The 71,544-nt window shown below is 47.7% G+C and overlaps 1 protein-coding gene across 1 annotated transcript; it reads left to right on the forward strand.

Moving 5' to 3' along the window:
- Positions 1-327: 327 nt before the first annotated feature.
- Positions 328-31,916, forward strand: LOC132225749 (protein Daple-like; the record flags this gene model as incomplete). Its single annotated transcript, XM_059680729.1, has 14 exons — positions 328-465; positions 2,007-2,192; positions 2,244-2,468; positions 2,957-3,201; positions 3,275-3,390; positions 6,053-6,218; positions 8,438-8,534; positions 9,075-9,695; positions 11,325-11,470; positions 16,197-16,286; positions 17,995-18,233; positions 29,373-29,567; positions 31,600-31,604; positions 31,774-31,916. Coding segments are annotated over 14 exons (2,612 nt in total), but the record flags the coding sequence as incomplete, so codon positions are not given.
- Positions 31,917-71,544: the final 39,628 nt, after the last annotated feature.

A 71,544-nucleotide genomic window follows, 5' to 3' on the forward strand; every position in this document is an offset into this window, starting at 1 on the left:
GTGTCCATGGCCTTTTTCTCTACCATGAGCTGGAAGTGTACACCATGGGCTGAGAGGTGATGGTCCAGCGTATGGGGAGCTCACTGCACAACTAGGCCTGACCTGGGCAGCGGCTCAGGGACGCCACCCAGGAGCCAGGCTTCTCCCTTCCTGCTCTGCAGCCTTGGCAGTGGCTGATGTACCTCCCCAGGAAGTGGGCAAGAAGGTTTCCCTTAAGAAAAGGCCTGATAAAGTGTTCCGTGGGGCTGACAGGTTTCGGGTTTGCTTTAAAACACAGTTCACTCCCTGAAACGGACTTTTACATGGGCTGGGTCTTTGGCTCCACAGATTGAAGACTGGCAAGTCCAGATGGAAAGAGAAAAGCAGACCAGCCGGGATCTGGCGACTCTCTGTGAGGAGCTGGTGGAGGAGAGAGAACAGCTGCTCCGTGACATCGAGACCCTGAAGGCTGAGGAAGCCCAGGAGGTAGGCCCTCCAGCGCCATGCCTCCCCTGGCGCCCCTGCCTGCAAGAGGGAGAGTCCAGGACCATAGGCTGTCCTGGGAATCCAGCAGTGATTCCCGGGTTACCAGTCTCTTCCCTCAGCTGCAGCTCACACCAGCAATTCCAGCCACAGCAGGGGGACAGATATTGCTTCCCAGGGACACTGGCAATCTTTTTGTTTTTTCAATCTATTTTTTATTTATTTCAGAGGGGAAGGGAGAAGGAGAGAGGGATAAAAACATCAATGATGAGAGAGAATCATTGATCGGCTGCCTCCTGCATGCCACCTACTGGGATTGAACCAGCAACCTGAACATGTGCCCTGACCGGTAATCGAACCGTGACCTCCTGGTTCATAGGTTGATGCTCAAGCATTGACCCACACTGGCTGGAGATCACTGGCCATCTTGTTCATGATTGTCATGACTTGGGGGAGGAGAGGGGAGGTGCTCCTGGCTGTGCTCCAGGCTGTGGTGGGAGAGGCCAGAATGCTGCTAAATGTCCTGCAGCTCATGGGACAGCCCGTAGGACAAAGGTCCCCCTTCAAATGTCCAGCTTCACACTCAGAGCCCTGGATAACCTCCAGGGTTGACCCGCCTCACCCCACAGGAAGTCCTAGGGTAGGCAGCCCAGTGCTGGGGCAGCGGCTCAGGGACGCCACCCAGAAACCAGGCTTCTCTCTTCCTGCTCTGCCAGTCTTGGCAGTGGCTGTTGTACCTCACCAAGAAGTGGGCAGGAAGAATGTGGAGTGTGAAGAGACAGAGGGAAGGCCTCCCGGGATCCTCTGTGGACATCTCATTGGCCACACCTGACATATGACTAACCCTAGCTGCAAGGGAGGCTGGGTATCAGGTACTTGAGTTCTTCAGCCTCTCTAGTATTGCAGAAAAGGGGCTTGGGGAGGTGCTGTGTAGACTTAAGAGGCATGCATCTACCCTCCCCCAATATGGCTTCCAGTCTAGGAGGTGGAACGACAGGTGACTTGAGACGTGTGCTATTGAGGGAATATACGTGGGTCCAGGGAGAGTCTTATTAGGTGGAGGACATTTAGAATCATGGTGCAGGGCTTCCCTGAGGAGCTGTCAATCACACTGAGCCCTGGAGGATGAGAAGGAGCCAGTGATGCTGGAGGCCGCGGGTGGAGGCAGGTGAGCATTCACAGCAGAGGGAAGATCATGTGCAATGTCTGCAGGGGAGAGTGGCGTGAGGGGCGGCCACAGAGGTGGGCGGTCAGCTCTCGAGCCACTCTGAACCAGGGTAAAAAGCACCAAGGAAATCACTTTCATTGCTTTAAGAGAAGATGTGTTTTTTGTTTCTAAGTCATTTGGCTTCTGTGAAAGTGTTTAGACTGGAACTGTCTGGGTGGGGATCTCCGTGCCTTCACCTTCTGTCCATATCAGGCCTTTGGGAAATGTTAGGACGTCCTTTGGGTCCATGATGAAATGGGCATTCCAGGCCTACACTTTAGGTCTCCAATTTGGACCGAAATCACGCCTGTGTCATTTCCATTGTGTTTTCCTGCAGTTCAAGGATCTTAAACAACTGGTGCGTTCGCTGCGGGAGAGTTCACAGACCAGCAGCAAGGCCCGCATGAAGGGCCAGAAGACTGAGAAAAAAGTGCTCCTCCAGACGGTGACGGACACCAAAAGGAAAGTGACCATGATGGAGTGGGAGCGGCTGCAGCTGTGCCGGGACCTGGAGCAGGTGAAGGCACAGGCGGTGCAGGCACAGGAGCTGGAGCACAGGAAGGTGCGGGTGAAGGAGCACGTGGTGCGGGCGCAGAAGCTGGAGCAGGAGCTGCATCGCCTGCAGGAGGAGATCGAGAAGCTGGCCATGGAGGTCAGCGCCCTGACGACGGCCCCTCAGAAGGTCCACGCCCTCAAGCGGGAGAGCCCGGACCTGTTGCTGGAGAACCAGAGGCTGCAGACGTCTCTGGACACCCTGCAGCCCGAGGGCCTGGAGCAGGACAAGCAGCTGGACACCAGGGTAATTCTGGCCTCAGAATGAGTTAGGACGGATTCCTCCCGGTCACCTTTCTGGTGGCTTGAATGCGGTTGGATGGGTGTTGTGTAAATATCGGAGAAATGGGTTGGTAGTGCTGTTCAGGTTCTCTGTGTCCTCAGTGATTTTCCATGCACTTTTCAAAGTGGCCAGAGAGGGTACCCAAGGAGCTTATCCAGAGAAAGGGCACAAATTGCCAAGAAAGGTCACATGTGCAGAGAGGGGCCCAGGACTAAGCTGAGGCCCATGGGGCACTCCGTTTCTGCCATGGGCCTTCCCAGAGCAGCTCCTTGAGTGCAGGGAGAACTGTCCTCAGCACGGCTGGGTGCTGCCTCTCCTGAGGGTGCTGCTATTTTGGTGTCGACACTTGACCTGCTCTTGGCCCCTCACTCCGTGTGGGGACGTGGGGATCCGGAGTCTGTGGTCCCCCTGGGCCTGCACCTGGTGAGGCATCATCCCCTTCTCCCTCCCAGCAGGTGGAAAATTCCACTCTGAGCTCCCAGAGCGCCTCGCTCACTGCGCTCACAGAGCAGAACACGCAGCTCCAGCACCAGCAGCTGGCGGCAGCCCACAAGGCCCTGCAGCAGGAACACGCGTGCCTGGGCGTGCTCCACGAGCGCCTGACTAGGGAGCACGAGGCCCTTCTGGACAAGTACCGCCGCCAGAAGACACTGCTGAGTCGGACCCTGAAGCTGGAGAGCAAGGCTCTCAGTGACAGGTGGGTGCCTGCGGCTGGGGGTGACGGACAGGCTCCCCGGGCTCCTGTCCCCCCTTCACTCTGGCCCCTCAAGTTTCCTCTGGTCCCGCTGCTTCACAGTGAAGAGAAGTAAATCCACCTTCACCCTCAGCGATGTGGAGTTGGTGCGGCTGGAGACTGAGGGGCAGGAGGGTCCCCCAGGGGAGAAGGGTGTGCCCACTAATCCCGGCTCAGGGAAACCAGGTGTCAGCATTGGGGTCCCAGCTCCTGGGGGATTCCTACCCCCTCTTCCTTTCCTCTCCAAACCAAGGACCAGGAGGAGAAGTCACCACAGCTGCCAATTTTCAGGGGCGTGCCTTATCTAGCTCCCCAGGCCTTTTCCCTGTCCAAGTCTCAAAGTCTGCACTTCTGATTTTCTTTTTTTACTTTTAATTTTGGAAAGTTTTGAATATATGGATGTGTACAGACTAGTATAGTGAAAACCCCGTGTTCCCCTCACCTGAAGCAGCATTACCAATACCCTGCCATTCTCATGTCACCTTTACCTCTGACTCTCCATATACCTTTTTAAGGTAAAATTGATGTACCTTAAATGCATAAATCTTAACTTTGCACTTTTTCAAAATCAGGGCTTTGTGTGCATGTTGTCAGCCAACTTCGTCTGAGCTCCTGCCAGGCAGATCCCTGAGTGCAGTGACCCCAGCAGGTGCACCGGGACCCAGAGCCTGGGGGAAGTGAGATGTACAGAGAACTCCAATGTGGTGGGGGAGAGAGGGAGAGATGCGCTAAAGAGAGGCTCTCCCACACTTGGAGCAGCCCAGGAGGGAGCTGTCCACTTCCTGTGCTTGTGAGTTGTCCCTGCTGAGTTCTTCCCAGGCCTCTGCCTCAGCAAGATGCTAGGCAAAGGCCGGGGCTCCCTGGGAGCAGCTGAGGTGCAGGGATTTGGCATCACAGGGACCAGGAGGGCACTGAGCCTGCAGAGCCTGCAGAGGGCGCCTGCTGCTGCATGAACTTGGGGGAGATGACATACATTTACACACTCACCCAGTGCTTCCTGTGGACTCTCCCCAGAGCCTTCCACCCCTTTCTCCACCCAGATGCCCATCCTTCGGGGGTGCCAAGATGTCTGCTCCTATCAGACTCTCATTTCTTCCAGCCAGAATGAGCATCTTCTGCCTCTTGGCATCTCCATCTCTGCCTCCTCCGCACCCATCCTGTGTTCACGAGATGCTTAGTGAGCACCCACTGGGCGCCTGGTGCTGTCTAACATGGTTTGAATGCACCCAGCTGACTACTGATGGGAGCCTCCTGTGGTGCCCACCCCTCACCAGGTGCTGCGGGCCCTACCCTCAATGATAACCGTGTGGATATATTCTTATGGCTGTTAACATGGGAAGGTTTGTACAGGTGGCATTTGCCTGGTCTGAGGGAGGAGTTCATTGCTCTGCCTATGACTCCTTGCTTGGTGGACCTACTGTGTGATTCAGTGGTTTTTGCTGGTTGGACAGATACCTGGAGGCCCTTGGTGTGTCTGCAGCAGGGCTGCAGGTTAGAGGTGGAGGTGCCTGGAACACAGGCAGGGGGCTCTGTATTCATTTCACCTGACACTTGACTGAGACACTCGCTCCTTCCTTCCCCTGGTGCACATGCACTGGGTGTCAAGCCTCGTACCCGGGATTCAGTGGGGAGAAGCACTCGCAGTTTCTGCCCTGCAGGAGGGTGGTTATTGATGGTTGCGATATGCTTGATCCTGTGCTTTTCCAAGACACAACAGGGAAGCAGGAGGTGGGGACCCTAATGGTCCATAGCCCTGTTTGTCAAACCTGGATGAGAAAGATCGCCGCCCTGTGTGCCCAGCAGAGCCATCACCCCCACCTTCCATTTCCCATGTCTGGGCAGCCTCCACTTGTGGCTAAAGGCCACAGGAAGGAATGTTTGTCTTCCAACAGCCGACCAAGCAGGTGTGTGTGTGTCTGAGTCCGCACAAGTCTTGGCTCCAGGCAGATGGTACAAGTACAGCTGATATGGGGTGGGCTTGGATGGAGGGCTGCAGGCAGGGGCTGAAAGCCTGGAACTTGGGTGGACTCTGTCAGCCTGTCTCTGGGTGTGGACACCTCAGGAAGGGGGTCTGGAAAGGGTTTTGCCTGCCTGGGGAAGATTGAAAGGTGATGACTCAGTCTCCACCTTGGACCTGGGGAGGCCCCTGAGTCACCTGAACAGGGAAGGTTCCTGCAGGAGGAGGAACAGCCTGGGGCTGGTCAGGGGCTCCCTCTTGTGCTCTGCTGCCCTCCGGAGAGGCTGTGTGGGACCCTCTGCAGACTGAGACAGGAAGGAAATAAAAGCCCGAGCTGAGGGGGAGGCTGTGGGAGAGCAAGGGCAAGGGCTGGACTGGGGGTGCCTTGAGGAGCCATGAGGGTGTGCAGTTGCCCATGATGGCTGCTTGGGCCCCACCAGGCAAGACTCTGGCCCCCAAGATGCCTGGATCAGAGCAAGAAGAGTCGTGTTCCTGAGCTGGGGCGGAGGGCTCACCCAGGGCCCATTGAGGGGGATCAGCTGTTATGGGCGGTGGAATTCTGCTGTGTTTGCAGTGGTTTCTTTGAGAAGGGCGTGGAGTTCATAAAACAGTGGTTTTGTTCCCAGTGGGATGAAGGAGGGAGGCTGCTTTGACAGGGACTGGAAGGGACCATGGAGACACGTCGGGTGGGAGGAGGGAGGACTTGCCTCCTGTGCTGGAGGAGACCCCCGGAGGTGGCCCAGTGACTGTCCCCTCTCTCTGTCCAGCCCTGTCCCACGCGGATCCCCCTCTCCCTCAGCTCTGCAGAGAGAAGCCGCTCACCCAGGCTTTGAGGTCTCCCTGGGTGTCCATTCCTAGCGGGTGTGTTTCCCTTCAACAGATACAAGGACCAGCTCCAACATAAGGCGGCGCTGGAGCAGCTGGGGACGCTCTTGACCACCGAGCGGGAGGCTCTGCAGCAGGAGCAGAGGACGAGCACCATGGCCGCCGAGGAGAACCAGAGGCTGCAGCGAGAGCTGGACAGGTAACCACCAGGCCCCCTGCAGCGCCTCTGCCGGGATGCCATTCAGACCCACTCACTCAGCACCCGCTGAGCTGAGCTCAGTGAGACCCCTGGTGATGGAGCATTTTTACCAACCCTGCCCTGGAAGCCCCTGGTGGGAACAAGGTAAAGGGGCCTCCAGCTGGTGGCTGGAAGGAAGGACTCGGCAGCTGGGATGGGGCATTGTCTCGGTTTGGACAGTCTCCCCTCCCACAGTTATGATGCTGATGACTGTCGGGCAGGGGTACCTGCATCCTCTCACACCAGCGATCCCATGAGGGAGGGGGCGTGGTCCTCAGCATTCACGCATTCCCATTTGTGAATTCACCTCCTGGCTGAAATGCACTGGTGACCCCCAAATCAGTGCCCGTGGCCTGTCATGGACGTGCCCAGAGTGGGAGATACTGGAGTTGCCTGATGTGCACATTTGCAGCTGAGGTTGAACAAGGCCTTTGACCCCAGACTTGTTTCAGCTCTCACCTACCAGAGTCCTCTTCATGGGCCACTGAGTGCCATGGTGTTCTATTTTGTGTGCTTTGGAGGCGATTTTGCTGTTTGAAATGGCCCCCAAATGGAGTGTTGAAGTGCTGTCTAGTGTTCCCAAGTGCAAGGCTGCGCTGGGCCTCACGGGGAATATTCGAGTGGCACACAAGGGTCATTCGGGCCCAGGTATGGTGCTGTTGGCTCTGAGTGTATTACACGAGGCGTCTTTATGTCTTGATGAGCTGACAAAATGTGACCAGAGATTCCCAGGAACCGGTGGGAATAGTTTCAGTACTCACTAATTCAGGGTTCACGTGGTTGGGCAGAACATTATACTGTGAATCACAAGAATTGACTGAGCTATTGTTATCCTTTAAGAAATCCACAGCAACAGAGGAGGAAACAGGCTCAGGGAGATTAAACAACTTGTTCAAGGTCAATGCTCCTAGTTAGTGACACAGGCAGGATTCGAATCCAAGTCTTGCCTCAACCCAGAGGCGTGACCATATGAACCCTTCCTTCCTACAGCCCTGAGTAAACTCAGCTGCCTGCAGTGGCCGGGCAGGTCCAGCAGGTGGGGAAGGAGAGTCAGCAATAGACCAGGCCCTGGTGGAGAATACAGCCCAGCTATAGAGGCTGTCAGCTGGGAGGCAGGCGGGGCTGCCAGGTCTTCCTTCTGTATGTTTGTTGTTGTTTTTTTTTTGTTCGTTTGTTTGTTTTTTTGTAGTTTTTTTTCCCTGAGAAGAAGATATCTGAATGTTGATGGGTACCTTAAAAGATATCTGAATGTTGATGGGTACCTTAAAAGTTTGGAATGCTGATACAGTAATTATTTTTTTGTTTTGTTTGTGTTTTTTATTAAATCTGCTTTTTTGGGCAGGACAGAGGAATGGGAGGACCTGGAGACATATTTGAGGCCAGGGACCCTTAAACCTAACCCGCGAGTATTCACAGGACCACAATGGCGAATCTTTTTATCTTGTTCTGTTTCTTCTTTATGTTATTTTATTTTTTTTAGTTGTCTTTATTGGAGGGACATCAATTAATAAAATCATACACACTTTAAAATGAAATAAAATAGAATAAAATAAGTAAATGTTAGAAAAAAATTAAAAAGTTGTGTGGGCCAAACTTCACACACCTGTGTTCACATTGAGTCCATGAGCCTCTGGTCATATGATCTTTTTTAGTATAATCTACCCCAAGGAATCCCAGGTAATGATGATGATGATGATGATGATGATGATGATGATGATTTAAGTGGATATAGGTAACACTCCAGAATCTTCTATTTTATTTATCTCAGTAGTTGAAATTAGAAAGGGGCTTGGAATTGGGGAGAAGAGCAGGACATAGACATAGAGTCTTAGAGCAGTAATGTTCTGATTCAGTGTTTAAATGTTTGAATCAAAGAACCCTTTTTCCAAGTAGGCAGATGTGCCAAAGCCTCAGATAGAAAGGACTTTAACAGGGATGCTCTGTTGCCGTGGTGTCCGAGCCTGCCTGTCGTTCTACCCCAGCTGGCAGTGGGGCACCTGGGGTAGCCTCCTCGAACCCCAATGAACAGAGTTTGAAAACCGCTGATTTTGTTCAACCCTTCATTAACACATGAAAACAACTGAGGCCCAGAGAGGTTGCAGTTTTGATTAAGGTTGCACAACTGGGACAGTGCCTGGGAGTGCGCCTCAGCCCTTGGCCTTGTGTCTCTCTACCCCTAGGGCCAATTCCCTGCACCAGCAGCTGAAAGGGGAGCAGGAGGAGCTGCAGACCCACACTAAGAAGCTGCAGACCTCCCTGAACAACACCCAGCTGCAGGTGAACTGCTGGCAGGCCCAGTGCAACTGCCTGAGGAAGGAGCAGGAAGAGCTGCTCACAGACAACAAGGAGCTGCAAACCTCCCTTCATGAAAGGCAGCTGGAGGTAAACCACTGGCAGGCCCGGTATGATGGGCTGAAGGGGGAGCAAGAGGATATGCACACACTCACCAAGGAGCTGCAGACCCACGCCAGTGAGCTGCAAACCTCCCTTCATGAAAGGGAGCTGGAGGTGAACCACTGGCAGGCCCAGTACAAGAGGCTCAAGGGGGAGCAAGAGGAGATGCACACACTCACCAAGGAGCTGCAGACCCACGCCAGTGAGCTGCAAACCTCCCTTCATGAAAGGGAGCTGGAGGTGAACCACTGGCAGGCCCAGTGTGAGGGGCTAAAGGCGGAGCTAGAGGAGCTGTATGCTCTCAACAAGGAGCTGCAGGCCGACGCCAATGAGCTGCTCACAGAATACAAGGAGCTGCTCACAGACAACAAGGAGCTGCAAACCTCCCTTCATGAAGGGGAGCTGGAGGTGAACCACTGGCAGGCCCAGTGTGAGGGGCTGAAGGTGGAGCTAGAGGAGCTGTATGCTCTCAACAAGGAGCTGCAGGCCGACGCCAATGAGCTGCTCACAGAATACAAGGAGCTGCTCACAGACAACAAGGAGCTGCAACTGTCCCTGAATGACACGCAGTGGGAAGTGAACAGCTGGCAGGCCCGGTACGAGGAGCTGAAGGGGCAGCAGGAGGAGCTGCAGACTCACAGCAAGAAGCTGCAAACCTCCCTGGACAACACGCAGCTGGAGGTGAACCACTGGCAGGCCCAGTATGAGGGGCTGAAGGCAGAGCAAGAGGAGCTGTACGCCCTCAACAAGGAGCTGTACACCCTCACCAAGGTGCTGTATGCCCTCACCAAGGAGCTGCTCACAGACAACAAGGAGCTGCAACTGTCCCTGAATGACACGCAGCAGGAAGTGAACAGCTGGCAGGGCCGGTATGAGGAGCTGAAGGGGGAGCAGGACGAGCTGCTCACAGACAACAAGAAGCTGCGAACCTCCCTGAACGACACGCAGCTGCAGGTGAACTGCTGGCAGAACCAGTGCAACTGGCTGAGGGAGGAGCTCCAGAGCACGGACATCTCGCTGACCGAGCTGGACAACCGCTGCCAGGTGAGGCCTGGGGCTGGAGGGCCTCAGGACCCTGGGTGGGCCTGTTCCCTGGGCTGACGCCGTGGGCTCAGCCAGGTGGGAATGGGTCCTCATTGGCATCTCTGCTCAAAGGGTGTGTGTGAATGTCACTCAGAGGCAGAGAGGAAGCCAGAGGCAGTTGACTGGGACGAACACCATGACTGGCAGGGGTGTGCTACAGAACACCTTTCACCTGATCTTTGCTTTTTGTCGGGGAGGTGCACGGAAGCATCCAAGTACCGTTTCATCTCCATCCTCTCGACTGAGCACTCTGCTCTCTATGTCATCTCATTTAATTCTCACAATGATCTTGTGAGCTGGGGTTCCCATCCTTGTCCCTCTGAAGTAGCGGGTTGGAACCCCGTTTGTCTGAAGCCAAAGCTTGGGACTTTCCTGCTACACCAACCGCGATGATATTCTAGAGCAGGAGCTGGCCAGCCTCAGCCCAAAATTCAGGTCCAGCTTCATGCCTGTTTGTGTACAGACAACTTTCTAGTAGCCATATTCAAAAAGTAAGAGGAATCAGGTGGGATTAATGTAGGGGTCTGTTTTATTTAACCCTTATATCTAAAATATCACATGTAACCCCAAAAGCTTATTAATGAGATTTTTTAAAATAATATGATTTTTTATTGATTTTTTGAGAGAAACATCCATCAGCTGCCTCCTGCATGCCCTCTACTGGGGAGTGGAGCCAGTAACCCAGGCATGTGCCTTGATCAGTGTGGGGCGCAGCTACAGTGTTTGGACAGGTTCAAGCCTTGGACTGATGAAAGGGCACAGTCCTCTCATTGCGACGTGCAAGGCCCAGCTTGGAGGGCAGAGCCTTCCCAGCACAATTATAGCCAACAGCTACAGTGGTAAGCTTGAACCTGTGGTCCGAACACGTGGCCCCACATGCCTGAGTGATAGAGTTCATGTGCATGTAGTTGAGTAGGACTGAAACCCACGAGAATGTTGTCAACATCTTGATCACGCCCTTCCTTTGCCTCGTGGCATCTGCTATAAAATAAAGACACGGCTTGTGGACGCTGGCGCTGTCTCTATGTCAGAGGAGCAGCATCCCACTGAGACCCAGCTTTCATTCTCTTGCTGTCTTTTCTTAATCCTTCACTGACCCCTCTCAGGGTCACTGAACCAGGCTGAGCTGGCCTGGCACATAAGGCAGCCTGGGGCTGAGTATGCCATGGCCGTGCCGGCTCACCACAAATCAGAAATTACACTGGTGATTTCTTAGTGAATGGGACACTCAACCTACTGAGAAACACACACACCGGGCAGCTTATTAATGAGATACTTTACATTATTTTTAATTGTTATTAAGTCCTCAGAACCTATTATATATTTTGCACTTATGGCTCAGCTCAGACTGGCTGCGTTTTCAGTGCTCAGCAGTCACACGTGGCCAGTGGCTGCCTGATTGGACGGTGCAGCGGCAGAAGGCTTGGCCATCCCCATGGCATTGGCCGTATTGGTCATGCCAGCTGACGTAGATCATACCAAAATGACTATCTTTGTGCACGTGGCCTTTTTCTCCTTTTGGATGTCGATTCCCAGCAGTGGAATCACGGGAGCGTGTGGTGTTTGAGACATTGTCCATCTGTGTTTTAGCTGGTCTCCCGCCTCAAGGGCAACTTGGAGGGAGAAAACCGTCACCTGCAGAGCCAAATCCAAAGGCTGAAAGAGCAGAACCAGAGGCTTCTCCAGGAGGACGTGGAGGACAAGGACCAGCACCAGGAGGAGCAGCAGCAGTACGTGTGAGGGGTGTGGGCTGACGGACGCCCGTCAACAGAGGGGCCGTGGCTTCCAGCTCCACGACTAGACCGCACCATTCTGGGCAGCAGAGAACCCCTGGGTGCATTGGTGTCCCAGGCAAGGGGACGGACCATCCTACCAGCACATCCTTCTCTCGTTTTCCCGGGAATGGTTCTAGATTTCTGCACATAGGGGTGGTTGGCTTTGTTGGCTTTTCAGAGACACTGCCCCCTGCCAGACACTTCTTAATCTTCTTTTGGGATCAAGTTCACGTTGAAAAATACAACAGTGATGAAGAGAGGCTCCTAGGGAAGGACTTCAGATCACAGGCTGAGTCCTTTCTGCGTCGGTTTTTCCCTTAATGGGCTGCAGAGTGGGTTGTTGGTGCGCAGTGGCTGTCCTCCCTCTGCGGACATTGTGTTTGACAACAGGCCTGGCCCTGCAAAGTGCACAGAACCAGTTACCTGGTCTCCATGAACCAGTAGGAGTGATGGGATGTGAGCAGAGCTATGTGCACACAGACGTTGAGGAGCACCATGGAGGTAGAAGGAAGCATAGTGGTAGGAGTTGGGGTTCTGCTGCTGACATGGATGGGAAGAAGGCTGGCCAGTGTGTGTGTGGGGGGGATAGGGGCAAGAAGGTGGGGCAAGAAGGAAGGCTGGGGGAGGCAGTGCTCAGCTGTGGAAGGCTTCCATGCCTGGCTAATGAGTCGGATTCACTGGGAATTGGGTGATTAAGGGATGCTGGTGTACAGGGCCTAGGAAGCTGCCAGAAATGAGGGCAGGAGGAAGAGCCTTGGTGCTGGAAACCTTGTGGTTTGGAAGTCAAGTCATCTGAGATGCATCTTGTGGGTCCAGGGTGGTCTTCACCCCTCGGGGCTGTGCTGCTGGGACTGTCCTTCCTTGTGATCGGGAATGGCTGGCCAGTGTGGGACAGAGGGACATGGCCACAGTGACCACTGGGGCACTGTCCCAGCTCCCCGGGGTGACGATTCTGCTCACTGTTCTCCCGGATTCGTCTGCTCATCTACAGGGGGCTCAACACCTACCAAGGATGGTTGACATGGAAAACCTCACTGTACTTTTGGGGTAGAAGTGAGAGTTTGTACCCTGAAGTGGGCTCTCTATAACGCAGCAGCTAAAAATTACCAGCAGAGCTTGGGCAGGTGCAAACTAGAAGAGTAGGGACCTGGTATCCTGGGGGATGATCTGATGATGGTTTTGCATTAGAAAGTGTCTGTAGGAGGTCAGAGAGTGGGCAGGCTTCCTGAGCCTGCTCCAAGGGGAGTCTTCCCCAGCCCTGAGATAGCTGGGCCATGAGTTTGTGGGGCTAAGGGACAGCTGTGGGAACACAATAACACAGACTAGAAGAGCAGAGTCCGAAATGAGGGCGCTGGGAGCAGAGCAGGTCTGTGGCCAGGGACCCAGTGGTTTGCAAGCGATCACTTCTCGCGGGTGCTCACTTTGCGGTGAACTCGCGGGAAAGCCCTTGGATTAGGGGGCCTGGGCACCTTCTTGACTGAAGGAGCCTGAGCAGCTGCCTGGATGCCGAGGACTCATTTTCAAGCAGGGAAAGCTGGGGTCTGAGATGTCAAGGCCACATGGGTGAGGAGAGGCAGGAACTGGACAGGCGCCGGCGGCCCAGTGGGGGGCGCTGTATAGCGAGCACTGCGTGCATGGCTCCTGGACCAGTGATGGCGTACCTTTAGAGCTCGGCGTGTCAGCATTTTGAAAAACCCTAACTTTACTCTGGTGCTGTGTCACATGTAGAAATTTTTTTTAATTAAATCTTTATTGTTCAGATTATTACATTTGTTCCTCTTTTTCCCCCCCATAACTCCCCTCCTCCCAGTTCCTGCCCCACCCTCCGCCCTCACTCCCCACCCACTGTCCTCATCCATAGGTGCACGATTTTTGTCCAGTCTCTTCCCGCATCTCCCACACCACTTTCCCCCCCAAGGATAGTCAGTCCATTCCCTTTCTATGTCCCTGATTCTATTATAATCACCAGTTCATTCTGTTCATCAGATTATTTATTCACTTGATTCTTAGATTCACTTGTTGATAGATGCATATTTGTTGTTCATAATTTGTATCTTTACCTTTTTCTTCCTCTTCCTCTTCTTAAAGGATACCTTTCAGCATTTCATATAATCCTGGTTTGGTGGTGATGAACTCCTTTAGCTTTTCCTTATCTGTGAAGCTCTTTATCTGACCTTCAATTCTGAATGATAGCTTTGCTGGATAAAGTAATCTTGGTTGTAGGTTCTTGGTATTCATCACTTTGAATATTTCTTGCCACTCCCTTCTGGCCTGCAAAGTTTCTGTTGAGAAATCAGCTGACAGTCGTATGGGTATTCCCTTGTAGGTAACTGAGTTTCTTTCTCTTGCTGTTTTTAAGATTCTCTCTTTATCTTTTGCTCTTGGCATTTTAATTATGATGTGTCTTGGTGTGGTCTCTTTGGATTCCTTTTGTTTGGGGTTCTCCGCGCTTCTTGGACCTGTAAGTCTATTTCTTTCACCAGGTAGGGGAAGTTTTCTGTCATTATTTCTTCAAATAGGTTTTCAATATCTTGCTCTCTCTAATCTTCTGGAACCCCTATAATTCTGATGTTGGTACGCTTGAAGCTGTCCCAGAGGCTCCTTACACTATCCTCGCATTTTTGGATTCTTTTTTCATTTTGCTTTTCCGGTTGGGTGTTTTTTGCTTCCTCTCATTTCAAATCATTGACTTGATTCTTGCGCTCCTCTGGTCTGCTGTCGGGAGTCTGTATAATATTCGTTATTTCAGTCCGTGTATGCTTAATTTCTAGTTGATTCCCCAATATAACATCGAGGGTCTCCTTAGTTTTCTTGTAGATCTCATTAAGTTTATCGGCGGCTTCTAAACAGTTCTTGAGAGACCTTAAAAGTGTGGTTCTGAACTCTATATCTTCCATTGACAATTTTGTCCTGTTTCTTTGTCTCCGCATTTTGTTATGCTTCCTTGGTGCACCCCCTAGTGGTCTTTGTTCGAAGTCTTATAGTTAAACCTTGATTGTTGTAGCTAATACCAGGGAGAGTTTGACCTCCAGGCCAAGTGGCTATGAGAATCAGCTGTGTCAGCAGTGAGAGAACTTCTGTCCTCTAGGGAGGTGCTAATCTAGCCTTTGCCTGAGGCTATCCGGCAAATGCCTCTGTGCAGGGCTTGGGCAGGGCGGGTCGCACAGGATCAACAGGGTGGGCCGGAGAGAGCAATTATGGGGGCTCTCAGTCCTGTCCCCAGGGGCTCTGCCTCTCTGAGTCCCAGCACCTGCTGCAAAGCTGGGAGAGAAAGCTGCACTCGCTCTGACTGAAGCCAGACAGTCCCGCTTCTCCCGTTTGAGTCTGGGTCCCTAAAGACTCGCCTGTATCTGGAGCTCAGAGTCTGCGACTCCCTCCCAATTGAAAACAACAACCGCGCCCTCCACCACCAGCGGGCTCCACGCACTCCGCACCTCAGAATTTGACTTCAGCACTGCGCCTCCTCTGAGTGTCCGTATGCGTTTCTCTTTCCTCCTAGTTGTAGGACTTCCACTCAGCCAGCGTTCCTGTGGTTCTGGGTGATGTCGGTTCCGTCTTTTAGTTTCACTTTTGAAGTAGTTGTTCAAAGCAGCAAACTCCGGCATTAACCTATGCCGCCATCTTGGTTCTCCCACATGTAGAAATTTTTTGATATTTACAACCATAGTAAAACAAAGACTTATATTCTTGATATTTATTTCATATATTTGAATGCCATTTAACAAAGAAAAATCAACCAAAAAATGAGTTCGCGTGTCACCTCTGACACGCGTGTCATAGGTTCGCCATCACTGTCCTAGACAGACAACAGGAAAGCATGCCATGCCCTCTGCTTCAGGAAGGCCAGGCTCCCTCTCCCAGGAGCAGGGGTGCCCTCTGGCAGCCCAAGGTTTAAGAGGTGTCTCTCTGGTCCTTTCTGTGTTTTTAAAAATGTGAACTGACTTCCCACGTTTAGGAATTAAGAGATTGTGCTTCAGAGCTGGGGCTTCTGGATCCTTCGGGAAAAGCAGTCAGAAGCTCCACCACATGGAGAGCGGTGCTTCGTTTGCAGGCCCCGCGTTAGGTCCCAGGTGGCACCAAGCGCTCAGCCTCGCCATAGCCCCCACTCCACCCTCAGGTCCTCCCAGGCCGCTTTGCTCCTGATCTTCTCTGTCTGGCTCCCAAAAGGCTTTGAGTTTGCTTCACTAGAAGTGTTAGCAGAAGCCCAACATTGGAGTGGGCCCAGGTCGGAGGTCTGACTTTGCTAAACTGACCTTTTTAATCTGATGTGCGTCTAAGTCACCGAGGGCAGACGCCTCTCCACACTAAAGGTATCGTTGGGCTGCACCCGCAGGAGCTAGCCTAGCCCTGGGTCTGACCCGAGTGCCCAACGTCCTGAGCTGACATGGCAGGAACCCTCGGGGTTTCCTAGCTTGAGTGTCAGATGGTTCGGGGTCTCTCTCCTGAGGTGATGTCCAGCCTGACCCTAGGTGTTCAGCTGTCTCCTCGACGTGTTAGGCTCCTGGACCCACGTCACATGCTTCCATCCCCGTATTCCCAACTCAGGGGTCATGGTGGTCATGAGCACCGTGATGTCTGAGTCCCAGAAACACACTGGCTCCTTCTGGGCCAGGTCCCAGGCAGGGTGATGCGTCAATTTATGTGTTTTATTTTAAAAAACAGACTGTTTTTCTCTCTCCTCTGTTAGAGACAAATTCAATGCCTTACAGAGACAAAATGAAAAACTGGAAGAAAAAAGCATGGCTCAGCACAAGTTCCATGATCCAGCGCCAAAGAAGTGAGTTGATTTAAGCGTCAGTAGCTTACACCCAGGACAGAAAGCTTGCTTTTTCACGAGTGGGGGAAGCTGTAGCACCTAGAGCAGCGGCCAGTTTGTTGGGCCCGTACCTTCCGCTGTATGGCAGGTCCCTGTGTGCAGGTCCATCCCAGCATGGAAAGAATTTAGAGTTTCTTTCAGTCCCGCCCTCAGTTCTCAGGGTTATCCTATGAGGGATGGTGAATGCTGCTGGCCAGGAGCCTGTTTAAGGGCAGAGTCTGTGCTTTTAGAGCCACTAAAGCAGGCATATCAGCTTTTGTCTCAAGATTGCCGGACCTAGAAAATCATGCTTCTGTTTTGGGAAGGAAGCTTGGGGCGGATACCTGGACCAGCACCCCTGTCTTCAAGCACAGGAACCTTTTGTTCTGCCCTCCATTCCTCTGGGTTCACTGGACCCCCCCAGGGCAGGTTCACAAACACATTCCCTTCCCCGGAGAGCAGCAGCCCGGTGGTGGGCCGATTTGACCCCCAAGACTGCCAGCCTCCATCCAGCAGGGCTTCCCCCTGGGCCCGGGCCTGAGCCCAGAAGCAGGGCCTTCCCATTGTCCTGTCCCAGCCCAGGCTTGAGGTCAAATCACCATGAGTCCCGCATGGCCTCTCTGTAGAAATCACAAAATTTCAGAACCTCCGCCTGACCCTTCTGTCGACAGGGAAATTGAGGCACCGATGAGGAAATTGAGTGGCTTGTGTAAGCACAGTGCTGTTTCATGGCAGAGCCAGGACCAGAACCCAGCTGTGGTCCTTGTTACATTAGAATGCTTCATTTCCTGTTAGCTGCAGTGAATTACCTTTTACATTCACTATTTTCATTTATTTAGTTATTTTTCCTATCCTCACCCGAGGATATATTTCCCATTGAGATTTAGAGAGAGTAGGGGTGGGAGGAAGGGAAAGGGGAAATGAGAGAGGGAGACAGGGTAGGAGGGAGGGAGGGAGAGAGAGAGAGAGAGAGAGAGATAGAGAGAGAGAAGGAGAGAGAGAGAGACATCTATGTGAGAGAGACACATCAATTGGTGTCCATCTTCATACACCTTGACCGGGGCCGGGGATCAAACCTGCAACCCAGGTATGTGCCCTTGTTGGGGGATCAAACCCACCACCCATCAGTGCTCAGGCCGACGCTCAACCACCAGGCAACACCACCCAGGGCTCACTGTTTTTAATTCAAACGGCCCACTCTCCTACCCTCTTCCCCTCACCCAGATTCCTCAATGACGAGAATGGGCAGAGAATGCCAGCCAATTTCATGTATTATTACACCTAGCAGAAAATGAGGAGGTCCCTGACTCTTTCTGAAAATGGCGTTTTGGTGGAATTTTGCCAACCAGCATGATTAGGTCAGCACGGCACCACTTCCTGCCCTTGGCACAGTAATCAAGAGCTGAGAGCTGGGTGTGAAGTTCTGTTTTCCCGAGGGGCTAGTGTGGGTTCCTGCCATTTGAAGGCCTCCACCACCCCTGGGTCTGTGCAGATTAACTGCACATTGTGTGCCACCTCCTGAGCCCAGGGGGGATGAGCATGGTGATGGAAACGAGCACCCTCATTCTGAACCAGATTAAGCGCCACCTTCTCAGGCTGGTGATGGAAATCCCAGCTCGAGTAGGGCACCCAGACACCTGCTAGAGGGGCAGTGAGGCTTGGTTGTGTCCTAAAAACCTACTTCTTACAGGAAAAAGCACTGGATTGGAGCCAAAGTCTTAGTCAAACTCATCAAACTAAAGAAAGGGGGATCCAGAGAACGACCAAAGTCAACCCCACAGAGGCCTCCCTGGCCGCTGGGGTCCTCAGACCAGGCCTCGCCCAGTACTTCTCAGCCTCTTCAATCGCAGCTGGAACCCCTCGAGGCCACCCCATGCTGCTCAAAGGTGACAGAAGAGCAAGACACCTGCAGGGGGCCCAGGGGAAAAGGTAGGAAGGGCTTACCTGGCTGCAGGCGGGAAGTGAAGGGGGGAGGATCTCAGGTCTCCCTCAGGGATGGGAGAACCAAGGAGACTGCGTGCTAGGTGTGTACATGCGTGCATGTGTGTGTGTGTGTGTGTGTGTGTGTGTGTAGGAGCCTGAAGGGGGCATGCTACACACACCACATCTGTCTCCTTTGGTATGTGAACACCCAAGTAGGAAATATAAACCCCTGTCAGTGTGGCTGCATGTTCTCCCAGAACAATTCAGGTCCTTCAGCATGAGGAGCCTCACAAATCATGGACACTGTGGTAGGGACTCGAATATCCAGAACTGATCTCCACACAGTTCCTGCAGAGATAGCTCCACAGCGGATGTTTCCTCCAGGCCACTTCTGTAGGGAGATCCCCGGTGCATTTAACACGTGATGGACAGCTGCAAGGTCTTCAGCGAGGCCTCCTGTGGCTCTGATCTTCCTGTCACTGTGACAAGCGGGTCCAGTTTTCTTCTCTGACTTGATCTGTCCTTGAGTCCTGCCACCACGGTGTGCACTGCACCTCATCATTCAGGGTTGTCATGTGGAATTTCCAGAGCTTTTGAAGTGGATTCCTACTTGCATGTGCTGTATGTATTTCATCGAATCTAAGAGGCTGTCAGACAAGGGTGCTCACATAAGAAGAAGATAAATGGGTTGTGGCAGTGACGATTTTGTCACAGTTGCCACCTGGTCGACAGTGACTGTGAGACAGGCTCGAAGCTGCATCCTGATTTCAGAGATGTTAAGGTTTGGGAGAGGGGGAAAGTGCATCTTACTTGCCTTAAACATGGCTTAGTTTTCAATTTACTTTTAAATATCATGTTCTACATGACTTACCTATAAACCTGCCAAACGTGCACCCTGAGCATTTAAATTTTATGAAGGACACCAGGACTTCCTGAAGACCAACCCAGGCCTGAGACTCATGCCCTTTCAGGGGCAGCTGTGACAGCACCAGGGCCCCTGACAAGCCGCCTCTTGAGTGTGACCTGTGCACACGCCTTTCTGGGTGACATTCACCACTTCGGGACCTGGTGTGTCCCTTGAAACTCAAAAAACACAATGTGTACATGCATCCATACTAGTGTTTGGGGACTAATGCTTGCATTCCAAGTCTTTACAGGAGGTGAATTAGGTAAAATCCTCACATGCAGGGAAATGATAACAAACTTATTAACATTTATTTAGAGGTATCTGTTGCCTCTGGTTTTCATACAGGATACATAATTTTTTTCACACTCACACCTCCCCTTGTGTTATTGTCTAAGTTGAGTTAATTAATGATAATCAGCCGAATTGACTTAGCAACCCTTTCAGAGAAAAGATGCTTGACTGCCCAGGCTGGTTTTTCTCAGTGGTTAGAGCATCATCTCTCATATCACAGAGTCCAGGGTTCGATTCTGTTCAAGGGCAAGTACCTGGGTTTCAAGCTCAATGCCTGGCCCGGTCAAGGTGTGTGGGTGGCACCCAATCAATGTGTCTCTCTCACAAAGATGTTTTTCTCTCCGACTCTGTGCCTCCCTTCCACTCTCTGAAAAAAATATCCTCAGGTGAGGATTAACAAAACAAAAAAATAGGAGAAGTAAGATGGCTGTTGACAGGACTGCAGGCTTCTAGATAGTGTGAGAGTGAGAGAACGAAAGGAGAGTGCATGGAGTATCAGTATTTGTGAGTGAGGGACAGCTATACTCCAAGGGACTGTTGGGACTGGCGGACTGGCCGCCCATGATTGGGCAGACTCTACAGCAGCTGAAATCTCTTCTGGAGTGGCCAGCTCTGCTGTAGAGACCAAGCCATCTTGTAGGGGAGATGGCTGTGATTAGAGACGGACTGTGATCAGAACCCCAGTCTTACCTTCAACTGGGGAGATCTCGGATGCTTCCTGGGACTTTAAAACCAAGACTTCCAGGGACCAGTTATCTCAGCTGCGAATCTAGGAATGCCAGAACTCCAACCTCCCCGACCACGGGCACCTGGCAGGTTTTCTCTGAGGGAGACAAATGTGCGAACTCACGGACAAGCCCTGTGCCTTGTCACAGAGCAGAAGGAACAGCTGAATCAAAGAGCACTCACCTGGAACTGGCAAAGTAAACACAGCTGGCATTGCCTGAAGAAAGTCAGTGCAGGAGACAGAGAGCTACATAACCAGAAGCACTGAGAGGAGAGATCATGGGGAGACAAAGAAACAGCCCGCATACAAAAGAAAGGCGGACTAACCAGAAAAGGAAGGAAATGAAATGAAGGCAAGCAGTATGACAGAGAAAGAATTCAGAGAAGTGGTCATAAGGTCACTTAAAAGGATGGAAGACACATTCAACAATATGTGTAGGAACCAAGAAGAAATGAAGAAGAAGCAAGAAGAAATGAAAAAATGACATCGCTGCAATAAAGAACTCAATAGAAAGCATCAACAGTACACTAGAAGAAGCGGAGGACCACATCAGTGTGCTAGAAGACAAGATAGGAAAAATACCCAAGCAGAGCAGCATCTATACAAGAAACTTAAAAAACAGGATGAGAGCCTAAGGGAACTTTGGGACAACACAAAAAGAAACAACATTCGCGTAATAGGGGTGCCAGGAGAAGAGGAAACTGAACAAGGAATAGAAAATCTGTTTGAAGAAATAATGACAGAAAACTTCCCTGATATCAGTAAGAAAAAGCTCACACAGTCCCAAACAAGATGAACCCCAAAAGATTGATAACAAGACACATTATAATTAAATTGGCAAACACCAACTACAAAGTAAGAATCTTAAAGGCTGCCAGAGAGAGACAGAAAGTTACCTACAAAGGATCTGCCATCAGACTATTGACTAATTTCCCAACAGAAACACATCGGCCAGAAGGGAATGGAATGAAATATACAAAGTCATGCAAAGAAAGGGTCTGAATCCAAGAATACTGTATCCAGCAAGGCTATCAATTAAAATTGAGGGTGAAATCAGGATCTTTACAGACAAAAAAAGGACTAAGGGTGTTTATTACCCCCAAACCAACAATGCAAGAAATGCTAAAGGGTGTGCTATAAAAAGAAGAAATAGGAAGGGAAGAAGGAACACAGGCATAAAGAATAAAAATGGTGACAAACAAGTACCTTTAAATGTAAATGGATCAAATGCCCCAATCAAAAGACATAGAGTAGCTGAGTGGATAAGAAAACATGACCCATATATCTCCTGTCTACAGGAAACTCATCTTAGAACAAAGAACTCACACAGACTGATGGTGAAAGGTTGGAAAAGGTTTTTTCAGACGAATGGAAATGAAAAAAAAAAAAAAGCTGGGGTAGCAATACTTATATCAGACAAATTAGATCTCAAAGTGAAGGCCATAACAAGAGATAAGGAAGGCCACTTCATAATACTAAAGGGAGCAATTCAACAAGAAGATATAACTCTCGTAATCATAGAGGCTCTCAATAGAGGAGCACCCAAATACATAACAAAACTTCTGGAGGATATCAAGGGAGAGATTGACAGGAATACAGTCATAGTAGGGGACTTTAGTACCCCACTAACACCACTGGACAAATCCCCTAAACAAAAAGTCAGCAAAGAATCAGCAATCCTAAATGACTCACTAGATCAGATGGAATTGACATCTTCAGAACATTATACCCCAAAGCCACAGAATATACATTCTTCTCAAGTGCACATGGGTCATTTTCAAAGGTAGACCACATATTGGGGCACAGGTAAAGTTTTTTTTCAAATTCAAGAAGATAGAATTCATATCAAGCATCTTCTCAGATCACAATGGCAAAAAAGTAGAAATCAACTCAAAAAAAACATTAAAAAATCAAAACCTGGAGGCTAAATAGAATGCTTTTTAGTAATGATTGGGTTACCAAAGAGATCAAAGAAGAAGTAAAAAGCATCATGGCAACAAATGACAATGAAAACACAACATCCAAAATCTATAGGACACAGTGAAAGCAGTCTTGAGGGGGACGTTCATAGCTTTGCAGGCCTATCTCAAAAAAACAAGAAAAAATGGTAATAAATTATCTAACCCTACAACTCAAAGAATTAGATGGAGAGCAACAAGAAAATCCCAGTGTAAGCAGAAAGAAGCTAATAATAAAGATCAGCATGGAGATAAGTGACATAGAGACCAAAAAAACAATAATAAAGTTCAACAAAACCAAAAGCTAGTTCTTTGAAAGGATAAACAAGATTGATGAACCTCTAGCCGGGCTCACCAAGAAGATAAGAGAGAGAGCCCAAATAAAATTAGAAATGAAAGAAATGAGGTAACAACCAATCCCACAGAAATACAAATGATTATGAAAAAGTACTTTGAACAACTCTATTCCAACAAAGTGGACTACCTAGACGAAATAGACATATTCTTTGAAAAATACAAGCTCCCAAAACTCAATCAAGAAGAATCAAAAAACCTGAATAGGCCAATGACTCCTGAATAAATTGAAGCAGTGAGCAAAAATCTTCCAGCAAACAAAAGCCCTGGTCAAGATGGCTTTACAGGGGTGTTCTACCAAGCATTCAAAGAACTTCAACCTGTCTTCCACAGACTATTTCAAAAAATTCAAGAGGAAGGCACACTTCCAAGCTCTTCCTATGAAGCAAGCATTACCCTAATTCCAAAACCTGATAAAGACACCACAAAAAAGAGAACTACAGGCCAATATCCTTGATGAACATAGATGCAAAAATCCTCAACAAAATTCTAGCAAATCGAATTGAGCATTACATTATAAAGATCATACACCATGACGAAGTTGGATTTATTCCGAGGATGCAAGGATGGTACAATATCCACAAATAAATAAATGTGATACATCACATAAACAAACTGAGAGACAAAAATCACATAATCATATCAATCAATGCAGAAAAAGCATTTGCCAAAATCCAACACCCTTTCTTGATAAAAGCTCTCAGCAAAGTGGGAATAAAGGGACCATACCTCAACATAATAAAAGCCTTAAATGACAAACCTGCAGCCAACATCAAACTCAATGGGCAAAAACTAAACTCATTTCCCCTACAAATGGGAAGAGGACAGGGATGCCCACTCTCACCACTCCTGTTTGAAATAGTACTGGAAGTGCTAGCCATAGTGATCAGACAAGAAAAGGAAATAAAAGGCATCCAATTGGAAAAGAAGAAGTAAAACTGTCCTTATTAGCAGATGACATGTTACTATATATAAAAAACCCCAAAGACTCCATTAAAAAACTACTGGACCTAATAAGTGAAGTTGATAAAGTAGCAGGATATAAAGTTAACACCCAGAAATCTATGGCCTTTTTATACACTAATAATGAACTCACAGAAAGAGAAGCGAAAAAAAAAAAAAACAATCCCATTTACCATTTCACCAAAAAAAAAAAAAAAATTAAGATACTTAGGAATAAACTTAACTGAGGACATAAAAGACCTGTACTCAGAAAACAACACAACATTGAAAAAAAGAGATAGAGGAAGATATGAACAAATGGAAGAATATACCATGTTCATGGATTGGTAGAATCAACATCATTAAAATGCCCCTACTACCCAAAGCAATCTATAAATTCAATGCAATCACCATTAAAATACCAATGGCACACTTAAGAGATCTAGAACAAACTCTCCAAAAATTCATCTGGAATAAAAAAAGACCCCAAATAGCTGCAGCGATCTTGAGAGAGAACAATGTAGGAGGGATCACAATACCAGATAGCAAGCTATACTACAAATCCACTGTTCTCAAAACTGCCTGGTACTGGCACCAGAACAAACATAAAGACCAGTGGAACAGAACAGAGAACCCAGAAATCAACACAAGCCAGCATGCTCAATTAATGTTTGACAAAGGAGGCAAGAGCATACAATGGAGACAAGAGAATCCCTTCAATAAATGGTGTTAGGAAAACTGGACAGATACTTGCAAAAAAATGAAAATAGACCACCAACTTCCACCATACACAAAAGTAAACTCAAAATGGATAAAGGACTTTAAGATAGGAAACCATAAAAATCTTAGAAGAAGCAATAGGCAGCAAAATAGCAGACATTTGTGGTAGCAATATCTTTACCGATACAGCACCTAGGGCAATAGAAACTAAAGAGAAAATAAACAAATGGGACTACATCAAAATAAAAAGCTTCTGCATAGCAAACACACACACACACACACACACAAAACTATCAATAGAACAACATGAAAGCCCACTGCATGGGAGAAAGTATTTGCCAATGTTATCACCGATAATGGTTTAATCTCCAACATCTACAGGGAACTCATACAGCTTAACAAAAGGAAGATAAACAATCCAATAAAAAGTGGACAAAGTACCTGAATAGACACTTTTCAGAAGGGGACATTCAGAAACCAAGAGACATATGAAAACATGCTCCAAGTCACTAATCATCAGAGAGATGCAAATTCAAACGACAATGAGGTATCATCTCACACCTGTCAGAATGGCTATCATCAACAGTTCAACAAAGGACAAATGCTGGCGAGGATGTGGAGAAAAAGGAACACTCGTGCACTGCTGGTGGGAATGCAGACTGGTGCAGCCACTGTGGATAACAGTATGGAGTTTCCTCAAAACGTTAAAAAGGGAACTCCCATTTGACCCAGTGATCCCACTTCTAGGAATATATCCCAAGAAACCAAAACCACCAACCAGAAAGGATACATGTACCCCTGTGTTCATAGCAGCACAATTTACCATAGCTAAGATTTAGAAACAGCCTAAATTCCCATCAGCAGATGAATGGATTAGAAAACTGTGGTACATCTGCACAATGGAATACTATGCTGCTGTAAAAAAAAAAAAAGAGGAGTTCTTACCATTTGCAACAGTGTGGATGGACCTGGAGAGCATTATGCTAAGTGAAATAAGCCAGTCAATGAAAGAAAAATACCACATGATCTCACTCATTTATGGATAATAAAGAGCATTATAAACTGGTGAACAAAAATAGATACAGAGGCAGAGCAGCATGGAACAGACTGTCAAACTACAGCAGGAAGGCTGGGGAGGGTTGGTGGGGGAGGTAAGGGATCAACGGAAGGACTTGTATGCATGCATATAAGCATAAACAATGGACTCAAGAAACTGGGGGGTAGGGTAGGCCAGGGGAAGGTCAATGGGGAAAAAAGGAAACATGTAGTACTCTTTGTAATACTTTAAGCCAGTGGTCGGCAAACTGCGGATCTGCGGGCCGCAGCTCACGAGCCACATGTTGCTCTTTGGCCCCTTGGGTGTGGCTCTTCCACAAAATACCGGCTCTTTCACAAAATAACCGACTTCTGTGCATGGGCCACAAAGTCTCAATTGCACTGTATGTGCATGCCCGCACGTGGTGTTTTGTGGAGGAGGCACACTCGGGGGCTGGAGGGGAAGGGCAGGGAGCTGCATGTGGCTCGAGAGCCTCGGTTTGCCGACCATGGCTTTAAGCAATAAAATAAATTTTTTTTTAAAAAAAAGATAAAGAAACAACTGTTTGGATCCATGAATGAGCAGGTCAGTGGTAGATATTAGTAACGGCAGCCATGTAATGGGGGCTCTTTCTGGGCTCAGCACCCTTTAGCTAGTTTCACACTTTACATCTCTCCTTTAGTTCCAACTGCCATGTGAGGCAGGTACGATTCCTATCCCCTTTCCAGGGCTGGGAAAGTGAGGCTTGACAAGGTTAAGCACTTGCCCAGAGAATAAGGGGTGGTGCTGGCATCTGAACCTGTGCCTGACAGATTACAGAGCCTGAACTCTTAAACACTGTGAGCACTGCCTGCAGTTGAGGCTGCTTTGGTCCCTGAAGGTGCTGACCAAGCCTGGGGCACCAGCATTGCATAGTGCAGTGATGGCGAAACCATGACACGCGAACTCATTTTTTTGGTTGATTTTTCTGTGTTAAATGGCATTTAAATATATAAAATAAATATCAAAAATATAAGTCTTTGTTTTACTATGGTTGCAAATATCAAAAAAATTTCTATATGTGACACGGCACCAGAGTTAAGTTAGGGTTTTTCAAAATGCTGACAGGCAGAGCCCAAAAGGTTCACCATCACTGGTAGTGGGTTCCTTCTCCTGTGGTGTGAGCTGTGGCCACCAGGTGGTGCTGTGGAGAGAGAAATAACGGTGGACCTGCTATGAACTTGAATCCTAAGTCAGAAATCAGATAAGTCAGTTACGCTCATGTACATGACATGTTCAGGAAGTTAGGCCAATTGTCTGCTCTGATGAGACTCCATAATTTAAAGGTCATGAAGTGTAGGTTTGCAGTAGAAGATGCATAGGGATCTAAATGGGAATAATTCTTGACGTTGACAGTATTTTGGTCTGAAAAAGATGAATTTCAAACTCATCCTTCCATAAGAGGCTGTTTGAGATGCACAAGGACTATTAGTGAGCAGTTCAGGTGGCCTGTCCCATTGCAGCAGCCAGAAGCACACCAGGAAGTGTCCCAAGGTGTTCGAAAAGGAACAGGAATTAGTTGTGTGAGAGCCAAGTTGCCAGGGATCTTGTCACTAGGGTGGAGGACTAAGAAAAACTGGGTCCTAAACCAATAAACATTCTTATTTAATAATTTAACACGTTGAAATTGAAAAATAGTCTAAGGCATTGGCTCCTAGAGCAATATAGAATCCTCCTCACGTGCTAGGTAAAGTCTGGGCACAAGGATGCCACTAAATTAATTAAGTGGGGTCAGAGCGTAATGGTTCATCGAGTCCTGATTCTGATTGTGCTGTGGGTATTGTTTCCAACTCTCCTGGGCAGGACAGGACTCTGATTTCCCAAGAACATTTAGCTAACGCAGTCATTTGTTATTCATTTCATTTATTTGCTGTTTTGTTTTGTTTTTCCTTCCTCTCTTGGGTTATCGGGGGATCACAATTTAGCAACTCGGCACATAAAGAGTCGCTTTTGCAGAAGTGGAAGTGAGGACAAGGCCAAGTCTTCATCAGCCCGGCCGGCTTTCTGTAAACGCCTGAGGTTCTGGACCTCCTCTGACATCAAACCTGCTTCTCACTAGCCCCTCCATTTCTCAGACAGTGGGGATTTCAAATCCATCAGTGTCTTCACAATGTACCTGCCTTCATGTCTGAAATTCAAAAAACAAACAGAAAAACAGTAGCTAAAGGCCAGATGACCCATAGTGGACCCCTCCTCCTGACCCAAATTCCAAGCCAAGCTTAAAGTAGCCAACCTGGATTCTGACTTTAAAGGAGACCAGTTGTCTCAGACTCTGGACCTGACTCCAGCGCAGCGCAGTGTTAGGGGAGGTTTGGGGTATCCATGGCCAGGGTGTCTGTGCTAAGTGAGGCCCCGGGCCCAGTGCCGCCCCCTCTCTCGCACCTGCAGGCTTGTAGACCATGCCCCTGTGCAGCGCAGAACTCATCAGCGGTCGCTATGCTTCCGAAACTGCGCACCTCCTGTCAAGTGAGATTTTTCAGACTCATTTTTGGGCCGCTAACTTTAAATCTGCTGCCCTTGTCTCCACCTTCTGAGTCAGAGCACAGAATCTTGGCTTTTGCAGAGCAGTCCATTTTTAGATGTGTTCTGTGTTTTGAAGAATTTACTGCTCCACTCAGCATCTCAAATAATCGGATCGATGTTGCTCAGCCGGGGTTCAGCCCAAAGCGACGTTTTAGGACTGTGCTGAGGTCCTCTGACGTCTTGGATGCTACTGTGAGGGCAGCAGTGGACAAACAGGACATCAGCTCAAAGTCACCGTCAGCTGGGAGCGCTGGTCCACAGAAGCCTTTAGCTACTGCATTGTTTTCTGTCTTCAGCCATCCTCATACCATCTCCATGATTTTGCAAAGTCTATTTCACCTGAGTGATACTTACATACTTCCCCTTGAATCGACTTGCAGTTTCCACTTTATTTTAAAAGATTGTTATCCGTACCGTAAATGGAAAACCACTATCATATAAACACAAGGTCACCGTAAAAGTAAACGGGTGATTCTCACACTGCTCCTGTCAGTTGATGTGGCACTGACTTTGTCACATGCATCCCTCTGATTCCTGGGCTGCCGTGTGCTGGTCCCCTGCCTGCCTGCCCAGCATGCTGTTGGAAACGCGCGCTCTCTGCCCTGGCTGCTGTCTGGCGCATCCGCCTCCCGGCTACTGCTCACTCTGACTTCACGCAGTGGACGCCTGTCAGATTCATCCCACCAGACTTGAATCTTGCTTCTCATCAAGGTTATCTTTCAGAATCCAAATCTCCCCTTGGTTTCAATTGCAAGGCTTGGGTGCTTAAAACTTCCCCGTGAGTCCAGACACTGGGTGGCTGAAGGGCAAGGGCAGCAGGTCCTCGGAGAGTGGAGAGCCCAGAATCCCCACAGTGGGCGTGGCTCCGGGACCATAGCCCTCTGGCTGCCTGGAGCAGGACACTGTGCAAAACAGCCTTGTCCTGATGCTCTGAGGAACTCCAACCACATTCGTTTTTCATTTGTATTTGGAGAGCCATCCCCTTTCCTACTACGAGGTAGTCCAAGGTCTTTTAGGTTTGTTTTTGCTCCCAATGTTGCTGTTTTCATTGGGGTTTTATTTAACTTGGACAAGAGTATATGTTCACAGTAGAAAACTCAGAGATTGCAAAACATACAAGGTAAAACTCATTCTTGCAGTCAGTCACCATAGAGATGAAAACTTCTTAAACAGATGACTATTAGGGTGGCAGTGAACTTCTTTCTCAAATCAGAAGGGAAGCCCGTTTGCAGGGTGCACATCCCGGACCTTGAGGGCCTGGCCCCAGGTCGGGAGTGGTCCTGAGCAGCCACAGGCCAGGTCTACTCACTAGTGATCAGGGATTGAGGGACACGGCAGGGGGCCAGTAGTGAATGTGTTGGACTTTTACCAACATTGTTTTGAGCTTCCTGAGCTCACCCTTTATTTCCTCCCGGCTGCTGGGGATTCACACTGTGAGCCATGGTTAGAGCCAGGGCCGGCATCCTGGGGCCTCCAACTCAGGCTGCCGCCAGGGCCCCCCCTTAGACCACAGACCGTGAGGCACACAGCCCCATTTTTGTCCCTGGGCTCCCTGGCCCTGCTGCCTCTGCTTTTAGGCCTCAGGTGATCACCCCAACTTGGCATGGGATTTTGCAGCCTCATTTCTCACTGTCCTTCTCTGCCCCAGGCCCTGGGGACCCAATACCAAAGGGAGTGGCCCCACACAGAGGCAGCCTTGACCGCACTCGAGGAGATGCCTCCGCTGACCCAGCCACCAAGCCCCGGCCATCAGAGCTGGGCTCCGGGCCCTGTTCATCCTCAGCCATCACTACAGCTCCTTCCAGCTCCACCTCCACCTCCCGGCACCCAGGCCGCACCCACGGTGAGTCACGGGTCGCTCCAGAACCAAGAGGGATGAGCATCTCGGCCTGAGGTCCTTCCCAAAGACCCCGGCTCACAGGGGCAGGAGGCGCCTCCCAGACTGAGAGGTGATCAGCAGGTGGGTGACGCTGTGGACAGGTTTGGCATCCCACAGACACAGGTTCAGAACTCAGCTCCGCCTACAGCTGTGCGACTTTGGGAGGGTAACTCAGCCATCTGGACGGCTGGGCCTGAGCCCTGGGACCCACACCACTGCTCAGAAATTGGTAGCAACAAGTGGCTCCTGAACGGAGGTGAACCAGAGTTTGGGCTAACTTCAGGCAACATTGGAGGTTTATTCTCCGGGAGGAGACTTGACAGGGTCCCTGCCCTGGAGGCCAGTCCATGGCGAGGAGGGCAGGTGTCCTAGACTGAAAAACAAGGGGATTCAGGGAGGATTGACAGGTTGGATGCCTCCCAGATGCCAGTAGCCTTGCGTGCTCGCACCTTACATGGGAAATTATGGTCCTCTTCAAGGCATCTGATTAGCGGGAGACTCTCCCAGCAGGGTAGTCGGGTCATATGTTCCAGGGGGAGCCCATGAGAGGTCAGGGTTCCCGGACACCTGAGGAGCGTCTGCAACACCAGAGACAAACCAATGTGAGAGCAACAGGGTCAGCAGGCATTGGGCAGAGACAAAAGCTTTAAAATGCTCATCATGACAGCAGAGTAAACCACTTTGCACGGTGCAACCAGGGCAGGATGCTATGAAAAGGAGCATCTGGGGATGAGCACTGGGAAATTTAAAATGTGCAACAGATGGGAGAAATACAGCTTAAAACTTAAAAAGACATTCTGCTTATGACCTAGAGATGACAGCATCTGAGGACAGCAGAAGAGCTGGAAATGACCGCCCCGGAGGTGTTAGAAACTGACAAGAAGAGAAGGGGTTATGATTTTTCATCATCTTACCTCCCACTGGACCCTGGGAGCTATGACAAGCATAACTGTAATTTGACAAGCCCAGCAAAGACAGACAGGGCCCCGGCTCTCAACGCTGCCTGGCTCAGCTTCAGGACCTGGCCCCTGGTTTACAAATCAGGAGCACCCCTGGGAGAAGGTGAGGTGAGTGAGCACAGGGCAGGAGGCAGTCCCTCTGTGCTCCTGGCCAGACACCGAAATGGCAGCCAGTGACTGTTGGGTGTCAGGGTGCTGTGCCCTGTGCAGCTGGGACGGGCTCGCTCTGTGTTCCTTGTGGCCACTCAGCAGTCGGCCCAGTCTCCCAGGCTCTGCAGAGCGGAAGCCCTGCCTGGGCTCCAGCAGGAGCCGGGAGCACCCCCTCCCCTGGGCCTGCCAGCAGGCTGTGTGGCTCTAGGCCCGGCCCTCCAGGCGAACCCTCTGGCTGCCTCAGCCTGGATCCCCCCTGAGCCAGAGCCCAGGCCTGTTCAGATGCCTGCGGAGCCTGCCCCAGGGCCCCCCATACTGCACGCCCAGCACTGCCCACGGCGATTCCTGGCAGCCCAGTGCTCACGCTCAGGGGGACCTAGAACTGTCCGCAAAATGGAGACCCTGGTGTCCCTTTGGAGGGGACCCAGGGCTGCTGTCAGAGAGCAGCTGGCAGGCCTGAGGCACAGGGCATCCTAGTCCTTCTCAGGGAAGAGCAGTGACTGGTGGCCCATGGATTCCTGACGTTGCTGGTGAGGAGCTGCTGGTGCAGGCTCATTCTCTAGGGAACCCGCCTCCTCCCTCAGGTGGTGGTTCTTTCCTTTACCTTCCTCCAACACCCCCCCCAGCCCCCCGCCGGAGAGCCCAGGCCCCTGGGAGGGGATTGCTCTCAGGGCCCTGCTTTGGGTGCAGCTGGCCCTGGAGGTGGAGGTGCTCCCAGGATACTAAGTATCAGCTGCCTTTGCTGCATGGCCCTTAGGCCAGGACACTTCTGTCCTTTGGAGTCCCAGTCATTGCGCAGGCGGAAGAGTGATTTAAAGTTAAGTCAGAGAGAGTCCTGAGTGTGAGGCTGTCCCAGCAGGAGAAATGGGGAGATATAGGACATGCAGGGCACGTACTCCCTAAGGGCAGGGTCCACCCATCCCTCCCTCCTCCAGGAGCTGGACACGACCACGACTCAGGGCTGGGCCAGAGTCAGAGGTGGCCGTCTGGCAAAAGGCCCAGGTTTCCCAAGGATGTTCCAGGTCCGCTGACTCACCAGCATTATGTTCTCCACGGGCTAGAATTCAGATGACAGCCCCTGTGAACGGTCCCTGGAGATCCAGTTCCCCACCACAGGCAGCACGGGGAGTGGGCAGTGCGTGGTGCCCTTCAGCCTGTGTTCTCAGACCTGTTTCCATCAGCAGTGCTTTTCCTTCAAGCTAAGGCCTGTGTGCAAGTCCCACACACAAAGGAGGTGAAAGTGGAGGTGTTATGCTGAAGCGGGAATAGGGACCCGCAGTTCCTCAACACCCCTTCCCTGTCTCCCCGAGGGGCCTAAGCATGCAGCTCCTGCTTCCATCCCTCCGTGATGGGGAGTCACTCTTCTGGAGGCTTGGACTGCCCTTTCCTGAAGGAAGGCCTAGTGGCCCAGGCAGAGAGCACTGATTGCAGGAAGGTCTCACTTTCCTCACCTGGATTGGAGTTGCCCAGAGCAGCTCCCAGTGGTAAATTTCATCTTAGAAACTGGTGGAAACTCTTGCCATCTCATGGAGGCAGAAGGGAATCAGGGAATGAGACCAGCCTTCTCGACCATTAACAGTCGCTTCGGGTCTTTATAATTTCCAAAGAACAAAATCCTAGGAGGGTGGGGAGCTAACTTTTTAATTAAAGCAAAAACTGAGAGCGTTTACATTGGCTTCGGCTTCTGAAGTATCAACAATAAGTGCAGGAGGAGCACTATCTCCCACCCTCCCATTGCCTAGAAAGCTCCATGGTGCTGGCATGGGCTCCTGCAACTTATGGGCAGAGACAGGCTCTGTGGGGGGCAGTGTGACACTGTGGAGCCCACCCTCTTCACACTGGGTGGAGGGTAACACGACAGGAGGAGTTGGCCACTGTTCTTGGAAGTGTCACCGAGGGGCCAGATTTATGCTGAATCCGCTGAGGAAAGGGATTGTCTTCCTAAGTGTTCTGATTCCTCGAGCTTCTCTCATCAAGAGAAAGAGGCAAAGGGGTGGGCAGAGCAGGGCTGGAATGGACGGAGGCTTTGGGAGCCGCTGATCTGTATCACAGTTGCCTTTCAATGACACATCCTTTTCCAAGAGGAAGGTGGGTTTTTTGTTCAAGTTTTTCCTTCTGAAAGAGGGGGCTCATTCTGCTTCTGTGCTCTTCACCGAAACCAAGTACTTGTTGACTCACCCCCAAACCCCGCTGCTAAGAGGCTTTTTCTGGTGCCTGCTATTTGGAGAGCATGCCAGGGCTGGGGACCTGGGAGCCCTGTGCCCCAGTGAGTCCAGAGCAGACTGCTTGGTGGGGCAGGAAGCAGATCCGCTCCTAGTGTGTCCCTGGTTATCAGTGCAGTTCAGCTCAACACCAGCTGTGTGCAGGGACGACGAGCACACAGTCCCTGTCCCCAGCTGTGACTGTGCAGTAGGACCAGTCTGATGATACTGGGGGCGGGGGTGGGGGGGGGAGGGGCTGCGCCGTGGGACTGCGTGTGCTGGAGGCGTGGACCAGGAGGGGAGGTCTGCAGGCCTGGAAGGGACCACCTGCCCTGACCGGGAGGTGCCGCCCTCCCTGCAGCAGGTGCTCCCCCTGTGATCCTAGGGAGGCAGGGAGGGCTGCCCTAGGCACGCTCAGGCGGGCACACACCGCAGACAGGAGGGCAGCTGCCCCACACTTGTCACAGGGGAGGTCCGATTCTTTTCCCTTCGCGGCAGATGTCAATTTGAAACAAAAAAGAGAAGGAGCTGAAGGACAGCAAACAGCCATGGAAAGCCAGCACGTTCTTTCCTCCTGAGACCCCAGCACCTGCCCCTCGGACCACCGAGGGGAAGCGGGCCCTGGAGCAGGCACAGGCTACATTGTGCACACGTGGCGCACACACTCTGCCCTGTGCTGGCTCCCGCCCTCACCAGGTGCCACTGTCCTGGTCTAGGCAGGGTGTTTCCATGTGTTCTAGAAAGCTCCATGTGTAGTGATGGTGGGCTCCACACCCCTCCAACCCTTCGCTTTCCCAGAGCCGCCCTGTTTGGCCTGTACCGGAGTTCTGCGTGAAATTTCCTTTGTTAACAAAATTGTTTGAGCCCAGCCCCAGACCTCACAGACACAGAAACACAGGCTGTCATCCCGTACAGCTCATGCCCACTGTGCACGGGGCCAGGCACTCAGGGGAGGCAGGACCCCTCCTGGGGCGTCTCCAGAATCCGAGCTGTGCTCCTGGGGGTGCTCCCCTGAGCTGTGACAGAATCGCTCTGTTATGTCCTTGTTGTCAGACTGGAGGGCTTAGTGTGGGCTAGACTGGGTCATCGGCCCTTTCAGTTAAGAATTGTCCTTTCCGAGAGATTCAACAAGATGGCGGCGACATAGGCAGACGGGTCCCAGGTCGTCTCCTGGAGCAAATGGAGTGAGCAGCTGAAACTAATATCACCCACGCCAAATTGGCGAAACTACTCAGCTGGTGAGACGGTTTGCAGCCGGGAAGGGCAGAGCTCCCCTGGAAAGGTAAAAAACCAGGGATCTGGGCAGGAAGATTTGCCAGACCTCTGAGCCCAGAGGGTTAGAGGGAGACCGCGTGGCAGATAGCAACGTCCCTTGGGACAGGCACAGCCCCTGACTGGGGAAAGGAGATACGCAGGATTCCTGGCGCCGCCGGGGGATTTGAGAGCTGGGTTCTGTGATCACGGAGGACTGAGCCTACAGGGGAGCAATCTGAAGAGCTGACCAGAGCATGCAGTGCCAGTAATAGAAGAGCTTGTAGAAAGTCAGCCTTCCCTGTTTCCGCGGCTGGCGTTTACTTGTTTATTTTCACTGAATCCTGTTCGTAAGACATTCCGGATACAGACACTCACCTGTGCTGAAGAGAGGGAGAAGGTGCAGACGAGTGCAATCTGGGGAGAGACTGAGGAGAGAGGGGGGGCCGGGAGAGGTGGCAGCGGATTGAGTCCTGAGACAGCCCTGGGCCCAGGATCAGGGCCGCCATCCTTTCCAGAGGGTGGGACTCCCCTACCTAGCCCCCAGGCAAGGAGCACAACCACACCCAGATTCCACCCTGAACGAGATCAAGGATTAAAATAATCTGATCAGTCCCTGGGAGTTAACAGGGTCTGGCCTATAGAGGGATTTTCAATCCCAGCAACAACACAGAGTGGTGCCTGGTACGTGGTGCCTTGTTGTGTTGTATTTTGTGCCTTTAAATCAATGCAGCAGATCCAAACAACAGCAGCCTCCTGAGCACCACACCCTCTGTCTGAGGAACAGCAGCTGTACCTGAAACCTACCCCCACCAGCCAGAAGAACTACCACAGCTGTGAATAGCACCCACCAGAGGAGCTGCTGCCAACTGAGGAGCAGCTGCTACCGCAACTGCCCGAAGAGCAACCACAGACCAAGGAGTCACTGCCACCCAGGGAGCAGCCACTGAACGACTCAACTTCTAGATATGTCAGTGAGATCAAACATGGGTAGACAAAGAAACCCCCAAAGGAAAGAAAAAGAGGTCTCGCCAGAAAAGCAGCTAAGTGATACAGAGGCATGCAACATGACCGAAAAAGAATTCAGAATAAGGGTCCTAGAGTTCATAAACTGGACGGAGGAAAAAATCAATAACATATGCAAGAAGCTAGAAGAAACAGATGGAAAAATCAACAACTTAAGTAAGACCCAAGAAGAAATGAAGAGCGATATAGCTGCAATAAAAAACACCATTGAAAGTATCAACGGTAGACTAGGAGAAGCGGAGGACCGAATTAGTGAATTAGAAGACAAGGAAGCAAAACACACCCAAACTGTACTGCAATTGGAGAAAAAAATTAAAAGACAGGAGGAGAGCCTAAGGGAGCTCTGGGACAACATAAAACGAAACAACATACGAATAATAGGGGTGCCAGAACAACAGAAAGAGGAACAAGGATTAGAAAACCTACTCGAAGAAATAATATCCGAAAACTTCCCTGAGGTAGGGAAGAAAAAAGTCACACAAACCCAGAGAGTCCCAAACAAGGTGAACCCGAAAAGACCCACACCAAGACACATCATAATTACCATGGCAAATGTTCAGGACAAAGAGAGAATCTTACAAGCTGCAAGAGAGAGACGGAAAGTTACATACAAGGGATCTCCCATTAGATTATCAAATGACTTCTCAACAGAAACACATCAGGCCAGAAAAGAATGGACTGAAATTTACAAAGTGATGCAAAGCAAAGGACTGAATCCAAGAATACTCTATCCAGCAAGGCTATCATTCAAAATTGAAGGGGAAATGAGAAGTTTCACAGACAAAAAAAGGCTAAGGGAGTTTCTCACCACCAAGCCAGCAATGCAAGAAATGCTAAAGGGACTGGTGTAAAAAAAGAAATAAAAAGCTCAGAAAGAAAACAGCCACACTAAAAAAGAAATGGCTACAAACAAGTACCTTTCAATAATAACTTTAAATGTAAACGGACTAAATGCTCCAACCAAAAGACATCGAGTGGCTGAATGGATACAAAAACATGACCGATACATCTGCTGTCTACAAGAGACACACCTCATTAGAAAGGACTCACACGGACTGAAAGTAAGGGTTGAAAAAATGTCTTTCAGGCAAATGGAAAGGAAAAGAAAGCTGGGGTAGCAATACTTATATCAGACAAAATAGACCTCAAAGTGAAGGCCATAACAAGAGATAAGGAAGGCCACTTCATCATACTAAAGGGATCAATACAACAAGAAGATACAACTCTGGTAAACATATATGCACTCAATGCAGGAGCACCCAAATTCATAAAAAAAAAACTCCTGGAAGATATCAAAGGAGAGATCGACAACAATACAATTATAGTAGGGGACTTAAATACACCACTGACATCACTGGATAAGTCCGCTAGACAAACAATCAGCAAAGAAACAGGAATCCTAAATGACTCACTAGATCAGATGGACTTAATAGACATCTTCAGAACACTTCACCCCAAAGCCACAGAATATACATTCCACTCTGATGCTCACGGGACATATTCAAACATAGACCACATATTGGGTCACAAGCAAAGTCTCCCCAAATTCAAGAAGATTGAAATAATAAAAAGCATCTTCTCAGACCATGATGGCATAATATTAGAAATAAACTACAATAAAAACAACCCCAAATACTCAAACACTTGGAAGCTGAATAGCATGTTATTAAATATTGATTGGGTTACCAATGAGATCAAAGAAGAAATCAAAAATATCCTGGAAACTAATGACAATGAAAACACAACAATCCAAAACCTATGGGACACAATAAAAGCAGTCCTGAGAGGGAAGTTTATAGCTCTACAGGCCTATCTCAAAAAACAAGAAAAAATGGTAGTAAATCATCTAACTCTACAACTCAAAGAATTAGAAAGACAGCAACAAAAAAACCCCAGAGTGAGCAGAAGGAAGGAGATAATAAAGATTAGAGCAGAAATAAATGACATAGAGACCAAAAAAACAATACAGAAAATCAATGAAACCAAGAGCTGGTTCTTTGAAAGGATAAACAAGATTGACAAACCTCTAGCCAGACTCACCAAGAAGCAAAGAGAGAGGACCCAAATAAACAAAATAAGAAACGATAGAGGCGAAATAACAACAGACCCCACAGAAATACAAATGATTGTTAAAAAAATACTATGGACAGCTCTACTCCAACAAACTAGACAACCTGGAGGAAATGGACAAATTCCTAGAAAAATACAACATTCCAAAACTCAATCAGGAAGAATCTAAAAATCTCAACAGGCCAATAACTATGGAAGAAATTGAAGCAGTCATCAAAAAGCTTCCATCAAACAAAAGCCCAGGACCAGACGGCTTCACAGGGGAGTTTTACCAAACATTCAAGGAAGAACTAAAACCTATCCTCCTCAGACTACTACAAAAAATTCAAGAGGAAGGAACACTTCCAAGCTCATTCTATGAAGCCAGCATCACCCTAATACCAAAACCAGGTAAAGACAACACAATGAAAGAGAATTACAGGCCAATATCCCTCATGAACATAGATGCCAAAATCCTCAACAAAATCTTAGCAAATCGGATCCAGCAGTACATCAGAAAGATCATACACCATGACCAAGTAGGATTTACCCCAGGGATGCAAGGATGGTACAATATCCGCAAATCAATAAACGTGATACATCACATAAACAAATTGAAAGAAAAAAACCACATGGTCATATCAATTGATGCAGAAAAAGCATTTGACAATATCCAACACCCATTTTTGATAAAAACTCTCAGCACAGTGGGAATTGAAGGATCATACCTCAACATAATAAAAGCCATATATGACAAACCCACAGCCAACATCATACTCAATGGACAAAAACTAACAGCATTTCCCCTAAGAACAAGAACAAGACAGGGATGCCCACTCTCACCACTCCTGTTCAACATAGTACTGGAAGTATTAGCCATCACAATTAGGCAAGAAGAAGAAATAAAAGGCATCCAAATTGGAAAAGAGGAAGTAAAACTGTCCTTATTTGCAGACGACATGATATTATACATACAAAACCCTAGAGACTCCATCAAAAAGCTACTAGACTTAATACATGAATTTGGCAATGTAGCAGGATACAAAATTAACCCCAAGAAATCTGAGGCATTTCTATACACCAATAGTGAAATTTCAGAAAGAGAGATTATAAAAACAATCCCGTTTACCATCGCACCAAAAAAAATTAAGCTACCTAGGAATAAACTTAACTAAAGAGGTAAAAGACCTCTACTCAGAAAACTACAGGACGTTGAAAAAAGATATAGAGGAAGACATAAACAGATGGAAGAACATACCGTGTTCATGGATTGGTAGAATCAACATCATTAAAATGTCCATACTACCCAAAGCAATCTGTAAATTCAACGCACTTCCCATTAAAATACCAACGGCATACTTCATAGATCTAGATCGAACTCTCCAAAAATTCACCTGGAACAAAGACCCCGAATAGCTGCAGCAATCCTGAAAAAGAACAAGTAGGTGGGATCTCAATACCAGACATCAAGATGTATTACAAAGCCACTGTTCTCAAAACTGCCTGGTACTGGCACAAGAACAGGCATATAGATCAATGGAATAGAACAGAGAGCCCAGAAATCGGCCCGAACCAATATGCTCAATTAATATTTGACAAAGGATGCAAGAACATACAATGGAGCCAAGATAGACTCTTCAATAAATGGTATTGGGAAAATTGGACAGATATATGCAAGAAAATGAAACTAGACCACCAACTTACACCATACACAAAAATAAACTCAAAATGGATAAAGGACTTAAATGTACGACAGGAAACCATAAAAATTCTAGAAGAATCCAAAGGCAACAAAATCTCAGACATATGCCGAAGCAATTTCTTCACAGATACAGCTCCTAGGGCACTTGAAACTAAAGAGAAAATGAACAAATGGGACTACATCAAAATAAAGAGCTTCTGCACAGAAAAAGAAACCATCAACAAAACAACAAGAAAACCCACTGCGTGGGAAAACATATTTGCCAATGTCATATCTGATAAGGGCCTAATCTCCAAAATTTATAGGGAACTCATACAACTTAACAAAAGGAAGATAATCCAATCAAAAAATGGGCAAAGGACCTAAATAGACACCTTTCAAAAGAGGACATTCAGAAAGCCAACAGACACATGAAAACATGCTCAAAGTCACTAATCATCCGAGAGATGCAAATCAAAACAACAATGAGGTACCATCTCACACCTGTCAGACTGGCTATCATCAACAAATCAACAAACGACAAGTGCTGGAGAGGATGTGGAGAAAAAGGAACACTTGTGCACTGCTGGTGGGAATGCAGACTGGTGCAGCCACTATGGAAGACAGTATGGAGTTTCCTCAAAAAACTGAAAATGGAACTCCCATTTGTCCCTGTGATCCCACTTCTAGGAATATATCCCAAGAAACCTGAAACACCAATCAGAAAGGATATATGCACCCATATGTTCATAGCAGCACAATTCACCATAGCTAGGATCTGGAAACAGCCTAAGTGCCCATCAGTAGATGAATGGATTAGAAAACTGTGGTACATCTACACGATGGAATACTATGCTGCTATAAAAAAGAAGGAACTCTTACCATTTGCAACGGCATGGATGGAACTGGAGAGCATTATGCTAAGTGAAATAAGCCAGTCAATGAAGGAAAAATACCACATGATCTCACTCATTCATGGATAATAGAGAACATTATAAACTTTTGAACAATAATAGATACAGAGGCAGAGCAGCCTCAAACAGATTGTCAAACTGCAGTGGGAAGGCCGGGAGGGTTGGAGGGCAGGAGGGAGGGGGGTAAGAGATCAACCAAAGGTCTTGTATGCATGCATATAAGCATAACCAATGGACATAAGACACTGGGGGGTAGGGGAGGCCAGGGGATTGTCAAGGGCGGGGGGAAAAAAAGGGACACATATGTAATACCCTTTGTAATACTGTAAGCAATAAATAAATAAATAAATAAATAAATAAATAAATAAATAAATAAAAGAATTGTCCTTTCCTCTCAGGGTATCGACCAGGCATCTTGGAGAGCCCTAGTGATGCGTCCAGTGACAGCTCACCTCGTGGCCTGAAGGGTAAGTCGGCTTTCCTTCTGGGCACTTTCCAGTGCCCTTGGATCTGGGCTCTGGGCTTTATGTTATTTGTGTGATTTAAAGAAGACAATTCGCAAGTTCTTCACAGCATGATGCGTTTGCCTCCATAGGGCACATCATGCAGTTTCAGGCTCAGACCTGAGAGTTTTCACGGATTTGGATCCAGATCCCTTCTCCTCACTGACCAGCTCTGGGCACCTGGGCGAGCCACCCATCCTCCAAGTGTGGGTTCCTGCAGCTTCCAGATGGGGACAGGGCTGGGAGTTCCGGTCCATCGTGGTCAGAGGACACAGGTGAGTGTGATTCCTTTACAGCGTTTAAGTTTGTTAATGGTGCAAAAGATGGTCTGTCTACGCTGTCCCAAGGGCTAAGGAGAGTGGTGCCTCACAGCTGTTGCTAATTTCAGCTTTAGCAGGAGCTCTGTGCTTCCCTCCCACGTTATTTTGCTTTTAAACCCCACTGTGAACTTCTAGAGAATCCCAGCATGTCCTTGACATCCCAGTGCCAGCCTGGGAGAAGTGTGCTCTGGGTTCCCCAGCGGGGCTCCCTGTGTTCCGTGAGCCGGAGGCAGCACAGAGCCCACTGGAGGTAGGTGAGCGAGAGTGAGAGACTGACGTGTGTCCCTCTGTGTCCCCTCGCCCTGACACCAGGTTCCTCAGACCCGGCCGGCTCCACCACAAACCCAAGAGCAGTGAGGACCTGATGCCCAGCAGGGACACAGCACTTTGCCCCGCCCCGCGATGCCAGCACCCCAGGCCACACTACCCTCAGCCTCCAGGAGTACCCGCCACCCAGGATGGGCCTCTACACCAGGAGGCATCCAGTAGAGGGGTGGGGCCCAGCCCCAGGCCTTGGGGCAGCCCTGGGTCCCCCAGAGCAGAGGATCGTCACCCTGGAGGAGTTCCTGGAGGAGCCTGACCGGGCTCCCCCTATGCTGTGTGAGGCCTGGGAGTGCTCTTTCCTCTCTCCCCTCAGATGGACCTGGACCAGAGGGGAGACCTGGACAGCAAAGTCACAGAGAGGGATGGGGTGGGGCTGGCGCCACCTGGCTGCAGAGCTGGCTTGGATGGGGAACATAACCACTAGCCAGAAAGTGACTGTGCTGGCAGCCCACCCAGACCTGGGAGGCTGTTCTCTCCATCTGTGCAGGGAGCGGGCAGAAAGGCCAGCATAGAGGGCCTGAGCCATGCAGTCTCTGTGCAGTTACTCTACGCTGCCGCTGGGCAGGAGGCGGTCCTAGACCATCTGTCAATAAACGGGAAGGCTGTGCTCCAATGACACTTTTGTTATGGACACTGTCCTTTGAATTCTATAGAGTTTTTACAAAAGTCTGTTCTTTAAAAATATTTTGTTTTAATCATTAAAAAATGTAAAGACTGCTTAGCTCACAGGCCATACAAAAACAAGTGGCAAGTCCTAGCCGGCTTGGATCAGTGGTTAGAGCATCAGCCTGTGGACTGTAGGGTCTCAAGTTCGATTCCAGTCAAGGGCATGTCCCTCAGTTGCAAGCTTGATCCACCAGTCTTGGTCAGGGCATGTGCAGGAGGCAGCCAGTCATGGTGTCTCTCTCACATTGATGTTTCTCTCTCTCTGCCCCTCCCTTAACCCCTTCCACTGTCTATAAAAATCAATGAAAGAAATATCCTTGGGTCAGGATTAACACAAGCAAAAGAAGGGTGGCGAGCTGGAGTCGGCCTGCACCACCAGTTTGCTGAGCGCTGCTCTGCAGCTCTGACCCCTGGTCGTCAGCGGATTTAGGAAACCCTCGAGTCTCCATGTAGCTTTCCTGAACCTGCACATGCACCTGTTACTGAGCTGTTGCCTCCATGCACAGATGAAGGTCACTGCCTGACAGTTGAGACCCTTGGAGGATTTTAGTAATTGTCTCCCTCCCCTTAAGCATACACAGTGGAACTCTCTCCGGCCACATAGCGAATTCTCTGGCCTGCATTAGTGGAGCCTGGTGACACGGAATACAGACTATTTGTTCAGTAGATATGTACTGAGCGTGTACTCTGTGTTAGGCAGCACGCATGATGCCTGCTCCCCCCATAAAACAAAGTAAACCAGGTGCCTAGTCAGGTGGGCAGTCCTGAAGGCAATATGTACATGGTCTCTGCCTCCCATCATTTCTGTTTCTGTCTACAAAGCACTGTGCGCCGGGGCTGGAGAGAAACCAAAGCCCTGCCCTCAAGTCCATGGTCTGATGCGTGCTTCTCAGACTGCGGCCTGCCTCACGCTCACCTGGGCTGCCTGGACACAGGACGGACCCTGGGTTTCTGGCTCAGGGGCCGGGGGTGGGGCTCCCTGAGAATCTGCATCACCACCAAGTGCCCAGAGGTCACCTGGTCCTTTTCAGCCTCAGTGAGACCAAAGCAGCCTCGCTGTAGGAGCTGGTTGTGGAAGCTTATACTCCCTCCTGAGAGCCACCTCGCTCCCACTTCCCAGCGTGCTCACCCCACTAACCTGACACCCCTGAGCAGGCCTGAAGAAGTGGAATTCACAACCGTGCCCCTGCCTCCGCTCCCTGAGTCTTGGTGCTGGGTGAGGGTGTCACAGATGGGTCCTCTGGGTGGCCAGGGAGGGTGCACTCATGAAGGTGGGTGTCAAAGATGTAGAACTGTGCAGAGAGGGGCCGGGTGGTGTGAAAGACGGCTGCAGAGCCGGGCAGCTGTGGGTTCAACCCCCATCTGCCACTCTCTAGATGTGAGACCTGCTGGACTGTGGCCTCACTGTTGAAGGTTACCTTAATACAACCTTGCAAGATTGCTTTGATAATTGAATGAGTGGGGGGGGGTGTTGTTTTTTTTTGTTGTTCTTTTGTAATTGCACCTATAGTTTCTAGCATGGTGCCTGGCACATGGGAAGCAGGTGATACACGGTACCTATTGTATTAGTGACCGCAGGTCTTCCTGGACAAACTCCCAGGGTATATGACTCCTAACTGGCATGTGAAACAGCAGGCTGTGTCTCTGGCCAGTTGAGCATCCAGATGTCTTCATGGGCCAGGGAGTTGGTAGGTGGAGGTGTCTCCTAGGATGCTGAGCTATCCCGCAGACTGATTCTGCCTGACACAGTCTGGTGGCCTGGGTCTTAACCCTGACTCACCTTTCACATGCCCTCCTTCTCTCTCCTCTTCTCCTGGTGGCCTCCACCTAGGAGATACCTGTTACAGAAGACCGGAGAAGAACCAAGCAATGCTGAGAGAGATGGAGTTACATTTTTTATTATGCGTGGGCCCAGAGAAAAATGTCTCTAGAATTCAGGGCCCGCACGTAATAATAAATGTAACTCCATCTCTCTAAGCATTGCTTGGTTCTTCTCTGGTCTTCTGTAACATTATTGGTTCCCTGACCAAGAAAACCAACCCATGCTTGGCCTTTTGGCCTCCGCTGATTGGACTAGGTTGGGGACCCAGGGGTGTCGGACAGGCCTCTGAGAGGCATGCACACTGCTGATCTTAGCAGAATTAAACCTGGGGACTCTGAGCACTCCCGCACCTCAGCCCAGGACCTGGCCGGCATCTGGAGAGAGTGGACAGACACCTCTGGACCTGTTGACAGAATTGGTAAGGTAGGGGCCCCTATCAGTCAGGCCCACTCCAAGTGAGTGGAAGGGGGAGCTTGATCACCTCCCCGGAAACCATTAATTGCCTACAGCTTCCTTAGGCAATTAATCAGGAATCAGATGGACTATTTAAACTCTGAGTAAATATCTGGTAAAGTAAAAAACTCGGATTGTCTGGTGTATAAATATAAGTGTGAAAGCCTGTGTAAAAGAGAAAGCTACTTTGATTTATTCTACATTTCTGTTGATTCGTCTGGCTAAACGTTTGATTTATTAAAGGATGAACCCATGATAATCTGCAAAAGTCTTAAGCAGTGCTGCTGAGTTATTTTTCTCAGAGACGTTTGCTCTCTATCACAGAGGGAATCAGCCCACTTAGCTAATAAAAATTTCTGTCTAGTGGTTGCTCTTCCCTGAGTTGTGAATTTGCTGTATTAAATAGGAATTTTTGAAGTTCTGGGGTAAATTTAAAGGCTTAAACAAAGGCCAGCTAGGTTCCAAGATTGCTTGGTTTTGAGATTGCTTGTAAGAAAAGCAAGAGAGAAGTGTTTTCAAGTTAACTATTTGCAACAAAGTAGTAAACTTCAAAAAACAAAAACTTGTTATTTATGGCTTTTCTTATCTCTTTTGGTGGACAGAGACTTCCAGGGGCAGGGCTTACAGCTCCGCAGGGCAGAGAGATTTACGGGCCCTGCCCCTGCCTGTGACATCATAGTCCAACATGAGCCACCTGAGGCGGAACTAAGTCTGAAGTTATTATTAACTGTCTATGGACCCCATTAACCTTGTTTGTGTGTCTTGTGCAGTCTGTTGTCTTCGTGGTTGTGTTTTTTGTTTGACTTGCTGTTTTCAGTTACTTATTAGGCTCCTCATAGAGGACATAACCTGGTCTTTCCCTTCCTCCTTCATCCTGATTCTGACAACATCTGTAACTGGATTAAAGATCTTTTCTTTCAGGAGACCCTCCAGGCTTTCAGTTGCAAGATCTCCCTACACACCCTTATCCTCATCTGCTATCTTTCCAGGCTGACTAAAAGTCATTTTTCTCCACAGGGTGGACCCCAGCCTCCAGGAGGGAGGACTACTACAGTGGTAGTCTGTGGTTTTCTCCACAACTCCCACTGTTTCTATTTCCCCCCTCTGTAGGAATTGTCTTCCTCTGACTCACAATAGGAGAGGGAGACAAGCAACGGGCCCTGGGCTGGGGGACCAGGGGGGTGTCGGCTGTTAATTATGAAGCAGGGAAAGGTAGGTTTTTGTTGATTTTTACTGGCTGCAGACCACTCTGCTGGTGTAGGGGTCTGGTCCGTAGCCTACTAGGTGTCTTATCAGAACTTCACTAGATTCAAGGTCACAAGTTTTCTGCAAGTACAATTAATCTTTCTCTGCCCCAGTTTATTCTTTTTAACCCTTCGAATACTAAATTAGACCGATACAATATACTTTAAGTTCATAAATATTAATCTAAAAATGCTGACTAGGATGATGACACATTTGTAATTCCTTAACTAATAAAGAATTTAAAGAATTAAAAAAATAAAATAAATAAAAATGCTGACAATTCACTTTTGGTAATCATTAAAGGATTGACATTTCTAAAAACAAAGAATTCTAATACATTAAACACACACAGACACACACACACACAGACACACACACACACACACACACACACACACACACACACACACTAAATTCCCAAGAGCCAAGTGGAGGAGAAATGGAGCTGAAGTCCGCAGCTTCCCTGGTGATTTAGAACTGGTTGCTAGGCAGACTCAGCCCCAGAAAGCCAGGTGAAAGAAGCAGGGGTAGGGGCTGGATTCGTGAGCTGCCTGCAGAAAAGTGGAGGACAGCAGACATTTACCTGATACTAGAGCTGCCCCACTGCCGCCTAGTGAGTAATGAGTGTTTTGCAACAAGCAATACAAGACTTAGGCCTTTGGATTGCTGGCTACAGCAGTTAAACCAGAAGCCAGTGACTGTTACTAGCCTTCCTGCAGCCCCAGGAATAGAGCAGTGAGCTCAGGATCTGTGAAAGCAGCAGATACAGCTAGTGAAAGCTCCCTGTTTGCAAATGTACTGAAAGGGTTCAGTACCTGTTGCTGCTGGAAGAAGAGGGGCTGATATCCCCTTACAGTGCACTCCCTTGGGAGAGGCCTGTTTGCTGCTATGCCACAAAGGGGACTGGTAGGAAGACAAGGGGCCTAATACCCAAGTCACTGCCACAGGAGTGTTTTGCAATATGCAAAGCTGTTTCTAACTTCAACTCTGGCTGTTTTGGACTGGCAGCTTAAAGTCAAAGGGCAAAGGAAAGACACTCTCCCTGGACTGGGGAGCCTTCAGGACTTTGAGATTCTCCAAGAGAGGAGGAGTCTGACTGAGGGACTGGCTGAGACCCCATTGGGTTAGGAGAACCGGAGTTTGCATATTGAACTTATAAACTACAGTTTTCTAGACAGAGGTCCAAGCCCAGTTGTATAGTGGTTAAGCTGCCTGTGTATAGCAAAACAACTCAGAATACATTTTAGGGAAATTGAACAGACTGTGTTTGTGGCTAGAAAAAAAAGGAACTGGCCACCACACACAGCCCTGACAGTAGCCTCCAGAAAACTGTATAATAGACTTTGATAATGCCTGCGTCTTCATGGACATGACTCCAGAGAGACAAGGACAGTTTTGCTTTGTGTGAGAAGGTCAAAAATAGAAGGTCGCCTCCCTAAGATGTTTGTATAGCTCTACCATGTGTCATGTTTAGTAGCAAAAGATTTAGCTGTCAGAGGTGGCCGCAGTGCCAATGTTATACTTCATTATGGGTATGTAAGACAAGGGGCATAGCCAAAGTGGTACTCACCCAAAGTCTCAGCCCCTAGAAAAGGCCAGTAACCTATTTGTCCAAAAGACTTGACCCCTTTACATTTGGGTGACCTACTTGCCTCTGGGCAGTAGCAGCCACAGTGATGCTTATCAAAAAAGCAAATAAGTTAACCAGAGGGCAGAAACTAATGGCCCACATGCAGTCAAGGCTTTACCCCAGAACACACTGGAGTGCTGTATGTCAAACGCTCGAGTCACCCAGTTTCAGGTTCTCCAGTGGGCAAAAGAAAAATCAGTAACAATTTATAATGATAGCAGGTACTCATTTGCAATGGCTCATGTACATAATGCTATTTACAAGGTAAGGAGACTCCACAGAAGCAAGAGGGAACCGGGCCACAGACAAAGCGGCCTGGGAGGCTGCCCTAAAACCACTGGGGCCTCTACAGATTCTAGTGACTCTTTCAGACGCTGACCTTCCCAATCTAGAAAAGCCGAAATCCATAACCAATCTTTTCTCGAGTTCTTGCAGGCTTTACAGTCCACCCAGAAAGCAGTCCAGAAGCACGCCCAAGACGCTCTGCCTGTACCAAATTCTGATCTGGTCCATCCCTTCCAACCTGGTGACTCCGTTTAGATAAAGAAATCTTCCACCCAAGGACTGACTCCTACATGAAGAGGACCACCCCCACGGCAATCAAGGTCGACGGGATCCTGAAGTGTCTTCATCACATCCGGCTTAAGACAGCCATGGAAAAAAGAGAGTCCAGGACTCTTCGGACCCTCTAGAGATTATTCCTGGCCCTCATTCCAGGCCCTTATAAGCAAGCCCACTGACTTTATTTGGCAGAGAATTAATTCTATTAAGCTTATAGTCCTCAGGTGTCAATATAACTCCCTCCACAACAATGACCCAAAAGAGTCAATGATTTGACTCCTGTATAGAAAACCAGTGGGGAATGAAGTATCCATCTTCCCCAGACAAAGTTATCAGTGCTGGCACCAGGCCAAGCCTTTGGTTGAGGTCTCAAAGACCCAGCACATAGGGGCTTTCTAAGAACTCACAAAGGGGACCAGAAAACCCCATATTTGGGAGACTAAGAGGGTAAAAAGATACAAATACAGGAAACTTTCTGAGTGACTTCGCCCAGAATTCTAGAGTCATTTTTCTCTGGGCCTGCGTGCAATAATAAATGTAACTCCATCTCTCTAAGCATTGCTTGGTTTTTCTCCACTCTTCTGTAACACCTGCACTGACTGAAAGATTTAACTGTTAATACTATAATTACAAGACACATTTCAGTATTGGATATTAAGAACAAGGTCAAGTTCCACTCAGAGCATGGTCTAGACTCTAGAATGACAAAAACAACCACTCAGAGAGGTAGGCCAAGTTCTCATTCATTATTACTCTGCTTCTTCTTTTTTAAATTGTAACTTTAAAAAAATATGTGTTTTTATTGATTTTAGAGAGAGAGGAGGGGAGAGGAAGAGAGAGAGAGAGAGAGAGAGAGAGAGAGAGAGAGAGAGAGAGAGAAACATTGATGGATGTGCAAGCCCTCCCCCTACTGGGGATGGAGTCTGCAACCCGGGCATGCGCCCTGACCGAAATCAAACTGGTGACATTTTGGTACACAGGATCACGTTCAACCAACTGAGCCACACCGGCCAGGGCACCCTACTTCTGGACAATCTGCCACAGCGAGCATGTCCTGCTGGACAGTCGGGGGGTGTCCCAGTCATGTCCCGTGCTGTGTGCCCCCTCTACCCGTCCACCGTGCACCTCTGTAGAAAGGCCCTTTCCTGACGTCTTCACAGGGCACATCTCCAATCCTTCAAACCCCATTTCAAATGCCCCTTGTCTTACAAGCTACCTCACACATCTTCACTTAGATCAGTGGTTCTCAACCTTCCTAATGCCGCGACCCTTTAATACAGTTCCTCATGTTGTGGTGATCCCCAACCATAAAATTATCTTTATTGCTACTTCATAACTGTAATTTTGCTACTGTTATGAATCATAACGTAAATATCTGATATGCAGGATGTATTTAGGTGACCCCTGTGAAAGGGTTGTTCGACTCTCAAAGGGGTCGCGACCCACAGGTTGAAAACCGCTGCCTTAGATGAATGCTATGACATACTGCACCAGCTACCTGTCATTACATTTGCATTTTTTTACACACTAGAGACCCGATGCATGAAATTTGTGCAAGGGGCTTGGCCCTCGCAGCCCCTCATAGCCTCGGCTGGCCCTTTCTGCCCTGGCTTTACCTGGAAGTTTGTCCGGACGGTTGTTCTGCTGTTTGTTCCAATTAGCGTAATAGCTCTTTATTATATAGGATATAATTACAACAGCAGTCAATACTTAGAGCTCACACTTTCAGTGTGTTAATGGGTGCCATGCACTATAAATAGTAGCTAAGTGTCGTATGTGTATTTTCTCATTAAAGCTCATTATAGCTGATGGGGTTATATTTCTGCTGTGCCCGTTTTAAAGATATAGACATTGAGACCCCAGGGAGGCAGTGCTTTCACTTGTCCAAGAGGTTCCTGAGTTAGAAATGGATAGACCTGGATTCTTCTAGTATAAAGGCTCCCTGCAGAAAATGCAAATCAAACACCAAAACCCCAGAGAATCCCAAGTGTTGTCAAGAATAACTGGAACGCTCATACACGACTGGTGAGCGTGTAAAATAGTGCGGTCATTTTGGAAAACAGTTTGGTAACTTCGTAAAAACAAACACCAGATGCCCCAGCAATCCCACTCCCAGGTGTCTATACCCATGAGAAATACAAACATATGTCCAACTTAAAAAAAAAAAAAACTCGTACGCAACTACTCAGCACAGTTTTATCCATAATTGCCCAAACTTAGAAACAACCCAGATGTCCATCAACTAATGTATGGATAAACACTCTATGGTGCATCCTGCCAATGGAACACAGGCCCACCTCACTTTATTGTGCATCGCAGATACTGAATTTTTTACAAAAATTGAAGATTTGTGGCAACCCTGCACTGAGAAATTATATTGGCCACTTTTCCAACAGGCTCATATAATGGTAAGCATTTTTAAATTAATATTTTTATTGATTTTTAGAGAGAGAGGAAGGGAAAGGGAGAGAGAAAGAGAAACATTGGTGTGAGAACAGAACATCGATTGGCTGCCTCCTGCATGCCTCCTGCTGACAAGGATCAAGCCTGAAACCCAGGCAATGTGCCCTGAATGGGAATTGAACCAGCAACCTTTTGATGCATGGGATGACACCCACCCAACTGAGCCACACCAGCCAGGTGCCTACTTTAAATGAAGGTATATATATTGTTTCCTAGACATAAAGACCGAGCTCACAGTATCCCCAAGGTGTGCCTGTACTGTTTAGAATGAAAAAGAACAAACTTCTAATATGTGCATCGGCATGGATGAACCTTGGAAGCATTAGGCTGAGTGAAAGCTTGACTCACAAGGCCACGTACTGTATGATCTGATGTATAAGACATTCTGGAAAAGGCAAAAGTATTGGGAAAGAAAACAGGAGTGATTGCCTGGGGCTGAGGCTGGGCTGGGGCATTGATGACTAAGAGGCAGAGGTGCTGCTTGGGTGATGGACACATTCTCTATCAGACTGTGTGGACAGTTACATGACTGTATATGTTTGTCAGAAGTCAACAAACTTAAAATTAAAAAGTTACCTGGCCCTAGCTGGTTTGGCTCAGTGGATAGAGCATTGGCCTGCAGACTGAAGGGTCTCGGATACGATTCCGGTCAAGGGCATATGCCTGGATTGCGGGCTTTGATCCCCAGTAGGGGACGTGCAGAAGGCAGCTAATCAATGATTCTCGTCATTGAAGTTTTTATATCTCTTTCCCTCTCCCTTTCTGTCTGAAATCAATTTATATATATATAATCTGCCTTCGCCCATGTGCTCAGTGTCAGCCTACGCACCCAAGGTCATGGGTCTGATTCCTGGTCAAGGGCACATACCTGGGTTGGAGGTTCAATCAGAGCCCTGGATGGGGTATATATGGGAGGCAACCAATCAATGTGTGTCTCTCACATCAGTGTTTCTGTCTCTCTCTCTCCCCTGCCTTCCTTCCCTCCATTCCACTCTTTCTAAAAATCAATGTGAAAAATATCCTCAGGTGAGGATTAAAAAAGAAAAAAAAGTTCTCTGAAGATAGGCTCATGGATCGGTAAGCCCACTTAGAAGTTCTCCACACTATTTCTGACCAAATCTATCCTTTGTGCGAAGTAGTAAGTAGAAGAGTAAGCTAATCTGAACTTTATTACCATTCCATTTCCTTAGCGATCTTTGGCAGACGAGTTAATGAGGAAAAAATAACCAACAAAAGGTGACAAGCAGGGAAGCTGGGAGCAGAGATGGCCCACATGCTGAGTGACCTGAGCTCCCAGACAGGCAGGAGCCGCACCAGCTTCACAAGTCTCTCGATCCTCTGTTCAAAGACCTCAGTTTTCCCAGAAGCTGCTGGCTGCCTCCTCCTCATCATCATCTGAGGGAAAACACTGCCATGTGCTTAAAAAGTTAACAAATGTCACAACTTTAAGTAAAACACAACCAAGTATTTTCATTTTAATTAAAAAACAAGGTATTTTGCTATAACACAACAAAGTCTTTTCAGCACCAGTGCCATCCCTGGCAATTTCATCATTGTTGCCAGATTACAAAAAAAAAAAAAAAAAAAAGGGTTGGGGGGAGGGGAGTTTAAAAAGCATATCTGGCCTGGCCAGTGTAGCTCAGGGTTTGAGGGTCAACCCATGAACCAGGAGGTCACCTTTCCATTCCCAGTCAGGGCACATGCCTGGGTTGCGGGCTTGATCCCCAATAGGGGGTGTGCAGGATGATGTTTCTGTTTCAGGCTCCATCCCCAGCAGGAGGCGTGCAGGCAATGGATGTTTCTCTCTCCTCGATGTTTCTATCTCTCCCTTCCTCTCTCTCTAAAATCAATAAAAATACATTGAAAAATATTTTAAAAATAAATAATTACCCTAAAGAATTTTTTTAAAAAGCATATCTGACCTTAGGTCCAACCGCCTGCATGCCAGACCCCGAACTCCTTTCTGTCCCAAGAAGAGGGCCTGGCACAGCCCCGGCAGCAGCAGTGGGGAGGCCTAAGGAGTGAGGGGAAGGTCCAAGGCTGTCAGGCTCAGAGCTGCAGGAGGCACGGACCACCCCGTCTGACTCTCCATGCCCACTGCCCACGGCAGGGCCTGGCCAGGGAACATACTGGACGGTGCTCCGTATTTCTGGAGGGCAATCTGCCCGATACAACACAACTGCACGTCTACACCCTTGGACAAGGGATAGACAGTCTCTGGATTAACTTGGTTATGAGTTTAGCCGAGTGCTCAATGAGAAGGAGCAAAGACAGGCTCCTCAAACTTGCTCATTTCCTTCAGGAGAGTCTCAGGTGTGCTGGCAAGAAAAGAAGCACTCAGATAAAGTGACCAAGACTTCAGCATGGAGCAAAACATTTTTAACACGTGAATTTCCTATTTGTGTTAGAACAGGGCCATCTTCTCGGATGCCTCCTGTTTGCTTGATCTCTAAGGCCAGGAAGGGAGGTGCCCTGTGGGAGCTATACCCCTTCTGGAGACTGAAAGATCCACTTCCACACCTTTTCCACAAGGGGCGCCACTGTTCAGGGGGAGCTCCAATGTATAATCCTACCAACAGTGCCCAAGGGTTCCCTTTTCCCCACTTCCTCACACCACTTGTCCCTTCTTGTCTTTTTGATAACGGTCTTTCTGGCAGTGGGAGGTGACATTTTGTGGTTCTTATTTGCATTTTCCCTGTGATTAGTGACCTTGAGCATCTCCTATAATTTGATTTTAAATGCTACAGAATAGGCAGCACTATATGTAAAAGTGAAACCACTGCCATCCCCATTCCTCAAGGATTACAATTCTACTACAATAAAAACATCAATTATTTTACTGGTAGATACAAGGTTTTTTTGAAACCTTCTCTTTCAACTAATACATTAGAAAGCTTTAACTTTCAACTGACATACATTGGGAATATAAGACATTCTAAGGTCAAATAATATCCCAAGATCTGGAGATGAAGGATTTGGCCTGATGAAACAATCACCATCAAGCAAGCATGGCAAGGTGCCAGTAACCTGAAATAATGAAAAAATTAAAGTCATCAATAAAAATTAAAACGGGGGGTGGGGGGGAGGGAGTGTTCAGCTCCATTCACTTGTAAATGCTTCGTGACTTGTAGCACAGTAAAGGTCTCTTACAGGAAACAAAAAGCAGATGGACTGGACTCATCTGAACTAATGATTTGAAATGTAAAACTTTAACTTTGTGTTAAAGGGAAATAACTTTACGTTCACTTACCCTTTCCTTAGAGAGGCTAAGTAAAACAAGTACTACACCTACGTGCCCAGAGGTGTGGTGGATGTCATTTGCACATATAAGATCTTTATACTGGCCACAGTTCCTTGTGAACAGAGCTAAAATTAAAGACTTCATACTCACATTGGCATGTGAGCCCTGTGAATTTCCCTTTGCTCATTCTCCTCCCTCTCCTGGGACAACCACATCCCTCTTTCCTGCCAATAAAACCCCACCATCCTTCAAGGTCTAGTTCTCCCTCCTCTGTGCTTCTACAGCACAGGAGGCCCATAACTGCTACATTCTGCCATTGAGACAGTTCTAACAGTACCCACCCCGTAGTGTGCTCTAAGGATTCCATGAGATAATGCACATGGTTAGAGCTGCATAAACACAGGTGTTTAATTATGTGTGCACAGGTTCCTTCCCTAACACCATGTAAGTTCCCTCAATACCTAGGAAGAGTGCCTTGTACCTCACAGATGCTTAATTTCATTTTATTAAATGAAATACTTATCCTAATGCCGCGACCCTTTAATACAGTTCCTCATGTTGTGGTGATCCCCAACCATAAAATTATCTTCATTGCTACTTCATAACTGTAATTTTGCTACTGTTATGAATCATAACGTAAATATCTGATATGCAGGATGTATTTAGGTGACCCCTGTGAAAGGGTCGTTCGACTCTCAAAGGGGTCGCGACCCACAGGTTGAAAACCGCTGCCTTAGATGAATGCTATGACATACTGCACCAGCTACTTGTCCTTCCAAACAGTTCACCTCTATGTCTGAGAAAACATTAGAAAACTCTACTCCAAACATTTCACATACACAGACACACCACAGCAGGACTATGAAGTGTTGTGCCAAAATACCAGCAGGAGGAAGCTTAGAGGATCACAGGGCCTTTCAGGAGTTGTACTCCAGACACGTGTGCACACACAGCACACAGGGTGCGGGTACCTCTGGTGCCCTCTCACTGAACCTCTGTCCTGCTTTAAGGTCTTTTGATGCCATAAGAGGGAGTTAATGAAGGTTCTTAGGGTGCAGGGACACACGGGAACTAGTGTGGCAGGGAAGTAAATACTAAAGCAATGAAAATGTGAGGGAAGAGAAAATAAAGTGAAATAAACCACAGACAACTAGTCTTATCAAAAGAGCACCGACACCTTCATCTTCATTGCTGCCACGCAGTGCTGACTCAGGGGTTGGAAACCACCAGGTGTCACTCCAGTCCCTTCATCCCTGTATTAACAGTCCCTGGGCGTGATGTCCAGGACCTAGATGTCAACCTTGATTTTATCTGAAGAAAGCACAGCTTTCATCTTTGAAAAACACCTCCTAAATGTCATTTTTCTGTTTTCATCAGAGGGGATTTCTTAGATTTGAACCCTGAAATGCATTGAATGAGATGATTCAGGAATTATGACTTTGCTGAGTCAATAACGAGAGTAATTTTTATGTACATCTTCAAAGAACATTAAATAAAGATTTGAATCTGACCCCATATTTTCTAACATAACCATGCCATTTCAGAAATACACTTTACATTCTCGCCTTAGAAATTAATTGCCTATCAGTTGACAGATAAGAGAAGTTCACCTTCTATTGCATTCATTCAGCAGATGACTCACCTGGGGAGAAAGGTCCATGGGCTTTCTAGGCTGCCATGTGGTTCTCACTGCACAAATGATGTTCAGAACCAGAAATGATATTTTCTCATTTAAGGCATGTAGGAAGCTCTCTGAAACACCAGAAAACCTCAATACCCCCAAACAGTTAACAGGGACTATGCTGTCTGGGGCAAGGGGAGAAGGGTCTTTCACTTCTTTCTTTGTGCAATTCTGGGATTCCTTTTCGTTTAGTATCAAGTACATATATCACTTTTAAAAAGATTAACAAAAACAAATTTTACAGGACGTATTTATAAAACAGAAAAGCAACTAATAAAATGAACCGAGACTCAGATCTTTGCACTAGTAATAAATTACATTAAGTGAGATACATGTGAACTGAACTATATTGATCAGAAAAGTCAGTGAAATTTCGGGTACAAATGACCTTTTAGGACACGTGAACTTGTCAGAGCATTTCATGTGTAGTCCCTCACCTGCCCCTCAGACAGACAAGGCAACAGCTCAGATACATGCTTCCATCTTCTTCAAGATCTCAAGGCCCATCCTACATAATAAAGGTCTAATATGCAAATTGATCAAATGTTGGAACAACTGGACGCTATGATGCCCACTGACCACCTGGGGGCAGAAGCTCAATTCAGGAGCTTCCCCCTGGCCGTCAGTGTGCTCCCACAGGGGGAGCACTGCTCACCCAGAAACCAGCCTCACAGCTGGTGAGCACGGCGGTGGGAGTGGGAGCCTCTCTCGCCTCCATGGCAGCTAAGGATGTCCAACTGCTGACTTCTCCCAAGGGCTCCTGGACTTCAAAAGGGTGCAGGCTGGGCTGAGGGGACCCTCCCCCCTCCCAGTGCACGAATTTCGTGCACTGGGCCTCTAGTACATTATAGTCTTCCTGCAACTTATTTCTTTTAAAATGCCACTGTAGAACTTAGCCCCACAATATACATAAAACAATGAAACACAAAAGGGGCCAAAACTGTAGAGATGGGTTCAAATTCTGTAAATTTATGGTCAAAATTGACATCTTTCAAAGGAATAGTAATCAATTTTTATTTTCAACAAGTGTATTTTAGTATAGCACTTCTAAAACTAAGCTTTAAAAGTAATTAGAAATTACCCCAAACATGTCAGCTTAGGTCAAATTCAATCCACTGCCCTCCAAGCCCCTACTGCTAGGCAGTTAACAGTATCTCATGGGCATCCTAGTGGTTTTCCACATATGAAAGTTCCCTTCTCCCTCAACACCTAATACACATGAATTTATTTAAACTCTCCCTAAAGTAATATGTATTATCAACCTGGACTCTTGGAGTACAAACTCCTTCTGACTATTATCTTGTGTTTAAAGGGAGACTGCATTTTATTTATTCTAAGGTCCCAAGGAGAGAAGAGTTTGGAGCCAGAATGTAATAGAGAAAATAATGGCTGAAAAATCCCAAAATCTGGCAAAAGACATAAGCTACAGATTTAATAAGCTACACAAACCCCAACTAGGATAAACCCAAGAAATCCATGCCGAGATACAACTATTTTACTCCCAGTTCAGATGAAAGAACACCACTTTTCTTGAATTATGAGTTAGATGTCTACCAGGATAAGCTAAGCAAAACCCAACAGCCCCTTCAGAGCTTGTCTGCTTTCAGTGTCCTGACCAAAGTGTACATCAGCACCATGGACAGGGCCCATTCTCCTCGACCAGCCACATCTCAAAGGGAGACCTCATCTGCATCTCCTAGGGCTGAAAGCAAGCCTGCCCTTTGTTCCAGAGGCTGACATGCTCTTCCAAAACTGTTCCCTACACACCAAGGAACAAGGGCAGACAGTGCTCTGTGCAAGACAAGCAGAACCATGGGGGAGCCCCAGAGAACTGTCTCCCATCAAGGCAACATGTAATTTCACATTCAGGAAATTGTGTTATGAATGAGCACCCTCTCCAATAGGAAGGTTCTTCTATACAAGTCAACTGAGGATGGAGAACATGATTTGATAAAGGACATGGCGTATATTCCTTGCTGTTATCACTAACCTAGTACACATTCCTGGCTATCTGACAGCTTCTGCAGTCAGGAGCAGCGCATGGCGTAAGCCAGCCATGGGCAAACTACGGCCCGCCGGATCCGACCCATTTGAAATGGATAAAACAAACAAAAAAGACCGTACCCTTTTATGTAATGATGTTTACTTTGAATTTATATTAGTTCACACAAACACTCCATCCATGCTTTTGTTCCGGCCCTCCGGTCCAGTTTAAGAACCCATTGTGGCCCTCAAGACAAAAAGTTTGCCCACCCCTCGTGTAAGCGGTCCCTCTGATTTGGGGCTCAGAAGACCAGGGTTTTGGCTGAGACTGTGGTCTCCCCTGAGTGTCCAGGAGGAAAGGAAATGCTTCCAATCTCACCCCAGTTGTGGGCAGAATTCGGTTTCCTGCAGGTGTAGGACTGAGGGTGGATCTCCTGTGGCTGCGGCTGCAGGCGTCCTCAGCTCCGAGAGGCCGCAGGGAGCTTCTTGACCCGTGGGTCACTTGCTGCTGCAGAGCCCACAGAGCAAAGGGCCAGCAACTCCAGCTGAATGGGCACTGCAGTCTGTGAGGAATCCGTCAATGTGTCGGTGCCACCACGGTGGACATGTGCTCTCCTGCTGTCTTCATATGTGTTCCTGGATGGGGCTGGATGGGATCAGAATCAGTAGGGTGGATGCCAGGGTGTCTTACCAAAAGCCACCATTGGGGTTGAGTGACAGTGTGTGTGTGAGGAGGGTGTGGGCACGAGGTGCCTGTGGACTTAGAAACTTGAGAGAAGTGGCCGCTGAATTGTCATTGAATGATCTGACTGGGTGTGTCTGTGTCCCACAGCCTGACCATTCCCTGACCCAAGGCCCTGATGGTCAGCAAGTGGAGCAGGGTCCCAGGACAGGAAGCATTAACTGGGCTTTTCCCCAAAGGCCTTGGCTGGAAGCCCAGCTTCACCGTCCCTGGAACCACCAGGGAGGAGGCGTGTTCTCCTGAGAGCTGGGGCTGCATCTGTGATTCTTGGGGGCAGGAGTCCTGCAGCTGTGGGTTCCGGGTTTGCGTTTCCTCCAGCTCCCACTCTAGCACCCAAACTAGCCGTCCCTGACCAGGCCCTTCAGGGACTTCCACCCTCTGCCCCATGCACAGGTGCAGGCCCAGGTTCATGCAGCCCAGCCCAGGGCCCTGCGGGCCACCGCAGCGAAGTTCCCGTGCCCTTGGAAGGCAATGGGTGAGAACCTGTGTGGCAGTGGTGCCCACTCAGTCACACAGGACAATCTCCTTGCACCTGAGAGAGAAGAAATGAGACTTCACTGGCTCCTTCCTGCCTTATTCCTACAGATCAAACTTTGCCCCCTGTATCCTCAGGCCAGGGAAATACGTGGATAGTTTGCTTTTAGGGAAATGACTATAGAGAACGGCAGGCCACTCTAAATTCTAAGAGTGACTCTGTCTTAGTGTTTGGGCTGCTATGACAAAAATACCATAAACCGCATGGCTTATAAGCATCAATTTATTTCTCATGGTTCTGCAGGCTGGGAAGTCCAAGATCATGGTGCTGGTAGTTTCAGTGTCTGCTGAGGGCCTGCTTTCTCGCTCATTGCCAACCTTCCCTTCACTGGGTCCTCACTTTGTGGAAGGGGCACGAATGCCAGTCAGGAATGCTCCACTCTCATGACCTAAGCACCTCCTCCACACACCATCACATACAGCATATGGTTTCCACATGGGAATTTGGGGGCGGGGGGGGGGGCACAAGTATTCAGTCCTCTCAGCACATTCCTTCTTGTATTGAAGTCTTCTGAGAAGAGGCATTTGAGCTAAACCCTGAGGGCTGGCATTCCAAATAAAGAAATGAGGGTGTACCCAGATCCCAAGACCACAAAGTGCAAGGTGTGTTTGGGGATGCTCAGGAGATGATCTTAGTGCAGACATAGGTTTCAGCCAATTTTATATTTCTGGATAAAGAATTTGAACTTGATTTCTTATGCCATAAGTTGTTTATTGAAAAATATATATAGTTTTCACCTGAGGATTTATTTATTCATCTATGTGAGAGAGAAACTTCAATCAATTGCCTCCTGCATGCCCCTCACCCGGGATCAAACTGCAACCTAGGTATGTGCCCTGATTGGAAATCAAACTCCCAACCTTTTTTGGTTACAAGAGGACGCTCAACCAATTGAACAACCGGGTCAGAGCTCCATTGATATTTTTTAAAAATATTTAAAAATATTTCTTTATTGATTTCAGAGAGGAAGGGAGGAGAGAGAGATAGAAACATCAATGATGGAGAGAATCATTGATCAGCTGCCTTCTGCACACCCCCTACTGGGGATGGAGCCTGCAACCCAGGCATATGCCCTTGGCCTGGATGGAGCCTGGGACCCCTCAGTCCGCAGGCTGACTCTGTATCCACTGAGCCAAGCAGGCTAGGGCTCCATTGACATTTTTAACCTAGACATCCTATGCAGTGGGAGAGCAGAGCTCAGGAAAGTTTTCTAGTTTCCATCAGTGTGAGATTGTACAGCTAAGTCCACGGAGAGGGAGGGCCGGTAAAGCTGGGGTGCTTCATCCAGGTCTAGGGGTCACCTGGGGGTGTGTCTGTGAAGCTCAGAAATTGCACGCCATGTTTCTGTGAGGACCTCTGTGTCTTTCCTGCACTTTTCACAGGGTCTGGCCCTACAGGGTGAAGGAGCACCGGCAGAGAGGAAATCAGCGCGCCCCTCACCGCCCCAGTCCCACGGGGGAGCGAGCAGAACCGGCCTGGAAGTGCGGCAGCTCCGGTGGAGGCAGCTCAGGCTCCTAGTGACAGGACCCGGCGCAGATGGAGAGGCCGGGACGGTCCGGTCACAGCTCAGACTCCAGCTGACCGGGTCCTGCTTCCGGGCTCCACGCGGCGCCGGGGACCAGGCGGTACCGGCGGGCGGACCCAGCATCCTCCCCGAGGCGAGCAGAGCCGGACCGAGGGCTGCGGCGCCTCCCGGGAGACCCGGTGCTTCAAGGCCCCGCCCCCGGGCCCCGCGCGAAGCAGGACGGGAAATCCAGCTGGGTCCCGTCCTTGGGTTTTGGATCGGGAGCTAACGCCCGCGGTCCTCGGCTGCCGCTCGCCGGTTCTCGGGAGCGGGGGGCGGAGGGGGAGGAAACGCTCAGCGGCGGCGGAGTCCCCGTGACCGACTCTGCTGTGGCCCCGGGGGCGCAGCCGGGCCCCGCGCCTCACGCTCCCGAGTGACGCAGGCGAGGCCCGGCCGGCGGCGCTGCTGGTCGCCGCGTGTCCCTGACCCCGCACCGACCGCCCCGGGCGGCCTGGCCTGGGCTCCGCGCCGCCCCTCCCCGCGCCGCCCCTCCCCGCGCCGCCCCTCCCCGCGCCGCCCCTCCCCGCGCCGCCCCTCCCCGCGCCGCCCCTCCCCGCGCCGCCCCTCCCCGCGCCGCCCCTCCCCGCGCCGCCCCTCCCCGCGCCGCCCCTCCCCGCGCCGCCCCTCCCCGCGCCGCCCCTCCCCGCGCCGCCCCTCCCCGCGCCGCCCCTCCCCGCGCCGCCCCTCCCCGCGCCGCCCTGGCCTCCTTCCCAGCTGAGCGCGGTGTCCCTGCGGCCTCAGCTCAGGGCGGGCCCGCCCGGCGGCAGGCGCTGCTGAGGCCCATCTCAGCCCGCGGGTCTCGCAGACCCTGAGGCCCCGGACGCGGCCCTTCCGCCCAGACCCGGCGCCGGTGCCTCCTGTGCCTTCGGGTCCCCGCCAGCCGCCTCGCGTGCTCTTGGCAGGTCCGCAGGTCCGTGTTCCCAGGAAGCCAGGCCGCAGTCTCCCTGCCAGCGCATCAGTTCAATGCGGTGCTGTTATAGGGCCCTGGGAAGCGCACACACAGCTGGGGCTGCAAAGAACTAAATATACTGAAAGGACAGAGCAGGACTGATGGCTGTGTCCTTAACCCCTCTTCCAGGAAAAAGCCGCAGGGTGTATCAGTTACTCGGCCTGCCCTTATCTCGACCAATGGGAAAGCGGGGGAAACTAGCCCAAGGCCAAAAGTATGCTGGCCACCCCCCCTGTCTTTGTGTAACCAGACCCTAGCTGCACCCTGCCCTTGCTTCACTAGCCCCCCCACCTCACTCAACCAACCAGAATCGGCCAAATCAGTGCCCACCCCCTGACCCCAAGCCCTATAAATTCTTTGTTCTCTTGGGATTCCGGGCTCTCTCTTGCACCCAGTAATGGAGGCAAGGGGGGGACCAAGCGAGCTTGTATAGGAGACCCTCCGCTTTTGCATCGGACTGGCTCCCTGGCGTGGTTTTTTGGGGATCTTGAAATCTGGGCATAACAATACTAATCAGCACAAAGTGGTCATTGTTCTGTGCAGGTGATTCTTTAATTACCGATTCTGTGGCTTCCTCTCAGAGTTAATAAGTTGGTTAAACCCTTGACTTCACTAGAACATAGGAAGGCCGGCTGGATTTTGTGGGTGTTTGGTGTAAGTTTTATAAGGCACTGTGGGGTGCACAGTCCTTCTCTGCCAGGGGCTGTACCCCCCGTGGACGCCGGGTAGTAGACAAAGAGGACATGAGAAGACAGAGGCATATAGGAGAGTCTTTTTAAAAAAATATTTTCATTTTTTTACGTAGAGGAAGGGAGAGGGATAGTTAGAAACATCATGAGAGAGAAACATCAATCAGCTGCCTCCTGCACACCCCCTACTGGGGATGTTCCTGCAACCAAGGTACATGCCCCTGGACTGGGACCCTTCAGTCCGCAGGCTGTTCTCTATCCATTGAGCCAAACCGGTTAGGGCAGGAGAGTCTCTTTTGCAGGCCATGTAGCCATTGCTAACAAGGAGCCATCAGACAAAACAGTGCTTCAAAGTAGCTTCACACAGTGGCTGCGCCAAGCAGCCCTTGCTAATACAGTAGCAAACAGGAGCCATACCAAGCAGCCACCCACCGGCTGGTTAGTAACACGTTTATACTAACTTAGACACAAAGGCTTCCTGGCCAACAGTGACATCAGTATTTGGGTTATAGTAAGGTACCCCTGCCCAGTGTGTACAGTACAATCTCTGTGTCCTTGCTTAGATTGGCCTTGAACATCCTGATTAGGATTCTTCTGCTCAGATTGGCCTTGAACATCCGGCGTACTCTGATTAGGCTCCCACAGGCACTATCTCAGTCATGGCCCAAGTTTAACTGTTCTCAAAACTGACTTATCAGAAGGAGGAAAAAGTGTCATGAATGTGACATAACCGTTATCTCAGGAATAACACTTAATTCACAGAAAACATAACTGCAACCCTAGAGGAGCTGCATGGGAACCACAGGCTCAGATATTTCAGCCAAGAAAGCTGCGGGTGCCAAAAAGACCTCAGAGGAGAAACGATGTCAAATTAAACTGTTTGTGATGTGAAAGCCATTTCCAACACTGTTTTTAAAGGTTGTCTAGTGCTGACATGAATGTTTGTTTTGATTCCTAAATTTGAGGATTGCAGCTTAACTTCTATGCCACAAAACCGTTTTTCATATAAGAGTTGTCTGAGACAGAACTGTCATCCACCTTATACAGTGGCCAAATTTGACTGGCTGTCAGTTACTGTTCGTAGAAATGTTCTGGAAGTAATGGGTGAGGGCTCTTTCCACCCACAGCTCATCCACTTCTTTGTAGTAATAAGCTGAACTGTAGTAGATTATGTTCTTTCAAAGCTAGAACTGTTAAGTCTGCAAACAAGCATAAATGTTCCATTGCCAGTAATTTTATTCATGCCTTGGTCTTTTGGGTTTGCACCAGAAATTGGAATTGCTTGCAATTATATGTTTAGGTGGATTGAGGCTCAAAATTAATGATGACATTTAATAGTTTCTTAAAGCACCAAGTGGTTCAACTTTTGATGAATTAGAAATGATATGTTGTTTTTGTTTGTTCCATTGCAATATGCCAGTGATCTGTTAGGTGTGCTTTTTAAATGTTGTTCCAGCATTTGAACAGAAATGCCCTTAAATGTTGAGAGCCATTTACTATAAAGTAAAACTTGTCTAAATCCTTAAATGTGAAATGTGGAGAAATTAGTGAGTAGTCGTAGGAAATGTAGGATCAATATTGTCAGACAGAAGTGCTTATCTCTCAGCCCAGTGATTTCCTACAGTTGATTTTGTCAGCAACTAACATGTAGCTGTAATGTTAATTATGTACTGATAGTGTAAGGTAACTATGAAATGGTAACTAATTACCTGGAAGAATCAGATCTGGAATGCCCTTTATGTTATGATTACTGGTATACCTACAATATGATAGGATTGTATGACACTCATCTAAGGATTAATGGCTCTTCTGTAAACTTCTGATAATTGTCTTCTCATTTTCATTCCAACAGCTGGCCAGAATGTGTTTGAATTCATACAGAAATAATATTGATATCTGAAAGCCATGTTGAACTTCTCTGAAGAAAGGGCAACACTGATTGCAGCTGGGGATTTGCAGGAATTTGTTCCTTTTGGTCGAGACCACTGCAGACACCACCCTAATGCTTTGAACCTTCAGCTTCGGCAGCTGCAGCCAGCCTCTGAGTTGTGGTCCTCTGATGGTGCTGCTGGCTTGGTGGGATCCCTGCAGGAGGTTACAATCCACGAAAAACAGAAGGTTTTATCAAGATTCTCAGTTTTCTTTTGAAATGTAGAGAGATTCGATCTACTTGTAATTTAAGGCTACACAGAAGCAACTGAGAAATGAGTATGATGCTACTTCTAGGGTATAGGTTAAGATTTGGTAATTTTTATCAAGCTAAAAATAATGACCTTAATTGTATTATAGTGTCATGGCTGTTTAGACATATAACTCAGCATTTATAATGAGAGTCACTATGATTATGGTCCATTTAAATCTCTTTTTCTCACTTAGTATGTGGGACCAGATTTCATGTTATTTGATGGTTAGATAGTAGAGTTAGCAATGGTCCCTGCTGCCAAAAACTTACACGTTTTTAGAGGAGAAAAGAAATGCCACATAAGTAGATACAGTACTAGTTTTTAAATAGGGGAATGAGAAGTAAGTGCATGTTAAACAGTCAATCTTTCTCATCTTAATTCCATTTCTGTATCCCTTTTGGGATACCAAAATTTCCAGGAGCGGAGGTCTGTAGTTAGGAATGCAAACCTTTCTCTGCCCTGTTCATTTTGATGGTTGGCACAAGGGCAGGAAGGTGAATGTATATGCAGTTGTGAAGCAGGGAAGTCTGCATGGCGGGTAAGCTCCCCCAGTGTCCCATGTGCACTTCACTGCCCCCTCTGCTTCACCCCCCATAGGCTTAATATGTCTTTAGTCTCCCAAGAATGTTGGTTTAATTTTTGGATATATAGATAAGGTCTAATTTTTGTTTATTTATGTTTTTGGCAGCATACAATGGTAATGTAATAATAAGATACTTAATATAGAGAATTCTTGAGGTAAATTCCCATTTTTGAAATCCTGTAAGATACAGTATGAAACATACACCCACACCCCCTCCTCTGTTAATCAGTGGCACCAAACCTCAGAGTTGGGCTTGGACTGAGTCTTACTCCACAGACAGAGCAGGAGACTTGTATCTGGATTGCTGTTCAATTTTAATTAATAAATCTTGCTCCATAATGTTGCAAAAGAAACAAAAACCGCTTAAACATGTCTTACGTATGTAAATTTTTAAGGAAAGCTGGCAGTTAAGGAGAGGCGGAAGTGAAATTGGAGAAGTGGATTATGACAAGGAACTCTGTGTGGCTGGAAATATGGTGATCTGGAGCAAAGGAAGTAAAAGCCAGGCATTGGCTCTTTACAAGGCCTTTACAATTGATAGTCCTGTTCAACAGGTGAGTTGATTTGAATTTTAGTATTTGATTGATTATTGAGTAATTTTTTTAAAAAACAAAGCTTTTATCCTAAAATGTAACAGAAATAATAAAAAACTATATAATGATCCCAGTAGCTAGATATATGTTTTAACATGTATTGAAGATAATGGTAGGGAAATAAACATTTCATTTATTTTCTGTATCATCATTTTTTTGCACTGTTGTTTGTCAATTTCATGGTAATGTTTAAACACTTGAGTAATTCAATTAGTTATTGCCAAAAAATTTTATAAGACTTAAATTTAAGGGTATAAGAATATATTAGCACATGATTATATTTGGTTGCAAAGTGTTGAATAAATAAAAATCAGGTTCATAGTAAAAATAGAGAGTAAGGGAAAGGAAAAAAAAAATCTAATTTGCTGTAATTGCACATGGTTGGGTTGCTGGCTTGATCCCCAGTAGGGGGCATGCAGGAGGCAGCCAATCAGCGTTTCTCATCATTGATGTTTCTATCTATCTCTTCCTTTCTGAAGTCAATGAAAATACATTTATATATGTATTTATATTTAATAACTTTATATATCAATTTATATGTATATTTATTTATATGTAAACTACATATATTTGTAACTGATTATAAAAAAAAGAATAGAAACAAATAAAAATTAGTAATTAAAGGGACAGAATTAAGCATTTGCCCTGCCTTTTTAGGAAGCCTTGCAGTTCATCTCCAGTTAATAAAGGAAAACCCTTATTTAAAGAAGAATACCAGCTAATAATTATAGAAGGAATGGTAGAATTTGAAAATCGCTATTCTGTGTAAACTCTTACTCCAGTGTAACCTCTGATTCAGACAAGGATTGTAAATGGGATAGTAATGCCATTGCGTGAAAGGTGTTAGCATGGCACCAAGGTGTCACCCAAAGTGAAAAAACAAATGCATCTCTACTTTGAAGCTGCATGTTGTTCTCCACCTCCACAACCTGGTGGGTTTACCATCACTGATAGGGGACAGAGGACTCTTTTATACCTACAGCTATAATGAGGCATGGAGACATGATGTCATCTACTCAGTTTTCTTCCCCAAAATATTTGACATGAATGTAGACCTAACTTCCAGTTATAGGAAGTATGGGGGCTAGAGGATCAGTTTGTAAAATGAGATGAGGAATGGGTGGAGGTATAGATGAAACAAGAACCACCAGAAATTGAGAATTATTGAAGCTGGCTGTTGGAGATTTATTGTGTTACTCTGTTTACTTTGTATATATTTGAAATTTTCTATCATAAAGACTTAAAGAAAAAAACACTATGAGATACAATTAGACAAATCCAGAATATGGGATAGTCTACATTCTGGTCTCCTTAAAGAGTTAGTCATGGAGAGAAACCAAGATGGCGGCATAGGTAAATACTGGAGTTTGCTGCCTCGAACAACCACTTCAAAAATACAACTAAAAGACGGAACAGACATCATCCAGAACCACAGGAAGGTTGGCTGAGTGGAAATTCTACAACTAGAAGGGAGAAGGAAAGAGAAAAGCATACCGAGACTCAGAGGAGACGCAGTATGGCAGTAAAATACTATGGTGCGGAGGTGCATGCAGAGCGGACTAGCGGCTGAGGGTGCGGTTGTCGTTTTCAATCAGGAGGGAGTCTCAGGCTCTGAGCTCCAGTTCCAGGCGAGTCTCTAGGGACCCAGACTCATACAGGAGAAGTGGGACTGTCTGGCATAGGTCAGAACTAGAGGGTAGCTTTCTCTCTGAGGGGCTTGCAGTGATTACCGGGACATTGAGAAGCAGAGCCTCTGAGGGCTGGACTGAGAGTAGCCATAACTGCTAGCTCCGCCCTGTTGATCCTGTGGGACCCACCCTGCCCAAGTCCTGCAGGGAGGCTTTTGCTGGATAGCCTCAGGCAAAGGCTAGATTAGCACCTCCCTAGAGATCCAGGAGCCAGGAAACCCAGAGGTCAGAATGGGACCATCCAGTTTGCAGCTCCGTGGAACCATAACAGACACACTCAGGGGGCAGACTCAGTGAGCACCAAAGCCCCATTGAAGCAAGTCTTCCCCAGAGGGGTGTGTCCAGCACAGAAGTTCTCCCTCTGCAGACACAGCTGATTCTCACAGCCAATTGGCCTGGAGGTCAATTCCTCCCAGTGATAACTACAACAATCAAGGCTTAACTACAAGACTGTGCACAAAGACCACAAGGGGGTGCACCAAGAGTGTCCTCCTCAGGTAATTGAGGAGGCTGAACCAGTGGGCCCTAGTGGACACTCAGCACAGAAAACCACTTTATCAACACAGGGAAGCATAAAAAATGCAGAGACAAAGAAAAAGGACACAAATGACAGAAATGGAGGAAAGCAAACTACTGGATATAGAGTTCAAAACCACACTTTTAAGGTTTTTCAGGAATTTTCCAGAAACTGCCAATAAACTTAATGAGATCTACAAGAAATATAATGAGACCCTCGAGGTTGTGATAAAGGGCCAACTAGAAATTAAGCATACACTGAGTGAAATAAAGAATAGTATACAGACTCCCAACAGCAGACTAGAGGATTGCAATAATCAAGTCAACGATTTGAAATACGAAGAAGCAATAAACACCCAACCAGAAAAGCAAAATGAAAAAAGAATCCAAAAATACGAAGATATTGTAAGGAGCCTCTAGAACAGCTTCAAGCATACCAACATCTTAATTATAGGGGTGCCAGAAGAAGAGAGAGAGCAAGATATTGAAAACCTATTTGAATAAATAATGACAGAAAACTTCCTCTACCTGGTGAAAGAAATAGACTTACCAGTCCAGGAAGCGCAGAGAATCCCAAACAAAAGGAATCCAAAGAGGACCACACCAAGACACATCATAATTAAAATGCCAAGAGCAAAAGACAAAGAGAGAATCTTGAAAGCGTCAAGAGAAAGAAAGTCAGTTACCTACAAGGGAGTACCCATACGACTGTCAGCTGATTTCTCAACAGAAACTTTGCAGGCCAGAAGGGAGTGGCAAGAAATATTCAAAGTGATGAATGCCAAGAACCTACAACCATCATTACTTTATGCAGCAAAGCTATCATTCAGAATTGAAGGTCAGATAAAGAGCTTCACAGATAAGAAAAAGCTAAAGGAGTTCACCACCAAACCAATATTATATGAAATGCTGAAAGGTATCCTTTAAGAAGAGGAAGAAGAAGAAAAAGGTAAAGATACAAATTATGAACACCAAATACACATCTATCAACAAGTGAATCTGAAAATCAAGTAAACAATCTGATGAACAGTATGAACTGGTGATTGTAATAGAATCAGGGGGCATAGAAAGGGAGTGGACTAGCTATTCTTGGGGGGCAAAGGGGTGAGGGGAATGCAGGAAGAGACTGGACAAAAATCGCGCACCTATGGATGAGGACAGTGGATGGGGAGTGAGGGAGGAGGGTGGGGTGGGAACTGGGTGGAGGGGAGTTATGGGGGGTAAAAAGAGGAACAAATGTAATAATCTGAACATAATGATTTAATTAATAAAAAAAGAAAAAAAAGAAAAGTAGTTAAAAGCAAAAAAAAAAAAAGTCATGGAGGGGGAAAAAAGGTGGGGCCTACTCTAGGTTAAAAGAGACTAAAGGACATCACCAAATGCAATGTTTTTTGCACCATTTTGAATGAAGTTTGATTGAGTCCTGGTTCTAGAAAATTGTCTTAGAAAAACATTTTGGGGAAAATTTGAAAAAGTCGCAAATGGACAGAATATTAGGTGATGTTAGAAAAATTTTTTCTTAGGCAAGATGATGGTTTTGTGGTGTATAGGAGAGAATATTTATTATGGGGAAATGCATGAGGAAGTCATGATGTGGGGGATTTTCAGGTAGTCAGCACCCCCCACTCAAATCCCTCACATGCACATAAGCAGATTTGGCAGAATGGTAACCACTGTTAGATTTATTTGTTTATTTTTAAAACATTTTTTATTTATTTTAGTGAGGAAGGGAGAGGGAGAGAGAGAGAGAGAGAGACATCAGTAACATCAGTGGTAAGAAGAGAAGCATTGATCGGCTGCCTCCTGCATGCCCACTACTGGGGATTGAGCCCGCAACCTGGGTATGTGCCCTTGACTGGAATCAAACCCAGGACCAGTCCGCAGGCCGATGCTCTATCCACTGAGCCAAACTGGCTAGGCCTTAACAACTGTTAGATTTAGATGAAACAGGTGTTCACTGTATTATTTCAACTTTTCTTACTGAATATTTTCAGAATAAAAAGTTTTGGGGCGGGGGAGAATATATTTATAGCAGTTGAATTAATTGTTGGGCTATTGACAAGAGATTTCAAGACTTTTTGACTAATGTTAAATTCCTTAGTGGTAAGCACTGCAATCTTGGTACCTGGATATTGCTTTTTTGTGTGTTCCCCCATTAACTGTTTCCTGATGAACATTGTATCCTTCTGACAATATACTGGGATCGATAAACTGAATTATTCCTAAACTTGAGGGCATGTGTAAAAGTATTTCTGTCCAGGAGTGTTGAAGCCAGTGACCATTTTTTTTAAATATATTTTTATTGATTTCAGAGAGGAAGGGAGAGGGATAGAAAGATAGAAACATCAATGATGAGAGAGAATCATTGATCGGCTGCCTCCTGCACGCCCCCTACTGGGGATTGAGCCCGCAACCCGGGCATGTGCCCTGGACTGGAATCGAACCTGGGACCCTTCAGTCTACAAGCTCAGGCTCTATCCACTGAGCCAAACCAGCTAGGACACCAGTGACCATTTTGATGATATTTCCACCCCCCACCCCCACCCCATGTAACCATATGGTTAGTGTAGTTGTGAAAGTGGCATGACGATATCCAACAAGTGTTTGTTTTTTTTAAAATATGTATTTTTATATTTCAGAGAGGAAGGGAGAGGGAGAGAGAGATAGAAACATCAATGATGAGAGAGAATCATTGATTGGCTGCCTCCTGCGGATCGAGGCTGCATCTCAAACATATGCCCTGACCTGGAATCAAACTGTGACCTCCTTGTTCATTGGTCGATGCTTAACCACAGAGCCATGCAGGCCAGGCTCAAACTAATTCTTTGCTTCTATGTTTCCATCTTAAATTCTCCAAAGGATGATTGCATGTTTACTAGATTCCATGGATGTGCAATTAGATGAATTGTCTCTTTTGTCTCCGTTATCTTAAGATTGCTTGTAAATAGAATGATAAGATTTTTAATTTCAGTCTTCTGGTCTGGAAAACATATTGTTCTTTAATCTTCCTACTATATGGGGGAAGATATTTTATATTTTGGTTAGGAATCAATACCAGGTGTATGTGACTCAGATTTAGTTGAACAAATAAACAGATAACTAAAATGCTGTATGCAGATAAATTAAAATGCCATATAATACCTGTGTGTCCACAGTGTGGTGAGAGTCAGGGGACTGGCTCTGAAGGAAGGATTTCTCAAAGAAGTGCTGTTTGAACTGGAAGTTGGGAAAAGAAGGGCATTCTAGGCAGAGCGAATCAGCCAAATGATTTATGGAAAAACATGATATTTTCTAAGTTCAGAATGGATGTACACAGGGTTTGGGTGTGGAGAGATGCTTGCAGGTGCTGAGTGGATCCAAACTGAAGGGCCTTGTTTGTACCTGGGAACTTGAAATTTAAACTGTATACAGAAGGAGCCTGTCAAGGATGTTAAAATGGAAAGTACATCTTCAGTTCTGTATTTTGAGAAGATATGACTTTGGTGGCAATGTATAGGATGTGTAGGATTGGCTGGAGAGTAGAGAGAATGTTGTCAAGGATACTGTTCTATGATAGTTCAGGGGAAAAAGATTGGCTCTGAAGAGAGAAGACAGAGATGAGAGACAGAGCTGAGGGAATGTGCAAGTCCTGAGACATCAGGAGTAAGGGAGAGTATGAAAATACTATTGGGGTGGGGATGGGAGTGGCCCGGAAGAGATTAATGCTGGGAAAGGAGGACCTATGTAATACTTTCAACAATATAGATTTAAAAAATAAAAATAAAATACTATCTGCTTTTAGAGACTGGGAGGATGGGATTTCATAAAAGGAAGCTGAGTCAATAATAGGTACAGCGTAGATTTGGGACATTTCAGGTGGGAGTGCAGCTCTAATGCCGGTTTTTCCTAAATTCAACAACCACAGATCAGACAATTCAATTTAAAACTGGACAGAGGGCTTGAACGGACATTTCTCTAAATGGCCAATGAGCACATGAAACAGTGCTCAGCATGTTTAATCATTAGGCAAATGCAAATCAAAACCACAGTGAGATACCATGTCATACCTACTGAGATGACTGATATATTAAACAATGAAAAAAATAAGTGCGGATGTTGAAACTGGAACCCTGTGATTACTGGTGGAAAAGTAAAAAAAAATGCCACTACGGGAAACCATTTGCTGTTTCTCAAAATATTAAACCTAGGCAGGGTGGAGGGGATCAATGGGGGATAGAAAGGGACATCTATAATAATTTCAACAATAAATTTCAAGATAAATTAGCGGGGGGGGGGGGAGTTAAACCTAGAATTACCATATGATCCAACAATTCCCCTTTTGAGCATATATACACAAAAGACAGAAGCATCGATCAGATGCTCAAACCTCAGAGGGAACATAGGGGAGGGTGGGGGTAAGGGATAGAGGTCAACCAAAGGACTTGTATACATGCATATAAGCATAACCAATGGACACAGACCCAGGGGAGTGAGGTCATGAACGGGAGTGGGTTGGGGGGCAATGGGGGGATAAGGACATATGTAATAGCTTAATAAAAAATGTTGAAATGAAAAGATTTGAAAGCAGGGACTCAGTCGAACACCAGTGTTCATAGCAGCATTATTCACAATAGTTGAATTTGGAAACAACCCCAGTGTGTATGGAGAAATGACTGGATATACAATATGTGGTATATGCCTACAATGAAATATTTAGCCTTTAAAATGAAGGAAATTCTGAGATGTGCTACAACATGGATGAACCTTGAGGATGTTATACCCAACATAACATAAATA

The sequence above is a fragment of the Myotis daubentonii genome, unplaced genomic scaffold, assembly GCF_963259705.1.
Source record: "Myotis daubentonii unplaced genomic scaffold, mMyoDau2.1 SCAFFOLD_136, whole genome shotgun sequence".
NCBI classification, from domain to species: domain Eukaryota; kingdom Metazoa; phylum Chordata; class Mammalia; order Chiroptera; family Vespertilionidae; genus Myotis; species Myotis daubentonii.